Source organism: Gigantopelta aegis, chromosome 11 (genome assembly GCF_016097555.1).
Source record: "Gigantopelta aegis isolate Gae_Host chromosome 11, Gae_host_genome, whole genome shotgun sequence".
NCBI classification, from domain to species: Eukaryota; Metazoa; Mollusca; class Gastropoda; order Neomphalida; family Peltospiridae; genus Gigantopelta; species Gigantopelta aegis.
The window spans coordinates 19,728,946-19,792,312 of NC_054709.1; the positions used below are offsets into that span (position 1 = coordinate 19,728,946).

At 40.1% G+C, this 63,367-nt stretch overlaps 2 protein-coding genes across 2 annotated transcripts in view; both read left to right on the top strand.

Annotated features, from left to right (window-relative positions):
• LOC121385691 (tripartite motif-containing protein 2-like) overlaps positions 1-25,487 on the top strand; it is a 41,895-nt gene extending 16,408 nt beyond the window's left edge. Inside the window, exons 2-3 of the mRNA XM_041516463.1 lie at positions 20,936-21,340; positions 23,581-25,487. Of these exons, the coding sequence (XP_041372397.1) occupies positions 21,193-21,340; positions 23,581-24,383 (951 nt within the window). The 5' untranslated portion in view covers positions 20,936-21,192 and the 3' untranslated portion in view covers positions 24,384-25,487. The remainder of the gene's footprint in view (positions 1-20,935; positions 21,341-23,580) is intronic.
• Positions 25,488-33,114: 7,627 nt separating this feature from the next.
• LOC121385336 (neutral and basic amino acid transport protein rBAT-like) lies at positions 33,115-59,833 on the top strand. Its single transcript, XM_041515978.1, has 11 exons — positions 33,115-33,267; positions 47,233-47,676; positions 48,837-49,019; positions 50,093-50,235; positions 51,208-51,333; positions 52,870-52,992; positions 53,571-53,686; positions 55,721-55,916; positions 57,660-57,959; positions 58,463-58,614; positions 59,058-59,833. Exons 2-11 carry the CDS (start codon positions 47,238-47,240, stop codon positions 59,254-59,256), a joined length of 1,977 nt encoding a protein of 658 aa, XP_041371912.1. The 5' UTR covers positions 33,115-33,267; positions 47,233-47,237; the 3' UTR covers positions 59,257-59,833.
• Positions 59,834-63,367: the final 3,534 nt, after the last annotated feature.

Below are 63,367 nucleotides of genomic sequence, written 5' to 3' on the forward strand. Positions count from 1 at the left end.
GCATTCGCTTGATGCACGGTCGGTCTGGGATCGATTCCCCTCGGTGAAGCCATTGGATCTATTTCTAGCCTCGACTGGTGTTTCGAAGGTCATGGTATATGTTGTTCTGTCAGTGGGATAGTGCATATAAAAGATCCATTGCAACTAATGGCAAGCATCCTGTCCTGGACGGAGGAGCCGGCCGAGGCCAGCACCTGTGCCCATGACAGGCGTGTGCTAAAACAGTTTGCTCCGAATGTGCACGTTAATCCCTATACCATACTATACCAAATGGCAAAAATGTAGCGGGTTTCCTCCCTAAGATTATATGTCAAAATTACCAACTGTTTGACATCCAATAGCTGATGATTAACCAATCAATGCGCTGTAGTGGTGTCGTTCAAGAAAACAAACTTTAACTTTGTTCTAATTAAATGCGATCGGAGCTTGGAATTGCGTTGGTATTTTGATGGAAGGACGCCCCTGCAAGACATCGATGCATTTACTCAGATCTTCTGACCAAAAGATAAGGCAAAGAGGACAGTAGGATCTGGCTTCAATCAGCAAACATTTTTAACATGTCAACGTTTAAACACCCCTTCTAGCAAACACCGAACACGGCGTTTATAATCAACCGAGTCAAACAGACCTCTATTTTCCATTACGTTTACTGTCACTTTTCTCAGAGAGGAAACATCTTTGAAGTAAGCCAATATCAGCGCTTTTAACTCTGAAGAAATGCCATTAACTTTAACCATCGTGAAACCTTAAGTGCTTGCATTGGCCGTGATGGTCAAAGTTTTTAATTTCCGGCTTAAACGATGAAAGTTCATTGAAGTAGCTGATGAAATGTCGTTCATTATATAAATATGACATTACTCATTTAGGCCCACAATGTCTTAATATAGGATAAAAACCATTATATTTAGTAGGATAAAAGCAACTAATACATAATAAAAATAATCAACAATAAAAACCAAGGTAACCTTCTAGAGGTTCTAGCTCCCATCTCTCTCTCTCTCTCTCTCTCTCTCTCTCTCTCTCTCTCTCTCTCTCTCTCTCTCTCTCTCTCTCTCTCTCTCTCCATCTGTCTTCCCGACTCTCCAATTCCACCACAAGCATACTACAATGTCATGTCATCAACCCCTCCCCCCAAAAAACAACAAAAAACAACAACAACAACAACAACAACCAAACAAACAAACAAACAAAAACAAAACAAAAAAACCCCACGAAATTAATATACCTGGTTAAAGGACAAACTTCCGTGCTAGACTTTTCAATGTTTTTCCCCTGAGAAACCCATAACCACGACTTATTGCATATTTTCACCAAACTCGTTTTGAGCGTGTGCCGTGACATTAGCTGGTTGCTGTTTGGTGCTGATGGAAGAGAGGATATTTGTCAGAATCATTCCGCATATGCTGATGGAACTAATGTCTATTCTGTTTTTAAATATCAAAGATCAGTCAGAACGTACAGCAGTACATTCAGCAGAGCACCCAGACGCATACTCAGGGGGTCCATTACTCTTTATATATAAAGGGAAAGACAGAGAGACGGGAAGATAGAGGGGAGATAGACAAATGGAGCGAGAGAGAGAGAGAGAGAGAGAGAGAGAGAGAGAGAGAGAGAGAGAGAGAGAGAGAGAGAGAGAGAGAGAGAGAGACAGACAGACAGACAGAGAGATGTAAAACAAATAGTTGTTAGCGACCCACATTGAGTGACTCGTCATTTAAAACGTATGTACTGAAGATCTCCATACACTCGTAAATAATTAAGAAAAGCGGATTGCCTTTTCCTGTTCGTCACGCCATCTGGTGATCAATAAGTCATTCCTAATTACATGTTCTAAAAGGCTGAGAGTGACTTCCCTTTGAATTAAAGGTTTGTCTTCGGTTTCTATATTTTTATATCTTAGACCAGTACATTACGTTTACTTAGCATCACTTTATCTCGTAGGAATTTTTTTAATGAAACCATACATCAACCTTAGCTGAAAATTACTTTCTGACGTCAAGCTCAGAGAAGATATTATTGAACACCAAAGCGGTTTAACTAATAAATAGGACAGGAAGAGGATGGGGTAGGCTGGAGGGGGGACCGCCTGCACTGGTAGGTGCGAGGGAGCACCAGCAGTCCTACCGGGGCCGGTGTAACAGCTCAAAATATACCCCCGCCAAACTATACCCAGGGTTAAAGAGGGCTAGCCTGTTTTATACCCCTAGCCCTAACCCTCATTGTTTTATTACTAACCTGTATACAAAATAAATAAATAAATAATAATAAACGGGTTTAAAAAAAAAAAAAAAAAAAAAAAAATATTGCTTTCATAAAAGTAAAACTATCACAGATTAGTCATTTTAGAAGATATTTCGATATTCTCTAGCCCAAAATATATAAATTATGATGGAAAAAAAACCTTCTGGACATTGAAGTACAGACCAGAGGGTTATATGTCATGTCATGTCATAGGGTTTTACGTGCACATTCAGAACAAGCTGTTGTAGCGCACGCCCGTCGTGGGCACCTGGTACTATGGAATTTGGAATGGAGCCGTTAATGCCAAAGAAAAAGGGGTGCGCAATTTTGATTGAGGAAATTTGGCGCAATTTTAGACGGTCGGTCGAAAGGTAATGGCCGAGCTAATATAGGTTTTGCCATTACCCCGGGGTATATTCTGGGCTAGTCCAGTTTATACCCCAGGTATAATTTGGCAGGGGTATATTTTGAGCTATTACACCAGTAACAGGCGGAGGGTAGTATGGTGCTGTGGAATTTGGAAAGTCCCGTAGGATTAAGCGAAAGAGAATTGGTGCGCATTTTGGTAAAGGAAATTAGGCGCAATTTTGAACGGTCCGCCAAAAAATAAAGGAGGTTTTTTTCGAAAGGTGTTGTTGTTACTACAATGGGCTGGGTTGGTTTGGTTGTATGGGGTTTTTTTTAGGATGGATTTTTGGTTTATTTTGTTGTTTTGCTTGTTGGGGTGGGGTCGTCTTGTTTTGTTCTGGGGTTGTTGTTTTTTTTTGTTTTTTGTTTTTTCACCTTTTTCTCTTCTTTTATCATTATTATTATTATTATTATTATTATTATTATATTATTATTATTTATTAGTTTTGTCTTTTGATTTTTAATAAGAATATTTCTAGATTGTTTAAAATTATGTAAATATTTCATTCGTATATCATTATTATAACTTTTAATAGACAGAAAACATAGAAGTGTATTATAAAATCTGCTGTATATATTTTAAAAGCTTATTTAATTTTTTTTCTTACAAAACATGTTGCCAATATAACGATCACAAATTTAACGTGTATTCTTGGTATCCTGTCATAATTAACTCTTCATTGTAATTTTAAAAATAACAGAGGTGTTGTTAAACACAAATCTCATTAATCTTTTATCTAATTGATTGTGGTATGTGCTATCCTGTCCGTGGAATGGTGCCAATAAAACCCTTGCTACAAAAAAACCCACAAAAACCCACATGTTACGGGTTTCCTCTAAGACTATATGTCAAAATTACCAAATGAATGATGTCTTTAAACAAAACACTTTATAAGTGCATTTTCCCAAAGACAGGACAGTACATACCATGGACTTTGATGTATGAAATTTAAACACTAGTTGACAAATACCCGAATTTACCCAAATGTTATGCGAATTGGTGCAGAATGTTCGAAACCTGTCAACTGACAATTTGTGTTTTTAAATATGATCAAGACGGCGAATCTCTGACCCGCCCCCGTGAGTAACTCAGAAAATGAAAGTTTGTTTTGTTTAACGACACCACTAGAGCACACTGATTAATTAAGCATCGACTATTGGATGTCAATCATTTGGTAATTCTGACTCGTTGTCATCAGAGGTAACCCGTTACATTTTTTCATTAGCAGCAAGGGATGTTTTATATGCACTTTCCCTTAGAAATGAAAGCACATGCTATGGCCTTTGACCAGTTGTGGTGCACTGGTTGGAACGAAAAAAAAAAAAAATCAGATGCATGGATTCACCGAGGTGATTCGATCCTGCGACGCAAGCACCTCGGGCGCAATGATAAATGTGTTTTTACACTTTAAAGTTGCAGACCATAGGTTCAACACTTAAAAATGGACATTAAGTTTGGTTTATCCACAAACCTGTCATAGCAGAGTCAAACAAGAGTTCGTCACCTTGAAAGGGAGTAATGCCCTTAAAAATAGACTAGAACTCGACTCTATAACCCTTACTTCTCAGACGCACGTGCATTTTTAAAAATATATTAAAAACACCAAGATGACCAGAAACACTTGGGATTCTTGGAAATGAATAATAAAACAATAAAATGTAAGTAAAGTATGCTTTCACTTACCAAACAAATGGCTCTAATAGTAACAAATATGCTTTAGTGTTTAAAACCTAGGCTTTGTCCCTTTAACCTTTTGTGCAGCTTGTTGAACAAATATCCAATTGTAGACTTTCGTGTTGCAATTACCGTTACAGTCCTGTTTAACGACCCAGTTCGTTTGCCACTCATGTAAGAAACGTAAATTTAATCTCTGCTTCATTTGCTCTCAGTGGTAAATACTAACATGGTGGCAAATCGATGTTATTTTCACTCACTCTGTTTAGGTAAAGTCCCGCGGGATTCCCGCCATTAATTTTATATTCAAATAGCTGTCCCCGGGGAACATCGCTCGATGCCCCGTTAGCCAGGGGTTTTATTTTCACCGCGCATTGATTCCGTCGCATTTGTGTCGATTTACCTGGTTGGTCAGCAACCCGCGGCGGTAACTCAATACGGAAGGTTTATTACAAATGAAACCCGATAAACCGACAAGGTCACGACTTGTAAGTTGAGTTTAGCGCATTAGGTATATTTAAATATCGACATGTGTTGGTTTACTTGATTCGACAATAAATAGAAGTGGTGTTTAATTTAACGTAATTCGCTCGTTGTATGCTGTAGATCGTAGACTTGAAAACCTAATGTCAAGGCATTGTTTTTTTTCTTTTTCTTCTTTTTTTGTCAAAATATATTTTAACAAAATAGTTATCTTATAACACAGTCATACATCTGCACACCATAGTTTGGCATGCAATAGCCGATGTATTTATCGTGCTGGGGTGTCTCTAAATATATCTTCTGTTCTGTATCTGCACAAGACAGCGTCAGAGATGTTTCGACAAGACCGTGGTTAATTTACAAACCTGTAGCATATTTGTCTACTATGGTGAAACGAGATTCTGTGACGTTCAAACAGTGAAATACCTTTAAACATAGATTACAACTGGACTACATAACCGTTACTTCTCAGACGCACGTGCGTCATGTGTTTTGTATATAAGATGACTAGCACCCACAAGAAGATGCATTCTTCCTGATCCTTTCCATATAGTTTCCTTTCGTTGACACCCTATTGCCGATGTGTACTTTTGTGCTAGGGTGTCGTTAAACATTCATTCATTCTGTCTGATCCTTTCCATATGGTTTCCTTTAGTTGACACCCTATTGCCGATGTGTACCTTTGTGCTAGGGTGTCGTTAAACATTCATTCATTCTTCCTGATCCGTTAGCTCAGTTGGTTGAGTTCTCGTCTGGGGTGCTTGTGTCGCAGAATCGAACCACCTCGGTGGATCTATTCAACTAATTGTGGGGTTTTTCTCTCGTTCCAACCAGTGCACAGTACTGTTCAAAGGCCGCGGTATGTGCTTTCCTGTCTGTGGGAAAATGCATATTGTACATCGCTTCCTACTAATGGAAACATGTAGCGGGTTTCCTCTGGAGACTACCAAATGTTTGACATCAAATGCATGTAGTCGATGATTAATTAATCAATGTACTCTAGTGGTGTCGTTAAACAAAACAAACCGGCCTCGGTGGCGTCGTGGTTAGGCTATCGGTCTACAGGCTGGTAGGTACTAGGTTCGGATCCCAGTCGAGGCATGGGATTTTTAATCCAAATACCGACTCCAAACCCTTAGTGAGTGTTCCGCAAAAGCTCCGCAAGGCTCAATGGGTAGGTGTAAATCACTTGCACCGACCAGTGATCCATAAGTGGTTCGACAAAGGCCATGGTTTGTGCTGTCCTGCCTGTGGGAAGCGCAAATAAAGATCCCTTGCTGCTAATGTAGCTCATGTAGTGGCGACAGCGGGTTTCCTCTCAAAATCTGTGTGGTCCTTAACCATATGTCTGACGCCATATAACCGTAAATAAAATATGTTGAGTGCGTCGTTAAATAAAATATCTTTCTTTCTTTAAACAACAACAAAAAAAATTCTTGCTGATCCGAGCAGGATCTAACTCAGTCAGTAGAGCGCTCGCCTGAGGTGATTGCGTTATTGGACCGAATCAACCAGTGTCCCATGACAGGTATATCAAAGGCAGTGGTATGTGTTGTCCAGCCTGTGGGACACTCTATATAAAATATCCCTTGCTGTTAGTGGAAAAATGTAGCTAATTACCTCGAAGACCATATGTCAGAATCATCAAATGTTTGGCATCCATTAGGCGGTGATTACTAAATCAGTCATGTCGTTGAAACATTTGTGTTCTTCCTTGTCCATAAGCAGGAAGTCTGCCACTCCCAGAACTTCACAGAGCTGACAGTTCAGGATAACAGACTTAAGGCCGGTAGATGCGGTTTATACAGCACAATGTGGAGTGGTAATGTAACAGCATACTGTAATTGCGGGCCCGTGTGAATTGATGTGAAATGGGTAGGTCGAGAATAAAGCCAATGATCTTCAGTAATTTATACCGCAGCTACGGCAATTGCCGTCGGTTCCGCTATCCAATTCGAGCTCCGCCTATCATTCATTGCCACTGACCTAAATAGGTCCAACGATTGTAGCTTTAAAAAAGTGTCATATTCACCTGCTACCGGTCATGTTTCACAGTAAAAAGTGTTCATTTTAATCATATTGTTTTCAACCAGTCACGATCCTAGCCAAGGTATATACGCATCCGGTTTGCGACTGTGATCTATAGTTTGCGGTCTTGATACTACTTTGAACTAACACGGAAGTCCGCATCTGCCAGACCGAGTCGGACAAAACAGGTTTACGGTATATCGAATTTTAAACACATTTTTTATTCCTTTTTTATGGGATCCTTTACATTGATATGCGATTCTTGGCGTGTTCAGGTAAGGCGCTCGCTTGATACGCGGTCGGTCTGGGATCGATCCACTTTGGTGGGCCCATTGGGTTACTTCCCGTTCCAGCCAGTGCAACACGACTGGTATATCAATGACCGTGGTATGTGTTATCCTGTCCGTGGGATGGTGTATATAAAAGACGCCTTGCTACTAATGTCAAATGTTTGACATCCAATAGCCGATGATTAATAAATCAATGTTATCTAGTGGTGTCGTTAAACAAAACAAACTTTAGACTTTGTTCAGGAGGCTGCGTTCAGCCAGACGGGCAGAAAAACGTCCGCTAGAGTTTGCAGCCATTGTAAGAAGTTTGCGATTACAGAGCCTTGTTGGCTACTACTATTTCATACTAAATACATTTTCTTGTTTAGAATACCAGTGATATATATATTTTCGTACTTACGAAATTATTGGGAGGTAAAATCCGGTTTGGGCTACTACAAGCATTAGGACAACAACAAACACCTTGTAAATACAGACATTGATATTTTTAAATAAGAAAATGTATTTAAATTGTATGTTACGTCATCGAAAAAAGATATATTAGTCGAAAACATGTTACAATGGTTGTAAACTCAGCACTGTCCTTTTAAGACCAGTCTAGCATGTGTCCGAGATCGCTAGCTACACTCAACAGGGCAGCTATAGGATTTCGTACTGTAAACCAGGTGATAGTCATGGTGTTCTTAAGTAAACAGGAACAAGGAAAGGCCCAAAGCGTTCACACTGAATTTAGATATGGTAAAGCGATAGCCAACTATAAAATTGTAACAGTATGTTACTTCTGTTTCAAACACATCTTCAAAAATGAGGCCAAAATTAAACTTGAATGTATTAAGTTTACTTGCTTCTGTAGACACTTATAATAAATACAACTTTTTTTTTTTCTTTCATTAAAATTCGCGATTTTTAAAAAGTAAATTTTATATTATTTTAGTGCTTTTAATAAATTATATTATTATACTCAGTGTTTACCTATTATCGTTGTCGCCCTTAATGTAACCAGTCGTCAGTCCAGGTCTAAAACACGTATTGTTTTGGGTACAAAGTTTAATTATTCCCATCTGTGTCATAACATTCATCTAAATTTAGTAAATAGCATTATTATCAATTATATTTCCTCGTGACCTTCCGACAAGAAATTTGTTTTTCTTTTCATGCGAAAAAAAAATGCGTGGTTTGCTAATATTTCAGTTCGCCTGACATTAACACTGTTAATAACAGACAACAACATCATAGTCGGCTAACTTACATTAGTAGTAAAACAAAATGAAAATTGTCAAACGAATTTCAAATATTTTGCTCAGTCATCAACTATAGGACATCCAGGTAGGCGGGGAAAAACGAGTTTACTTTTTAGTAACTTGTTGCTTGACATTTGTGTTGATATTGATAATATACTGGACGTCTTGAACATAAGAGATAACAAAAAACCAAACATTTCCAGACTTCTTTTGTTCCTCTTCTTCTTTTATTGTTTGCAATTCCTCAAGATACTGAGCTGAACTTTTGTGTATAGCTTTATCGTGCACTGTTAGCCATTTTTCACCTAATTATGACCCTTGAACTTAAGGGATACGAAAATATATTGGGCCTGGTAAGGGACATGTATTGCTTTTAGCACTACTCTCACAATTCTAGTTTTCAAATCTTCCATGGAAATCATTCCTGCAGCTCTCTCCAACGCGGGCATAACACATTCTAATTCACGTCTGAATGACTTTAGCGATTCACAGAAGACACAGAATGCTACAATTAGGGGGAAAACTAATCTCATGACCAACGGAACCCAATTTGAAGACCGAGTTAAACTGACTGTTTGACGACTCCAGACATGTATCCGAGATTGGTGTAGTCGCTTAATTCCATCAAGTGAAGAAAGATCGCAGACCATCCAGTTGAGTAAAACCGTTTTAATGACATACTTTGGAAACTTTTGAACCACTTCTTGACTTGTTCATTCAGATTTTATTCGCTCAGTTTCACTGCTGCAGAAAATTGAAGTGCCTTTAATGTTACAGAAAGCAGTTGATCGACCAGTTGGAAAAAAATTGTACCTTTTTATTATTTGGTTTACATATAATGTTATATGTCATGGGGATCCTATAATACCCGTAACTGAATGAAACACGATTGTCCAAATATCTCTCCTAACTGTATATCTATTAGATCTCCCTGTAACAGGCAGTTATACCCGCTGGCTCGTCTAGGTATGATCAGAGATAAGATCTTATATAAAGTATATATTATTATATCACGTTTAGTTCACTAGAAAACACAACAAAAACACAATACACTTTGGAATCTGTATTAACCTACGCTGACAAATGTACTGCCGCAGTAGTTAATTAACAACAACAAATAATAACAACCCAGAACTGATCACTTAATTAGTTAATCTCTAGGTGTCTAGTTTACACAATATGCTAATCACTTCACCGTGACACAACACCCACACGTGTGATAATTGAGAACCGCTTCCAGGAGAACTTAATTAATAAAGGAATTACAACTCTATTCCTAACTGGTTAATTTTTAATTAACCCTTACTACTCATTCAGTAACGTGTGATAACTGAGAAACGCTTCCAGGGGAACTTAATAAATAAAGGAATTACAACTCTGTTCCTAACTGGTTAATTTTTAATTAACCCTTAACTACTCATTCAGTAACGTGTAACACAGAATTAATACTGGTACCTATCACAATAAAGACAATAACCTACAGTTTACCTAGGTCCTCTAGGATGACTGGTTAAGCTTTATATATATTAGACAGTGAGCCTACAGTTTACTGCGTCAGATTACCGGCAGCACCGTCTAAATAATATTGGTATAATACAGTATTAAAATATTTAAAGTCACATAAATCACATCAAGGTTATACACAGAGCAGAAATAAAATATTTACCAGTCCGGACGGTCATCGATCCCTGGGAGCCTTCCTATGGTTCTCCCTGATATTTCTAAAACCCTAGCTATTTATCATAAAACCCCAATATCGCCTGGGGGTACATCGCGGTCCTCCCCCTATCAAGTGATATTTCCACAGCGACCACGCCGGCATATTTGTCTTAGATGGTCAGACTTACTATCGCCAGTTCGCTAGAGATTCCATGGTCGCGCAGAGGTATTACGTAACTACTGGCCACATGGCCTCCGCACCTGCGCTGGATGTGTATTAGAAAGTACAGCTCGACGACCGTCGCGCAGAGGTATTACGTAACAAGGTACCCACCTGGACTTAAGTGCATATTGGAACTGCACACGGCCCTCTAAAACAATTAATATCGCCACAGGCGAAAACAAAATTAAGAGCATGTTCCGTCACACCCCCCCCCCCCCCCCCCCCCCCCCCACCTCAAAAAGGATATTTCCTCTACTCTAGGAATAGGGAAATATACTACATTAAAACAAAAGGCGCGTTAACTGACGCATCCGGGCATTTATAACACATGTAATAATAAGGTGACTATCAGTAATCACACTGAGTCTCTGAGTCCCTGGTATACAAATAAAATATATAAAAACAAAACAGAAATCAAGAATGTCAACACATTATCATAACGTTCAACTTCGGGACAGGGCATCAGCGATTACATTAGAAGTGCCCTTGATATGTTCAATGGTAATTCGGAATTCCTGCAGAAGAAGACTCCATCTCAAAATTCTCTGGTTGGTGGCTTTCATTCTGTGAATGAAAGTAAGCGGATTATGATCAGTAAAGACCACCACTTGATGCACAGCCGATTTCACGTAGATTTGAAAATGTTTCAGAGCTTGTACCATGGCCAAAACTTCCTTCTCTATAGTGGAATAGTTCACCTGGTGTTTGTCAAACGTTTTGGAGAAGAAACTTACAGGATGGTTCAGTCCATTTTCGTCTTCCTGGAACAGCACAGCTCCAGCTCCCACGTCACTGGCATCCACAGCTAGCTTGAAGGGCACTCGGTAGTCTGGTGCTGCCATCACGGGAGACGAGGAGCGCATCTGCTTGAGACGGTTGAATGACTTCTCGCATTCATCTGACCACTGGGACTTCGTTTCCTTCTTTTTCAGTGGCGCACGTTTTCCAGGTTTTCTCCGATAGGCATGCTGTCGAATCGGTGTAGCGCTGGGTTCCAAGCGCACATCCTGGCTTAAGGTGTTGGTAATCGTTGGAAGGTCCTGACAAATGGAAACATTGTCTTGTTTCAACGTAGTCAACTTTGCTCGCTGGGGGCTCAAGTCTGCTATAATCTGGCTGTTGGTTAATTTGATCTCTGCAGTCTTGACGTCATCACAGGAAATTGAGTGACTCTCAATTTGGACCGGTAACTCTGGAACTATCGGCAGTCTGTCAAAATAACCTTTTCGCAAATAGATGTGACAATACCTACTTTTCCTAACCCTATCAGGAGTGTTTATCACATACCCTGTCTCATTAACCCGTTTGTGCACAACATAGGGCCCGAAATACCTGTTCTGTAATGAACCCCGTTTAATGGGAAGGTACAGCAGCACATTATCCCCTGGTTTAAATTCCCGACTCCTAGCCTTCCTATCAAACACTGATTTTATTTTGCTCTGAGCATGGCTCAGTTGCTTCCTATCCTTTCTATCTCTAACTCTCTTATTCATTAATACTCCCTTGTCCACAGTTAACAAGGTAGTGCGAGCTGCCAACAAATCTGGATCACCCCCCCCCCCCCCCCCCCCTCCCCTGCTCTAGGATTAACTCTTGTCTATTACAAGGTAAATCCCCTCTATCAAACACAACTGGTTCAATTCCCCTCTGCGGGAGATCAACAGGTTCCACCACATTTAATTCCTCAGTTGACTTATCTACCATTTTACTGATAACCTCATCCACTCCAATTTCATGGCTCACACACGTATCAGACAAATCACAAATATCCTCTGGGTCTCGTGTTACCCTTCTGGCCATAGCCCTAGTCATTACACACGCAGGATATCTAATCTCATCAACCTCACTCTCTTCTATTGGTAAAGGGCTGTCTTTAATTACCAATTGGTTACATTTCGGCTGACAACACTGACTAGTCAAATCATTACCCAACAAAACTCTATGTTTTCAACAGGCAAGTCCTTCACAACACCCATAACGACTGGTCCCGTCACAAACTTCGAACACAAGAAAACGTTATGTAACCGGACAACCATATTTTCTCCAGTAACTGAGGTTAAAGCCAAACTACGTCCTGTATCTATATTTTCAATACCAGCTAAACACTCTTGCGTTATCAGTGACTGACTACAGCCGGTATCTCGATAGATTGATATTGCCTTAGGACTCAATTCTTGTTTCACATCACAAACCATACCAGTGGACACATACGGGTTTACTCTCTCTGCCATAGGACTAACCATTAACTCTCTCGCTAGCGGAGCTGACCTCACTAAACCGACCACTTGCGCATTATCGCGTTTCCTTTTAAAACAGTCCCCTACAAGGTGGTTATCCTTTTTACAGTAACTGCAATGTGGACGAAAAGTGTGTGCATTGGCTGATAATGCAGGCTTATCCTTACTTTGCCCACCAGGTGCATTCCTTGACTAGCTGACCAACTAGATGACTCTCCCCGATAGTTACTTTCCCGGGAAAAACCTGGCTGAAATTTCATCTTATCACCCTGTTGTATAGAGCTACCCTGTACTGCCTGAGCTTTGTGTATTAACACGTAGTCATCTGCCACTATGCCTGCCTCCTCTATTTTTTTGATACCACGATCCTCTAAATGAATACGTAAGCTAACTGGTAATCCATTTTTGATGTCCTGTAAGATCAACAACTCCCGTAACTCGGTATATGACTCTACCTGATGAGACACCACCCATTTATCAAACATCCCTGCCTTCTTAGCCACAAACTCACTATAAGACTGATCCTGCGTTTTTCTCAACTCGCTATACCGTAAACGATAATCCTCAGGTCGTAATTCATACGCCCTCAATACTGCAGCCTTAACTAGGTCGTACTGACTTGCTCGCTCATCACTTATTGAATTATAAGCTACGCTAGCCTTCCCCTTAAACTTAGACACGGCTAACAATGTCCACTTAGACTGCGGCCAATTTAGCTGCTTAGCGGCCCGTTCAAAAAGTTGGTAGAACATATCTACCTCCTGGTCATCAAATACAGGCACTGATCTATAAGCCTCCGACATGTTAAACCCATTTCCTACTTCTCGTCTAACTTCTTCAGTTTTGCTAACTGGAATTCTCTATCTCTATCTTCTCTATCCCTCTCTCTCTCTCTCTCTCTCTCTCTCTCTCTCTCTCTCTCTCTATCTTCTTTCTCTCTATCCCTCTCTCTCTTCTCCTCTCTCTCTCTCTCTCTCTCTCTCTCTCTCTCTCTCTCTCTCTCTCTCTCTCTCTCTCTCTCTCTCTCTCTCTCTCTCTCTCTCTCTCTCCCTCTCTCTCTATCTTCTCTATCTCTCTCTCTATCTAATGCACGTTCTTCTCTTTCGTACTCAAGCTTTTTAAAAGCTAATTGTTGTTCCACACTTAACTCATTTATCTCTATCTCTGGAACAATCTCACTGTCTTCCATAACAGGACTATCACCAAAAACTTCCTGGATAATAATTGTCCTTATATCTCCTAAGGTTTTAGCTGATGTTAAATCAATTTCTCGCTCACCCGCGATTTCAACTAACTCGGCCTTACGTGCTCGCTAAATCTCCACTACACTGAGCGTACGCCTATCCAGCAAATTCTTATCCATGTTTGGATATGACGCACTTATTATTAATTCATTTTCTAGTGAACAACGTTGCTACTTCTAGTTATTTGTAAAAATAATTTATAAAGCCCCCATTTACAAACAATACTTTTTTAAATATGCGTGTCCCGTTTCAGATCCGGGACGAGCGCCCCAATTTTCTACTCCTGTCACGGGGATCCTATAATACCCGTAACTGAATGAAACACGATTGTCCAAATATCTCTCCTAACTGTATATCTATTAGATCTCTCTGTAATAGGCAGTTATACCCGCTGGCTCGTCTAGATATGATCAGAGATAAGATTTTATATAAAGTATATATTTTTATATCACGTTTAGTTCACTAAAAAACACAACAAAAACACAATACACTTTGGAATCTGTATTAACCTACGCTGACAAATGTACTGCCGCAGTAGTTAATTAACAACAACAAATAATAACAACCCAGGTCTGATCACTTAATTAGTTAATCTCTAGGTGTTTAGTTTACACAATATGCTAATCACTTCACCGTGACACAACACCCACACGTGTGATAATTGAGAAACGCTTCCAGGAGAACTTAATTAATAAAGGAATTACAACTCTATTCCTAACTGGTTAATTTTTAATTAACCCTTACTACTCATTCAGTAACGTGTGATAACTGAGAAACGCTGCCAGGGGAACTTAATAAATAAAGGAATTACAACTCTGTTCCTAACTGGTTAATTTTTAATTAACCCTTAACTACTCATTCAGTAACGTGTAACACAGAATTAATACTGGTACCTATCACAATAAAGACAATAACCTACAGTTTACCTAGGTCCTCTAGGATGACTGGTTAAGCTTTATATATATTAGACAGTGAGCCTACAGTTTACTGCGTCAGATTACCGGCAGCACCGTCTAAATAATATTGGTATAATACAGTATTAAAATATTTACCAGTCCGGACGGACATCGATCCCTGGGAGCCTTCCTATGGTTCTCCCTGATATCTCTAAAACCCTAGCTATTTATCATAAAACCGAATATCGCCTGGGGGTACATCGCGGTCCTCCCCCTATCAAGTGATATTTCCACAGTGACCACGCCGGCATATTTGTCTTAGATGGTCAGACTTACTGTCGCCAGTTCGCTAGAGATTCCATGGTCGCGCGGAGGTATTACGTAACTACTGGCCACATGGCCTCCGCACTTGGGTTGGGTGTGTATCAGAAAGTACAGCTCGACGACCGTCGCGCAGAGGTATTACGTAACAAGGTACCCACCTGGGCTTAAGTGCATAATGGAACTGCACATGGCCCTTTAAAACAATTAATATCGCCACAGGCGAAAACAAAATTAAGAGCATGTTCCGTCACACACCCCCACCTCAAAAAGGATATTCCGTCACATTATATTTAAAAAAAATACATATATTAGTATAGATAGATATATGGATAGATAGATAGACAGACAGACAGACAAATATGTAGGTAGGTAGGTAAATGGATAGATAGATATATAGACAGACAGACAGACATATAGATAGATAGATAGATAGATAGATAGATAGATAGAGGGATCGACAAATCCCCAGCCAGCTAATTAAACAGACATGCAATCAATAAAACAAAATAACATACACATTTCTTTAATAAACCTATATATACACGTATACCAACACACAGGCACACGCACAGATAGACAGAAAGACAGACAGATGGACTGAAAGGCAGACAGAAGGACGGAGATGAAACCTATAGTTCCCTCCAGTTGGACCGTTGGGGACTAAAACACAGTAGGCAAAGTCTAATCTATATTAAAAATGGGTATTATAGGAATTTTTTATATGTTATTCTGTATCAGTATTCCTATTTGTTGCATCGTTAGATTAAACATGAAATATATGAATCACGTCAGTGTACAACAAGTTAGGCCAGTCTTTGTATATCATATTTGAGCACAGATAAGAAAACCAGTCAAATATAAAACAGCAGGGTTTCCGCCTGCAGTTAATGTTAATACATTGAAATTACCGAATGATCGGTATAGGAAGGGTGCTTCGTAATACGCATTATTTGGTATTTACCATTTTTATAGAAATCCTTAATCTATACGCTAATACGCATTATTTAGTATTACCATTTTTATAGAAATCCTTAATCTATACGCTAATCTTGTGGTCTAAACACATATAATTAATTTACTTTCCACAGTACTAAAGTGGTGTCTTTAAACTGTCAGATGTGTTGCGTGATGCAGTCAATTATATTGTGAATGAATGAATGTTTTACGACACCCCAACACGATTGCGTTATGAAGACACATCATTCTCCCTACGATAATGTAATCATGTGTGCTATAATGATTATAATGATGATGATGATGATGATGATGATGATGATGATGCTGGTGGTGGTGATCTTGGTGGTGATGATAATAATACTGAAGACTGAATTGATAACTTCAATAACGCATTTGATGATGACAATAATAATGGTTATTGTAATGGTTAGTGTTATCGATAACGTATTCGCTGATGATAATCATGATGCTATTAATTAGTGACTTCGTTGTAATGTTTGATGAAGATAATAATAATGATGGTGGTGATGATAATGATCATGATGATGAAGATTATTATGATGATGACGACGACGATGATGATGACAGAAGTTTGTACTATAATAAACTATTTAATGATGATGATGATAATAATAATTATTGTAATGATAGAAAAATACCAATTGATCGTACTTTAAAATTTCGTTTGTATACTCAAATAAGGTTCGTTCTTTCTTTAACTTTATTAAAGTGCCTATATCCCAAAAAGGTTCAGGCACGTAATTAAGGTTCAACCACACTGTCTTGGGCACACGCTTCAGCTATCTGTCAAGGACAGGGGTTTAGTGGTTAGTTGTTGGAGGTCAGTGAGGGTGAAGTCGGTGTATTGACCTACCCATTGAGCCGTTAGAACTCGCTCTGGGTGGAAGCCGATACCGGGAGGCGAAGCAAGTACCTACCAGTTTTGAGTCCGATAGCTTCGTGGTATGTGTTTTTCCAGTTTGTGGGAAAGTACATATAAAAGATCCCTTGCTGCTAATGGAAAAAATGTAGCGTTTTTTGTTTGTTTGTTGTCTGCAGACAGCCCAGATAGCTGAGGTGTATGTGCCCAGGACAGCGTGCTTGAACCTTAATTGGAAATAAGCACGAAAATAAATTCAAATGAATGAATGTAGCGTGTTTCCTCCGATGACTACGAGTTACACTCACCAAATGTTTGACATCAAATACGCGATTATTAAATTAGTCAATGTACTCTAGTGGTGTCGTTAAACAAAACAAACTTTAACATCGTCGAGGCCGATGTAAATTCAATTGTCGTTCAAGGACCTTGTCCTCGCGAGAACATCAGAGGTAACCTACTCACACAAATTACCAGCCAGTGGAGTAATCAGTTCCCTATATCTAACCCAATTGGTGTTGTTGCGTCTAATCTCATCTTTAGACAGAAAGCTTCGTTTGTAATTGTTCCAGCGAGAGGACAGATAAGCACGGTGACACGTTGTTCTGTCTTAGAAGAAATTGATTAAACAAAACCGGGAACTCACGCGCCGAGAGATCCGCAGTAAATACGAGTAGATGGATCACTCCGCCAAGAGATTTGTCTCGACTTTCCAAGATATCACGCCATTCCTGACACCAGACGCAATGAGGTCGTTTTGGTGCGATTTCGTTTGAAAGGTTGCAATGCACCAATGACGAAGGTTCCGTGTCAAAGTTCGAGGTGCTCAGGGATGCATCTTGAAATAATTACGGAGTAAAAACAGCGGCGGCTCTGATTGGTAGTCCCGGAATTGGTCACTGGCGATGTTGGAGATCATGTCCAGGATGGGCGTGCATAAGTGGATATGCGCACGTGAAAAGAGTATATGCCTGTCTGATTTGTAGTACTATGTGATATTAATTATATTATTTGTGCAATCGATCCCGTCGGTGGACACATTGGGCTATTTCTTGTTCCAGCCAGTGCACCACGACTGGTATATCAAAGACCGTGGTATGTGCCATTCTGTCTGTGGGATGGTGCATATAAAGGATCGGGTTTCCTCTGATGAATTACTAAAATTAATGTTTCACATTCAATATCTGATGATTAATTAATCAATGTGCTCCAATGGGGTCGTTAAACAAAACAAACACACTTTAATTATTTGTGCAAATACCAGTGTCCATTGCCAATGATTAAATACACTTTTATTTATTATTCAGTTGTTATATACTAAACACAGGAGGTAAAAAAAAAAAAAAACAGTACAGGGTATCCCCCAAAATGAAAAAAACTACGATTTTCAGCAACAATTATGGTTGCTAATAAAACATATTTATCAAATCCCTTAAATGGTGTGTGACCCCTCCACATTTTTATGCATGTCAATTAAATGTGAGGTGCTTATATCAGTTTCATTAGATAAACGTTAACATTATTGGCAATAGGAATTTATTTGGTATACTGGAATCTAAAGACACTGTCCAAAATGCCGGCCTCAGTGGGGAAGCGTTGTAGGTTGCACTATACCAATTAATTTCCGGCTGGGTCGAAGTTCGAGGTGTACCGAACTTTTGATAGAGAAGTTAACACCACAAGTCCTGTGATTGGTTATAAATGTGAGTGTGTTGGTTGTAAAAAAAATTAGTTTCATCTGGGCTAAAAATGTATGCAATTTTATTTGATGTAGTACCACCGTGTCAAGTAGCCTTGTGCTTGGAACATGTATGGGGTACCTGTAAAAAAAAGTACTAAAATTTTGTGCGAAACTAGGGGTGTTGCAGAAACATCTGGTTATACCGAAAATGAGCCATGAAAGGTACCATTTTCTGCAGTTAATACTTTGAGGTAGGGGTTGTAGTACTGATATTTATGGGTCACAGTTTGGTTGATATATTGCATATAGTGTTTTTAAACACAAACGTTAACATGGTCGCCTATGGGATTTGAATTGGTATAGTCCAACCTGTACCGATTCAGGGTCCGAGGGGTGTGTTTAAAATTGGGGTGGGGTACAGTCAGTGGGATGGCTCGGTGGATGGGAAATTGAGGGCCTGAAGGGCCCGAACCTGTCACGGGGACAGGGTAGTTTCGGGGACATGCTCCCCGTGAAAACGTTTGCATTGTATGTGTTCATATACGGCCTTTTCAGCCGTCTGAGCACAATAACAGAACAAAATGGTGATTGGGCATGGCACCTGCACCCTCCCCTGTTCCACATCTTCTGCGACAAACAACTAAGAAGTTATTGGTAGACAGCCCAGACAGATCAAGAATGTGTCTAGTACAATCGTGCTGCAACCATAAGTAGATATAAAATAAAATAAAATATTATGAAATATAATAAAATAAAAAAGCAAAGGCAAAAACAAAGCAAATAACTAATAACTAAATAAATAAATAAATAAATAATATACAAAACTTGGGCCAAAAGTTCGGAGCTGATAGGTTTTGAGTTCGTGTCACCGAGCCAGTCAAAGTGAATGCGCCATTATATTAGATGGCAACTTGAGAACATCCTAGTGTTGCTCGCCTTGTAGTAAATAAAACGTTTTGGATAAGCTGTCTTTTCAGCACGTTGCCGTGGTACAATACGAAACAAAGTTCACGTTTGTTTTGTTTAACGACACCACTAGAGCACAGTGATTATTAACAATTGGCTATTGGATGTCAAACATTTGGTTGCAAGGGATCGTTTATATGCACCATCCTACAGACCTGTTTCTCCGTTATACTAGAATGTCAACTGTCACGACGAAGTTGGGCAATTCGACGGATGCGTTGTAATTGTCCCACCTCCCGACTTACAAGAGGTGCGCTTATATTAACAACTAATGGATTATACGACGAGAATCGAGTTGTAAGAACGCTCAGACTAGCAACTGGACAGTCGTAGAAGTCGTGACAGCAGAAAGTTGACCAACTTTCTTCTGGCAGTTGGTAGTCTGAGCCTAGCATTAGAACAAATTTGCGACACCGGGGATTTACAATGTCGACATCACACAAGACAAGCATGAGTTACATAAAACAGAAAGCTCAGTGCTGTAATTCCAGAACTGAAATATCGTCTAACTCCAGATAGTGACTATCACTTCATACACCTAGCACTATTCCCTAAGTGTCCACTTCAAATGGTTTTAAAATACGATTGATTACACTTTCGGCATATGTCTGGCGTATTATAAAGTGTACACCACCAACCAAATCCCATGGATGACAGAAGCAACGGATCTATGTAAATAAAGCTAAAATTGCTACGTAACTTATCGATCAAAATATTAAAGGTGCAGATCCTAAAGTCCATGCAAATGAACACTATGTTAGTTAATCTACAAACGTGCTACACAGAGAGAAGCTAAAGTCTGTGATGTTTTAACAGGAAAATACAGTCGAAAATTAACTAAAGCTTGTCTCAATAACCATTATTTCTCAGATTAACGTGCGTTTTTTAAATTAGGAAAAATATTATTTTGAGGTATTACAATAACCTGGATGACCAGAATCACTTCAGGTGTAAGAAAATGAATATTTTAAATAATAAAATGTCAGTATTTCCAATTTAAAGTATCAAAAACAGCTTTAGCAATGAAGAAAACGTCGAAGTGCATTACAAACTAGGGTGTATCACTTTAACTACGGATATATACAGAGACTACTCCATCGGTGGCGAGCGACGCGAGCGATGCGAGCAATTATTTCAGAAATCATTCATTTCAATTATTGCAGTATCCCAGCCGGACGCGTGCGACGCGACATATTTATCTGTCGCGCTGCACGTGCGCGGTTAGGATGAGGCAATTCAAATCAATGATTTCTAAAATAATCGCTCGTATTGCTCGCGTCGCTCGCGGCTGGTTAGGATACAGCTTTAAATACCATTTATCTTACAACGAGTTGTTTTAAAACGAATCTTAAAAAGCGAAAGCGAGTTGGATCGTTTTTAAACAACGAATGTTGTATTAAGTTGTTACATATATAAATAGTTAAAAACCTGGTTTTAAGTAAATTTAATCGTTATTATGCATATTGTAATTGTTTTCTTTTCTTCTCTTTTTTTCCCTACAGTTAATACGGCCAACGTTTAACTAACTTTACAAGAGTGCGTTAGTGGAAGCAAAGGGACAAAACACATCAAAAAGAAAGAACAAAATAAGCAGACAAGAATACAAAGCACCAAGGCGATAAGACAAGGAAACAGGAACACGGGCAATTAAAACAAGAAGAAAAAGGACACGAGAACAACGAGCCAATATTCTACAGACCCTCACCAGACTCGACCAAGAACTGCAATAAAAATCCCCTCATGACGTCATCGATTCAACATGTTTATTCTCAAGAACATGTTCAGAAATCGCGGGTCAGAGGTGAAGGCCGAGATGGAGCAAGGAAAGCTTGTACGGAAGGTCGGACGGCGGGGGCGAGGCAAGGGGCTGTTCTACATGCCCTGTGGGGTGGCTGTCACAAAAACAGGTAACTGCGTATGCATGAATTTTAAACTGTTCATGATCTATCATTTTATGTTAATGTCGACTTTGCGATGGGAATTGAAATATACACAGAGAACGGTATTTTACAGTAGTACATAATAAAACAATATATATATATATATACAGCTCTAAAGTTACATTAAGAACGAAATATAAAAAACAGAAATAAAGTTAAAGTTAGAGTTGGTTTTGTTTTAACGACACCACTAGAGCACGCTGATTAATTAATCATCGGCTATTGGATGTCAGACTTCTGGCTTGTAGTCATCAGAGGAAACCCGCTACATATTGTTCCATTAGCAGCAGGGGGTGGGACCTACCTCAGTGGTACAGCGCTCGCCTGATGCGCGATCGATCAATCCCCGTCGGTGGACCCATTGGTGATTGCTTATCGAAGGAAGAAAGAACAAGTTTTATTTAACGAGGCACTCATTTTATTTACTGTTATATGGCGTCGGTTAAGGACCACACAGATATTGAGAGAGGAAACCGGCTGTCGTCACTTCATGGGCTACTCTTTTCGATTAGCAGCAAGGGATCTTTTATATGCACCATCCCACAAACAGGATAGCACATGCCACGGCCTTTGATATACCAGTCGTGGTGCACTGGCTGGATCGAGAAATAGTGCAATGGGCCCACAGACGGGGATCGAACCTAGACCGACCGCGCATCAGGCGGACGCTTTACTACTGGGCTACGTCTCACTCCTTCTTGTCCAGAGTTTGGACCGAATTTACAAAGTTTGGTTTTGTCGTACATGTTTGTAATGATATATTTAATAGTTAATCACCCGCGTTTATGAAAAATAGCTTTCGCAACTTCGGTACTGAAATAAATGCCGCGGAAACTGAAAATACCGCGGTAGTATCCACGGCATTGCCGATTGCCGTGGATAACTTCCAGGTTTGAATATTAACGATTAAATTAAAGATGAGTAGAATATTTAAAGGAAAGAAAAGAACCACCCCCCCCCCCCCCCCAACACACACACACACACAAACACAAACAAAAACAAACAGAAATTCAAAGACAAAAAAATACCAGAAAATAACAACCCGGCACACGTCCAAAATCCCCCCTCCCCCGCCAGACACACACACACACACACACACAGACACACACACTATTTGTCGAGCTCTATATAGACGGAACCCCACATGTTCCTAAGAACACATTGCATGCATGTCTCCCGGCAGAATTAAATAAATACATATTACATGAATACAGCCATACATAAATTCATAAATGCATGCATAAATGAATACGTGAATAAACACATTCAAAGATAGCATTCAACACGAGACACTTGTACAAAAAGCATGCAATTCCACAGACGTATGGATTGACAGGCAGACAGATACAATAATTATAGATATATATATATATATATATATATATATATATATATATATATATATATATATTATATATATATGCATGTATTCACAGGGATCAAAATACTGCCGTCCCGACTGATTTTTGCCGGTCAACATTACCACGGGCCGTAGCCCGAGTACTCTGAATGTACGAGAGCTAGACGGACATTAAATGTTGGATTGTAAAGCCATGTCTCCATGTGCGCGTATGTGTGCGTCTTTTCGTGATTTCAATCTTTTCAACATGAAAACCATTAAAGTGTCAAAAAGTATTCATCTAGTAACAATTCAGCTATAAGCTGATGGTATGCACCATATTCCTTCCTTTTTTGACGGATAGGATGAACCCACCACCGGTGCTTTCTTCTTCCCCTCTTTCTTAAAGTTGTGGCAATTGTCAGTGCCAGTAACATGTCGTCATCCTTTTCTTCAGCCACTTCCTCAATTTACACTTTGTGACGTCACGCCAAAAAAAATCTACGCATTCTTCTACGCACACATGGAGACAGTCATTATGCATACGCGTACGCACACGTTGGAGACACACATGTAGCTTTATGACGCTCTTGTCTAAATGTCCGTCTAGCTCTCTTACAGTCAGAGTACTCGGGCTACACGGGCCGGAAAATTTGTTTTGCCTATCATTCCGTCAGACTGGCAATTATTTTTCAGTTATTTGGGTCAATGATATTTGGTCCGCCACGTTTTTGTTTCGGAACAGCAGAATTTGTAGCTTGCCGAACTGAATAGCCGGCAGGAAGTTTAGCTAATTTCGACCGCTGATTCATTTTTTCTTCTTCTAAATAATAAAATAGCCTCATTGTTCTCTCTTTCTGAACTGCAGGTGATATCGTAGTGGCCGACACGGACAATCACAGGATTCAAATATTTTCTTCCGACGGAGTATTCAGATTCAAATTCGGGAGCAAAGGAAACAAACCCGAACAGATCAACTACCCGATCTGCGTTGCCATGACAAATGACGACAGCATTGCCCTGACCGACAGCGTGAACGCTTGCGTCAAAATGTTCAGTCTCGACGGACAGTTAAAGAGGCGGTGTGGCGGGAACGACGTCCTGGAGTTTCCGTACGGAATCGCCGTCACAGACAGCAACTACGTCATCGTTACGGACATCTGCAAACACTGCGTGGTTGTTTTTCACCCCGGCGGAGGGGTCAGTCATTCGTTCGGCAGCTACGGTGAAGACGCTGGCCAATTCGACCACCCATACTTCGTGGCGGTGAACAGAAACCAGCAAATCATCGTCTCCGACGCCGGCAACAGTAGCATTAAAATCTTCCATTTTGAAGGGAAATTACTGCGGACCTTCTCTCACCTCGACTTCCGGTTGCCTCGGGAGGAGTCGTTCGTTTCGCTGCAAGGCCTGTGCACGGATTCGGACGACAACACCATCGTTATATGCAATTCGACAGTTTTCATTCTTACCAAGAACGGGAGGCTGTGGGAAATATTGACGCCTAAAGACGGGCTTACCTCCCCTAAGTGTGTCGCGTTCTCTCCCTTGGGTAGACTGGTGGTCGTTCAGTCGGATTACGATAACCGGGACGAGTTGTGTATCTTTAAGTACAATACGGAAGACTACTCTGCCCTTAATACTCTTGTCTTTTATGCCATATCTATATAGAGTAGGGACTAGCAGCTATATTTATACAGGTGCGGATTCAGAATATTTGCAGGTGGGGGTGTCTAAATGGAAGTTGTATATTAGCGGTGAATGCGCTTTAATATAAGTGATTTTTTTTCCTCAGACTAGTGCGCTCAGATTAACAACTAACGACGAGAATCGAGTTGCAAGAATGCTCAGACTAATAACAGGACATTCGTAGAGGTCGTGACATCAGAAAGTTGGCCAACTTTGTGCTGGTAGTTGGTAGTCTGAACCTAGCATTACTTTTTTCCACTGTTTAACATATTTCCTCGGAAAGTTTTAAAAACATATACCTTGGATAAAAAGGCCAACAATTTTTTTTCTTAGATTTTTTTTTTTATTAATATGTAGATGAAAAGGGTAAAAATGTAAAAAAAAAAAAAAAAAAAAAAAAAATTGAAGCCGACCTACTCTACCTATTTTTTCGACATTTTTCCGGAAACGCACATTTGTAGGCCTTGTTTGAGGTCACGTCTCCAGTATATAATTCTACTGTTTCTCAGAATTTTTCTTCCTTTTCCAAGAAAACAGAAGGGTACGTGGGGGTTTTTTTTCTCCATCTTCGCTTGTTTCATGACACCATCTATAATTTCCCCCATCCAATCGTCTTAGGAACAATGTTTAGAGGGTAAGTATAAACGAGTTATCAGTGCGTTGTCAAGTTTACACAAGGCCCGAGGGGTGTGCTGAAAAACCAAGGGCCACTGTCGGTGCTATGGCCAGGCAATGGAAATGTGAGGACTTGGGTTGTTATAAGCTGTTACGGGTGAAGCTTCTTGGGGTGGGGTGGGGTGGGGGGGGGGGTGGGGTGGGTGGGTGGGTTCGCTATCATGCTCTCCTGAGAAAACATTGAGCTTCAGGTTTTGAAATAAGGCATTTTCGTTCTTCTTACAACCCCCACCCCCCACCCCACCCCAAAAAACACAAAAACACAAAGTGAACGTTTACAAACTGTGCCGACCGTTCGGCCAAAGAGCCACGTGTTGAGACGTCATAATATATTACATGTAACACTATAATCCCATGCATATGAAACATTCTTTCTGATTTTTTTAAAAATTAAAAACTTATTATACTGTATACAAATGATGTTGCTCTGGCTTTATGGCCTTTATGGTCATACACATACGTGACAGGGGCAAGGGGCAGGGGTTGGAGGGGGGGGGGGTGGGGGTGGGGTAGGCAGGCGTTGAAGGCAGTGCTAGTGTAGGAGCAAATCCTCAAATTCGGGAAAAACAATAGATGTATTCGGGCAAAATATGCTAACCTGCCCGGAGTTCAGCTAGACCGAGCGGAAAAACGTCCGCAACATTGCTTTATACGCTTCGCACTAAACCAAATGGCCACGTCGGGAACCAATCAAATAGTCCGCAAACGTTAGCAAAACGTTCGCTGACTGAACTTAGGGCTGACGCCTTTTTATCGTGTATTTCCATCATACTACCGGCAAAATTAGTTGTAATCCATCTAAACATGCGGCGTGGTTCGTGTATAGCCCTACATATAGCTGTTTGGCAATAATGCTAATAATAATTATGACATAAATGTTGCTACCCAGATTCGGGTATTTTCGTTTAACCAGCCTGCCAAACCCCCCCCCCCCCCCCCCCCCCCCCCCTCCAAAATGGGATTTCGTACGCCTTTGGCCTATATCATATCTTGGAGCTTGGAATGAAATCATTACAATTTTGTTTATCAAATCAATAATTTTATTTAACTGATTGTATATTACTATATTGATTACTAGTTCAGTGGCGGATGGGGGGGGGGGGGGGCAGTGACATGAGGTGGAATGCCAAGGGAACTTTGGGGGAGGTTTGGAAGGGAATCGTAAAACAATGAAAATTAATATATAATAAAATTATATCTATCGCGAAATTTAGTGCCCGCCGCCTCCCCCGATCCGCCTCTGAACTAGTTTATATGTTCATTTATCCATGTTTAATATGAAAGTGACGCCACCACTTGACATTGATTTAATATTATTTGCTGGCCATTGGATGTCAAGCATTTGGTAATTCTGACATATAGTCTTGGAGGAAACCCAATATATTTTTTTCCCCATTAGTAGCATGGGATCTTTTATGTGCCCAGTCACACAGGCATGATAGCACATACCACGGCATTTGATACACAAGTCGTGGTGCATTGGGCCCACCGACATTGGATCTATTTTATGCACTTCTCCACAGATAGGACAACACATACCAGGCACTTGATACACAAGTCGTGGTGCAATGAGCCTACCGACATTGGCTCTATTTTATGCACTTCTCCACAGATAGGACAACACATACCACAACATTTGATACACCAGTCGTGGTGCAATGGGCCCATCGACATTGGATCTACTGTATGTACTTCTCCACAGATAGGACAACACATACCACAACATTTGATACACCAGTCGTGGTGCAATGGGCCCATCGACATTGGATCTACTGTATGTACTTCTCCACAGATAGGACAACACATACCACAGCATTTGATATACCAGTCTGGTGCAATGGGCCCGCCGACATTGGATCTATTTTATGCACTTCTCTATAGACAGGACAACACATACCACAACATTTGATACACCAGCTGTAGGAGACTGGTCTTGACGGGGACAAAAAAACAAACATATATGAGACCAGCGAGGACGTTCGATCCCACGTTCCAGGCACCTCTGTCGTGCGTTCTACCGACTGAGCTAAATCCCACCCTTAGGGTATAAGAGTTAAAACGTGTTTCGTTTAACGACACCACTAGAGCACTTTCATGCATTAATCATCGGCTAGTGGATGTCAAACATTTGTACCAATTCCCTAATGCAGCAATGCGATCTTTTATATGCACTTTCCCACAGACAGGAAAGCACATATCACGGCCTTCCACTAGTTGTGGTGCACTGGTTTTAACGAGAAAAAAAAAATCAGCTGAATGGTCCACTGAGGTGGTTCGATCCTGCGACGCAAATACCTCAAGCGAGCACTCAACCGACTGAGCTAAATCCCGCCTAGTATATAAGAGTGTGTTTTTCTGTAGGTGTAGGTTGAAAGTTAAAGTTTGTTTTGTTTAACGACACCACTAGAGCACATTGATTTATTAATTACTGGCCATTGGATGTCAAACATTTGGTCATTTTGACATATAGTCTTAGAGAGGAAATCCGTTACATGTTTCTATTAGTAGCAGGGGTTCTTTTATATGCACCATCACACAGACAGAATAGCAGATATCACAGTCTTTGATAGACCAGTTGTAGTGCACTAGCTAGAACGAGAAATAGCCTAATTGGCCCACCGACGGGGATCGATCCCAGACCGACCGCGCATCAAGCAACAGCTTTACAACAGGGCGATGCAAGTTAAAATAGCGATGGAATATCATCCGAGTTATCGATTTACGACACTTATGATTCAGGCGGGGGCGTGATGTAACCCAGTGATAAAGCGCTTGCTTGATGCGAGATAGGTCTGTTATCGATCCCCAGCGTTCCAAAACTGGTTTTAAAAAGGTAGTGGTATGTGTTATGTTGTATGTGAAACTATGCATATAAAAGATCCTTTGCTGGTAGTCAAAAAAGAGTAGCCCGTGGCATGTGGGGACAGCGGGTTTCCTCTCTCATTATCTATGTGGTCCTAAACCATATGTCTGAAGCCATATAACTGAAATAAAATGTGTTGGGTGCGTCGTTAAATAACACATTACTTTCTTCATCATGATCGCAGTACAATTCACTTTCATTGATTGTTCAATCACGCCATCCAGGGCCGCACTTAGCCTAAATTATCGGGGGGGGGGGGGGGGGGGGGGGGGGGGGGGGGGGGGGGGGGGGGGGGGGGGGTTATACCCTTAGCATGGGTATCCTCTAGAAAAAGGGATTGAGTGTTTTTAGTCAGACGACTACAGGGTCGTCACGTATTGTGTTTGAAGGGTTGAACGAGGGAACGCACGCACGGACGATGCGATGGACATGAGGACGACATGACAGACGGATGGATGGACGATGGAACAAACGAAACTAACGAATATTTATCGAAAGAAAGAAAGACATTTTTATTTTATTTAACGACGCACTCAACATATTTTATTTACGGTTATATGACGACAGACATGGTTAAGGACCAGACAGATATGAAGAGAGGAAACCTGCTATCGCCACTTCATGGGCTACTCTTTTCGATTAGCAGCAAGGGTTCTTTTATATGCACCATCCACGATGGACATTGATCGAGACACTTTAACGACAAACACAACGTCAAAAAATAATTTCATAGGCTACGGGCTCAAAGGTTGTTGAATAGTGTAACATTAACTCGTCTCACATAAGTGTTCAGTCAGTACTGTCAGAGTTGTGGGCCCTTATATAATTATAGCCGTATGGTGCGCTACAACAGCTTGTTCTGAATGTGCACGTAAAACCCTATGACCTGACCTGAGACTTCCAAGCTAACTCTCGATGAAGCTGGACGCTGTCGCCTGTGCTCTCGATTTGCCCCCCCCCCCCCCCCCCCCCCCTGGGGGGATTGATTGCAAGCTTTCGATCGCTGCTGGAGTTTCGCGTCGCGTACACTGGGTCACGGGCAACCGTGACATTGGTGTACGGCGACTCGGACTCGCAGAAGAGGAAGGGAAGAGGACGGAGGAAGAAGAAACGTGCGCCAGGAGCGGCTCAGGGGGGAACAAAACTGGCGGCTCAACCGCCAGTGGCGGTCCCTTCTGCGTCGCCGCCCCCGGCTCGGCCCAAGACGAAAGGACCAGCTCATCCGGACCCGCCGTCAACACCGAGGGATGCTCTCAACGCGCCGATGTGCGAGACGCCCGCAGACGGACCTCCATCTCCCTCTACGCCACCGCCTACACGTAACTGGCCACTGTCACCAGTCTTGCCAGTCCGGAAGGCGGCGGTCCGGGCAGGAGCCGTTGCGAAGAGGAAGGCCGTCGCTCAGCCGAGCGACCAGCCTGACACAAGGCAAGGCCTCCACCTTCACAGGCACCGTCCCCCCTCCGACTCGGAAGCCGTCTGGAAAGTTCAGATCGGGAAAATCAGGTCCGGCTTCCTGAAGTTTCGTGCAGGGGGACACCTCGGATCTGGCATTACTGATGGGCGGACTAGTGGAACCAGAGCTGAAACAACTGCCTGATGGAAGCGCTTACGAGCTACACACCATCAAGTCTACAGCCGGCAAGACGGGGTTGGTACTAACTCAGCGCCGAGAAGGAGTCTACCGACAAGCGGTCCTAGTTAGAGAGATGGATAGCCATACCATCCACAGGATCGTCAAGGCCCTTTTCGGCAACGACTATCGGAGTGTTATAACCATCCTCGCCGACCAGAGATGGAAGCACTTCATCCCCGCCTTTGCCGGTTCTCCGCTCATCAGTTCGCCGTAGGCCAACCTCCACACCCTAACGGCCTTAACGAGGCCACTCACGTGGACATATAGATTGGACTTTAAACATTTAGACCTTCGTTCCAAATTTTATGTCGAAATTACTTTTTTTTATAAATATTATTAAATAGTCCGATCCTCTCTTCTTTCTCTTATTTATTTTTGGACTGTCCTTCTAAAATGCTCCAAATTATATAAATATTCGGCCGAGCAGTCAATTTTTTATTTTTATTTTTTGGCTTGTAATGGTTTGTTGTTTTTTTTGTTTTGTTTTTTTTAAATTATACTATTAACCTTTTTACTAATTGCTATTTTCAAAATTCTGCCCATTTTCAACACCACCCCCCCCCCCACACACACACACACACACACCACATCCCGAGGCCACCGTGTTATGGGCGGAGGTCGGACTCGGGATGGGCGTGTTAAAAACAAAAAAAATGTACGATCCTGTCTGTGGGATGGTGCCCCAAAAAAAACAAACAACTAATGGAAAAATGTAGCGGGTTTCCACTCAAAGACTATATGTCAAAATTACCCAAATGTTTGACATCCAATAGCCGATGATTAATAAATCAATGTGCTCTAGGTGTCGTTAACCAAAACAGACTTTAACTTTAAAGAATAATGTTAAAACATATTAACACTAGTTTTAAACCCATGCCAACTCAAATAACATATTTTATAATAAAGACTAATTAGTAGATTAAACAAATTTTATACAGGGGGAAGACAAAATGCTAAACTGCCAAGGAATATCAAATAAATTGATAGTTTAATACACAGAAACTATAGAATACAGTACTTTACCCTGGTACTTTACTTTATCGCCCCCCCCCCCCCCCCAAGTTATTGATACGCAAAAAAACAAGAACCTATTAATACGGGTAGGGCAAGAGGTGACTCATGCATGTATCAAAAACGAAGATTTAGGAAACCCTAGTGGTATATGGGCACGTTAAACTAGTTATCATCATCCTGACCTGACCTTGTCCATTAAACATAAAACTAAAACAGGCCTTGGTGGCGTCATGGTTAAGCCATCGGACTACTGGCTGGTAGGTACAGGGTTCGCAGCCAGGTACCGGGTCTCACCCGTAGCGAGTTTTAAGGACTCAATGGACCACTACACCCTGTTCTCTCTCACTAACCACTAACAATTAACAACTAACCCACTGTCCTGGACAGACAGCCCAGATAGCTGAGGTGTGTGCACGATATAATGTGGATATAAGCACGAAAATAAGTTGAACGGAAAAATGAAAATAAATATTTGTGCATGTCTTGAATTGTTTTCCCACAGTGTTTCGGCCTATGGTCTCACTACACAATTCACTTACAGGTGAGAGTTCATTCATCCACTGTAGTTCCTAATTGTAACATATGTTGTTGGTCATATATTTGTTTTAGTAATTGGGGAAGAATTAAAACAATTTGTATTTTTTAACGGTACGCCCTCTGGCTGGATTTTGCCATTGATATTTTGTAATATTGTACAATGAATGTTTGGGACGTGTGTGTATAGCGGTCCGGTACTACAACCAGATGCGGTCATATAGCGAAAACCTGAAACGGAAATGTTCTCAATATTGGAGTGAAAATAAATGCTTATGTAATGTATGTTCGCATTGGTGTATGTTGTTAGTGCCAACGAGAACCCGTTCTATTGGCAATCTTCATTTGAAGTTGGGCAAATTAAAATGGATTTCAATGACATCTGCGTTCGATCCCTGTCGGTGGGCCCATTGTTATATTTCTCGATGCAGCCAGTGCACCACGACTAATAATAATATTAAAGGCCTTGTCTATGGGATGGTGCGTATGAAAACAAAAACAATTGCTACTAATGAAGAAAGGTAGCGGGTTTCCTCTCTCTGTTAGAATTACCAAATGTTAGACATCCAGTAGCCGATGATTAATAAACGAGGGGTGGTGGGTGGTGGGGAAGACGAATAAAACTGGATCATATGAAATCATTGCTTTGATCACCATAGAAATTATTTTTACGTTTCCATTTTCCGTTGATCTGATATCGCATCGCGCCCGCGCCACACCAAAAATGATGCACATTGTGTGTGTGTGTGGGGGGGGGGGGGGGGGGGGGAACATTGCGAGATGGGAGAACTAATGGAATCACGGGAAGGAATCGAGAAAAGTAAAACAGTCAAGAAAACAAGATGGAGAATATACGACGGAGAAAGAAATGGATAAGAGGAAAATAGAAGCAACACAACAACCACTCAAGGAATCTGACAAAAGTGGTTGTTGTTCGGCTCCGTACGGATACATACGGAACGGCATTCGGTAGCTCCAAAAATTTGTTGTGCATGTTCAAAATAATTTTCATCGACCATCCGAATGTGGCGTCCATGTGTATTCGGGAAGTATTCGGGAAGCATTCTAGGAGCATACGGCATGTACGGAAAACGTTCGGGAAGCATGCGTCTAGTTCTTGGTGCATTCGGAATGAAAATTTGGAGGTGCTGGGTTCCGTATGCTTTCCGAACACCCCGAATGGACCTAGAACATGACGAATGCTTTCCGAACGTTTTCAGTATCCTTTCCGGATTTTTTTTTTCATTTATGCCGCCGAATGTATAACGAATAGCCAGAACCCTTCCAGTATTCTTTCAGAACATTTTCCGAACTGCTCGTACCTTCCAGAATGCACAGTATGTTCCGTATGCTTTCCGAACACCCTGAATGGACATAGAACACGACGAACCCTTTCCGAACGCTTTCCGAACCCTTGCGGAAAGCATGCGGAAAGAGTTCGGTCCATTCTAGGTCGATTCGCCGTGTTCTGAAAGCATTCGGAAAGCATACGGAAAGCGTTCGGAAAGGAAACCTTTCGAAGTCAACATGCGGGAAGTATTCGGTCTATTCTGAAAGCATTCTGAAACCATACTCAAAACATTCGGAAAACAAACGGAAAGCATTCGGTGATACATTGGGGAAAACACATTCGGAGGGACATTCGGCCAGTTTAAAAAATCACACCACTTACGTATACGGAAAACAAACGGAAGCTCGCCCCATGACATCCACATATGAAGATCTATAGTTTAATACAAAAGTTACTACTTAACTGTCATGCATGCATTAAAAGTAAGTAATTTCCATTGTCAGTAGGTATTGTACGGATGAATGAATTTTTTATTCATTATTTTTATTCATTCATTTAAACTTAGTTTCGTGTTTATATCTAATTACGGTTCAAGTACGCTGCCCTGGATAAACACATAAACACACATCTCAGCTATCTGGACTGACTGTTCGGGACAGTGTGTCCTTTCAACGCAAGCGGACTGTAAGGCTCAGTGGTAATGCGCCCCTGACAGCGGATACGTACTCATCCTGCAGGTAACGGGTCGACGACTGCAAATAAGTTTGACCTACTTTACAGAGTGCCTTCACATACCTTTGGGTCTGTTTACGGGCAAGAGTTAGAACGGCGACGAGCAACTGCTGACAAACTGGTAAGAAATGTTTACGTATTTTCACATATCTAACTGTTAGTTGTGGTTGTTTTTAGATTCAGTTTATTGAAATATGCAATGCACAGTTCTAGTGTAAATGGTTTAGTGTCGTTTAGTGGGGTCGGTACAGGTATATCGTGGTATCAATGCCGCCTTTTCTGTTAGTAAAATTGATATTCATTAAAATTACAATATCACTTCACCTTCATATCATAACATCATTCTTGTCCCCGTAGCAACCAGTGTCCCACGAATGGTATATAAAAGATCGTGGTTTCTGCTGTTCTGTATATGGGGAATTTCATATGAAAGATCTTTTGTTGCTTTATCGGTAGGATAGTGTGTATTCTCTCTACTTCTCTTCTGACTATCTCTCTAAATGGTTCTCTCTCTCCCCCCCCCCTCTCTCTCATCTCTCTCTGTTCTCTTTGCTGTGGTATATGTCTCTGTTTCTCTCTCTCTATCTCTCTCTTCTCTCTATTTCTCTCTCTGTCTGTATCTCTCTCTCTCTCTCTCTCTCTCTCTCTCTCTCTCTCTCTCTCTCTGCTTTCTGTCTCTGTTCTATGTCTCGCTCTATCTCTCTCTCTCTCTCTCTCTCTCTCTATCTGTCTCTGTCCTCTCGCTCTCTCTCTCTATCTATCTCTCAGCAAAACTCAAGATCTCTCTAGTCTCAACCCAGTTAATTTAAAAATGTGTTCAGGGTGTTCCTCTCTCAAAAAATGGGGTTACCTCCCTCCGAACACAGGGTCTCTCAGGGATTTTTTATAAAACTAACTGGTGGGTGTGTGTGAATTGACACTAAAAGAAATGTTTTCTGTTTGACGGTCTCTCCGGCGTTTTCTACTCATCGCTGAAGAGGCTCTAGATGAAAGGAAAAGGACAAATTTCCCTCCTCAGGACTATTTTTATGTTGCTCTCCTTGAGAGAGAGATCTCTCGCTCGCCCGATCCATGACTCCCCTCTCCACAGTGAGAGACTCACCACAAGCACTCTCTCCTGACTCTCCCCCCCGACGTCTCTCCCTCCTGGAGACGCTCAGTCCTCTTTCTCTCTCTCCTCTGGAATCAAAAGCCTAGCCAAGATATTGTGCACGTTAGACATCACCAATAATTTAAATGTCTAGCAGGTGTCGATCAACGCATTGAAACATTTCCTTTAACATCCAAACTGGACGGTCAGACATCTTACCCGGCCTCCGAGAACACAGTTTTTTGAACGTAGCCAGAAGGTAAACACTAGACTGCACCCGGTGTAACGCTTGAATGATGCCCTACAAGAAATTGCTAGTGTGTATGCCGGAACGATAAGGTGTGGACAATGAAGAGGCAAAGACTAGATGAAAGGAAAGGAAAATTTAAGATTAACCTGACCTCAGGATATTTTGTATTTTGCAAATGGTTATTCAGACACGGGTGAGAGAGAGAGAGAGAGAGAGAGAGAGAGAGAGAGAGAGAGAGAGAGAGGAGAGAGAGAGAGAGAGAGAGAGAGAGAGAGACAGAGAGAGAGAGAGAGAGAGAGAGAGAGAGAGAGAGAGACACACACACACACACAGAGACAGAGAGAGAGAGAGAGAGAGAGAGACACACACACACACAGAGAGACACAGGGACACAGATACAGACAGAGACAGAGACACACAGAGAGAGAGAGAGAGACAGAGAGAGAGAGAATGAGAGATATAATTGACCGAAAGAGTACTCGTTACTTAAACAGTGCCTACCAATAAAGCAACAAGTATCTTTTAATGTTTTATAATTCACTTTTCCAAACACAGGGGAGTACATACCACGGCCTTTGATGTACCAGTCGTGGGTCACTGGTTGGCAAAACAAACACCAAACCCAAACACAACACTGATTACAAATAAAACAATAAAAACCACTTAACTTTATATTGTATTACGGCACTTGACGATAATCGGTGATAGAGATAACACACATGTGTACCCAACTTGTTGTTGTTCGTGTTTTCCATTAGAGAACGCTATCACAAACATGTCGAGGCGAGATTGCAGCTTTGAAACCAAGAACTACTCGAATTATTGTTAAGTCATTATAGTTTTCGTGTAACGTCGCGATTCAACATGTTTCAAAACTGACAGCAGATAAACCCCTGGCACGTCATAAATTCACGGAAAACTCTTAATGGTGAGCACGACTTCATTGTGTATAGTGGCCAAACCGTTGGGTTTTAGGCTGGTACCTATAGTGGATTCGCACCCCGGTACCGGCTCCCACCCATTGAAAGTATATAACGGCTCGAGTGGGGATTGGGGTGGGTAAGTCCACTACACTGGCTTCTCTAACTGCCCACTTACAACTAACTTCTACAGACAGCCCAGATAATCGAGGTATCTGCCCAGTACAGCATGCTTAAACATTAATTTGATATAAGCACGAAGCACGAACATAAAGTGAAATAAAATTACTTTATTAAAATTTCTGCAATTCTGTTTTGTAGGGAGTATTAGACCGCTTATAGGATCTATCGCGCTGAATGACCGGAATACTTTTTTTGTTTGTTCCGCTCTCTCTCTCTCTCTCTCTCTCTCTCTCTCTCTCTCTCTCTCTCTCTCTCTCTCTCTCTCTCTCTCTCTTGAACACGTTTTGGCATGAACGTGTAAGACACTAATTAGCTGTGATTTAAAATGTGCTAAAAAGTCGTTACATTACATTTTCTCGTTTCTCGTGCGTACGTAGATGTGTGTATAATTGATAGGTTTGTTATCCTGTAGTACAATTTTCATCATTTGTCGCTAGCCTCGTTCATAAATCGAAACGATTGCCTGTTGCGGTTAACACTGTAGGTGACTCACTCCAATAATACAACTTAAAACTATGTCCACATCCGTTTCATTTTGAATACAATAAACCATAAATAATTGGAACAATAATTGCTCAATTTAAAAAAAAAAAAATTCTTATCACAATATTATCTATGATAATATTATTTGCATTTATAAGCAATATCTCGAACTTTGACAGGTAACTGCATATTTGTATAATGCACAACCTATATGCAATAGGACCGATATACAAGCCAACATTACACCACTTGATAAACATATCACTGAGTGGAGTTACGTGGCGGGTGCTCACACGGTGTTACGGCAAGACTTTGATCATACCTTGGACAGTGTGTTTGTCTTGGGCAGTTGTCTTGTGGGTACGGCATACGTTATGGAAATGGCGGACCTGCATAAGGATCCAGGTACTGACTGTAAAACATCCTTCTTATACACCCGTAGTGGTAAAGACATGTGTGTGTGGTGGGGGGGGGGGGGGGGGTGTTGTAACCTGTAAGTTTCGAAATCTGCATGTTTATTGCGTAGCCCAGTGGTAAAGTGCTCGCTTAATGGGCGGTTTGTTTGGGATCGATCCCCGTCGGTTGGCCCATTGGACTATTTCTCGTCCCAGCCAGTGCACCTCTACTGATATATTAAAGGCCGTGGTATGTGCTGTCCTGTCTGTGGGGCGGTGCATATAAAAGACCCCTTGCTACTAATGGGAAAATGTAGCGGGTTTCCTCTCTAAGACTTAATGTCGAAATTGCCGAATGTTTGACATCATCCAATAGCCGATGGTCAATAAATCAATGTGCTCTTGTGGTGTCATTAAACAATCTCTTTGAAACCAACTTGACACACTCGTTGGTGAGAACATCATTCGTTATTTTAAAAAACACATACTGTTAACACATAGAAGTGTAATAACATTTTATAGATATACTACCTTGAGTCCATTAATACCTTATGCACTTACGGTGATATTAGCGTTAAGATCGCTTCGTGGTCAACAAGGCATACAATCCAATAATAATACAAAAATAAATCAATAAATAAAACCCCACACAATCGAAATCGATCACCCTGTGACGAACAAGTTAACCTGAAATCGACTTATATATGACGCATAAGTTAACTATAAGCGCCAGGGCCGTAAATAGGTTTAGGTTGGAATTGGCCTTTAAATGTATTTTAAATTTTGTTTTAAAGATATGTATAAAATAGAATACAACGTACGTGTCCTTTAGATACCATTTATCTTACAACCCGTTGTAAGATCAATGGTATCTAACGGCCACCCATGTAGTAGTAGCAGACGTTTATTTACTTTAAAGAAACAGTCCTGATTTTGTTGCCATTGTAAGATGTTCTGGTTAATAACCTATTTTAACGACTACAACTACATAGTAAATATTGTTTCTTCTTTAGAATATAGGCGTCTGTATATTCAGTGTTTCTTGTTGTCCTCTTATTTGTATGTAGCCCAAACTGGATTTGGTCTCCCAACAATTTCGTACGCACGAAAAGAAAATATATTGAGAAACAAATACAACATTTCAGCTAATACAATACTGGGACGATCAGACACACATTTAGATATACAGACACTGATATTTTATGCAGGAAAATGTATTTAATTCAAATATGTTGTCTTTGAAACAACATCTTAACAATGGCAACAAACTGAGGACTGTCCCTTTAAGCCGTGTGACTCACAAGCAACCAATTATATACACTAATATAAAACATATTTCTGTTGGTGAGAACACCATTTATGATGGGGCGAGGCGTAGCCCAGTGGTAAAGCGCTAGCTTGATGCGCGGTCGGTGTGGGATCGATCCCCGTCGGTGGGCCCATTGGGCTATTTCTCGCACCAGCCAGTGCACCACGACTGGTACATCAAATGCCGTGGTATGTGCTATCCTGTCTATGGGATGGTGCATATAAAAAGATCCATTGCAGCTAATCGAAAAGAGTAGCCCATGAAGTGGTGACAGCGGGTTTCCTCCCTCAATATTTGTGGTCCTTAACCATATGTCTGACGCCATATAACCGTAAATAAAATGTGTTGAGTGTGTCATTAAATAAAACATTTCTTTCCATTTCTGATTACCTATTATGATTACACATACTTGTTAAGACATACAACTGGCTGCTCCTAGGTGATGACCAGGTCACCAATGCCATACGTCCAATAAGAAAACAGCGCGATGGAAATCGATTACATTGTGTCGTATAGTTAACCTGACAATCATGTGTCTGTGACGCGTAAGTCAGCTACAAGTGCAACGGCTGTAAATAACTTTCGCCAGTTAGATACATTTTAAAACAACTCCTTGTGAGATAAATGGTATTTAACGGTCATTCATGTATTATTCTCTATATAAACAATCATCAACATAAACAAGTGTAGGATGGACAGTTATACATGTTGCGATCTTAAATGTAATGCACATTTAAAAATATTTTTCAAGGTTACAGAGTTGTTTTCTATTCTAAACAGACAGTAATAGTATTAATTACAAATTTAATTAGTAGTATTTTAAAAAATATAATATGTCAATATGTAAATACAATGGACATATTAAAATAAAATGAAATTCATCTTCAGTGTTATCCCGATTACACATGTGGAATTTTCTCTCTGATCGTTCAATTCCATATCTTCCTTGTTCAATGAGAGTAGTCTCTCTGTTTAGTGCATATTACTAAAACACTGAGTCATTTAAATAGAGGATACTCCCCGAGTGTCTTGTGATATCATAATTTATCAGCACGAGTTGATAAAATTATGAAATCCGAGGCTTGCCGAGGCTTTTTATACTTTTATCAACGAGTGCTGATACATTATGATATCACAAGACACGAGGGGGTATTCTTTTTATCATCCGTTGTGGGTTGAATATAACTATATTTGGTAGCGGTAGACTCGTTAACTAGCAGAACGATAGTGGCGTTACGTCACTAACGATAGGTTTAGCGCTGAAACATACACAGCGACGTAACAAAAGAAGCCATATCTCCTAGGAGAATATCGCAGGAGATATCGCAAATTATAGTGCTAGCGATATCACCTACAAAAGCCTTTAATAAATGATAATATAAAGTAGAAAGTTGAGATAACCTTTACTTGACCGCAAGAATCGTTAATGAAGCTCAGAGACCTCTGTTTTTATTTTGTGTTGTTTTTAAGCAGTACTACTAGTGGTTTAACATTTGTCTTTAGCCCGACTTGAAAAAGCACTAGCCTTGGGCGTCGGGCTAGCGGATTTGTCGAACAATACCCAAACAGTACTCCATACCTTAGCATGTGCTGTCCTGTCTGTGAGGAAAATGCCTTTCAAAAGGTTCATGCTGCTAACTGAAAAACAAACCGAGTTTCCTCTGACTACGTGTCACAATTACGAAATGTGTGACATCCAGTTCAATAGACAATGGTTAATAAATCAATGTGCTTTAGCGATTTCGTTAAAGGTGGTGCATTCAATATTTTGTTCATGTACCAGTCATAGAAAAATGGTTAATACGAGAATAAACTGGAAAACCGGATAGCTCTACGGTTGAATAACCCTTTTCTTTATACATAAAAAAAAGTTAGTTTGTTTTGTTTTTACCATTGTTGACACCCAATAGCCGATTTATTTTTGAGCTGGGGTGTCATTAAACGTTCCTTCCTTCCTTCATTCCTTCATTCATTCATTCAATGTTTAGTGATGCTGCTAGAGTATACTGATTTAGTTTTTTCCAGGAAATGTTTTTATTACAACAATGAGTATTTTATATGTTCTTTCCCACTGACAGATTAAAACATACCACGGCCTTTGGTATACCAGTCGGCCGTGCTGCAAATGCCAGAATTGCCTAATAGGCCCTAAATCGACCGCGCATCGGGCGAGCGCTTTACCACTTTAGCTACGTTTCGTCCTGAAGCGGGAAAGAACACCGCCTTCCCGCCCCCTGCAAATATATATATTTTTAAAATGTAAATAATAATAATAATAATAATAAATCACCCAGATATTCCTATGACTCGTGAATATGAATCTCGCACATCCTGATCCATCTCCGGTCCCGCCCGATCTATCACCCTTTATACCTGTCGTATTTTCGTAATGATACGCAGGTTAGGTCATCATGTTTGAAGGTGTGTGTGTGTGGGGGGGGGGGGGGGGGGGGGGGGGTAGCCTAAGGACAAAAGGCTTGCTAAGTGTGCGGTCGGTGTAAGATCGATCCTCATCAGTGGGCTATTTCTCGTCCCAGCCAGTGCACCACACCTGGTATAACAAGTTTGTGAATGGTGCATATAAAAGATCCCTTGCTGCTAATGAAAAAAAAAAATAGCGGGTTTCCTCTCTAGGACTATACGTCAGAATTACCAAATGTTTGAATAACATACAATAGCCTATGATTAATTAATCAATGTGTTCTAGTGGTGTCGTTAAACAAAACAAACTAACTTTTCCTCTGATGACTACGAGTCACAACTATCAAATGTTTGACATCCAATAGCCGATGATTATAAATCAATTGCTCTAGTGGTGTCGTTAAACAAAGCAAACTTTGAGGTTTTCCTTAATAACTCGATGGTTTTAGTTTTATGTCAGCGTGATCGGTTGAAAGGGTTATGTGTTATGTTACCCCGGTAGCATTCATAGTTAGCCTAAGATTAATATATCAATGTGCTCTAGCAGTGTCGTTAACAAAAACACTTTAAAGGTGGGGGGTTTTTTCTTTCTTGTTTTTTTTTTCTTTTTCTGGGGGGTTTTAAAACTCGATGCCTTTAGTTTTGTGGCAATGTGATCCGTTGAAAGAGTTTCGTGTTATCTTACCCGGTCGCGTTCCCAGGTAAATATTATGTACGAGCAGGACCCACATGGTTTCAATGACTAATTTACATAGTTATACAACGGGACGACTGGTGAGTATATAGCTTAGTTCACAAATAATCGGATAGCTAAGCAACCAAAATGAATAAGTTAGATAGATAGATAGATAGATAGATAGATAGATAGATAGATAACTAATTCAACGTGCCCATATACCACTAGGGTTTCGAACACGCCCATCCAGAGTCCGACCTCCGATAAGATCGGGACGGGGGGAATGAATAAGTACATAAATATATGGCGGACACACAAAACCGTATATATACTAAAAATGTGCAAACTAAATCAGTTCGTGCGTTGTTCTTCTTAACTACTACACTTGTTACATGGTGTGCACGTAGGTATGTGTGTGTTGGTGTGTAGATGTCAGAGGCGGTTCCAGGAAGTATTTGGAGGGGATTGAGGAAAATGGGCACATACACCCACTAGCGTGGTTAGGATTATATATTGGGAGACCAACTCACTATTGGGTGCGGCGGAGGGGGGGGGGGGGGCAATCCACACTAGGTATGTATGTAAGTATGATTTTATAATGGCTCCCGTGCCTCCCCACCCAAATAAAATCGCAAAAAGGGCATTCCAATGAACATTTTCAAACAAAAAGAAAGAAAAGAAAGAGGAACTTGAATATATTTAGGGACCCTGGTCACCCACCTCCCCCCCGATGGACCCGCCTCTGTGTATGCGTTCTAACCTAGGTAGTTTGTGATCGGGCGCTAGGTAGACATTACGTTTTCACGAATTAAGCGTTGTTTATTCGAGGCTAGTTTCACACAAAGTTTCTCATTCTGAATAAATTCAAAATAGTATTGCATCATAGTTCTTTATTGACATTGAGCTGTATTACACGAGCAGTATCAAACGTACATAATGTAAATATTATGCCTTAAATTACTTGCTATTTTTTGTAACAAATTTATGTAAATTATGTAAATCATTTAAATTAAGATATGGGTCACCAAGAGGTTAGGTTGGGATGTCACATTTTACATTTGTATTACATCGCCCCATTTACAGAGAACTGGCCTGATGCTTATAAAACTTTCAGTCTAGACTCAAGAGTAAAAGACACTAATTGCCCACTGGACAGGGTCATCCAGCTTTTGCATGGTGCTTGAAAAATCTGTCTGAACCTATGGCTAGATTAAAAGAATCCTCCATTATGTATCCATGTGGGACAGGGCTATTCCACCCGAGGGTACATAATTTGTTGTCAGGGACGAGGCAAATTAACAAGATAGTTTTTAAAATGAAGGTTTTAATAACAAAATATTAATTTAAAACTGTGTCTAATGACCTCACGTCACCACCTCACATTAATATGACGTCATATATTACCAACGACGCCATGTTAAACGCAAGCGCGTGATATCCCATGTAGGATAGGAATTTCTTACATGACTTTCTTTCATGGGATAGATGAGAGAAAGTCCTACTCCATGACGTCAGCCCATGTGGAATAAATCTGTCTTCCATGGTTAGGGATGTGAGAAAAATCTGTACGACCCGAGGGCTAGACGATTTCTACATACGTGTGACGTCATAATGTTTTACAACGACTGATGTCATAACTCATGGTTTTCACAATTCTGTTTGCCATTTCACGTTGTATGATTGTTTTAAAAATGTTTAAACAAATTAATATTTTCAAATTTATATATAGTGGTAAATTGTTACATATTTATTTCCGCGTATGATTAAATGTGTTTGCAGGTGAAATGTATACGAATCGTTATACAATAAACAAACCGTAGCTTACAAAATTAATGTTTTGTTACTGTAATTAAATGGGCAAGAAAAAGAATCAATCACCGATGTGAGGTATAGATAGATATGGAGGATACTCCCCGAGTGTCTTGTGATATCATAATTTATCAGCACGAGTTGATAAAAGTATGAAATCCGAGGCTTGCCGAGGATTTTATACTTTTATCAACGAGTGCTGATAAATTATGATATCACAAGACACGAGAGGGGTATTCTTTTTATCATCCATTATCATTCTTTTTATTTGCGACAGTTGAAATAATGTCAGAATGTGGGTTGAATTCAGTGGTAGACTCGTTAACTAGCAGAACGACAGTGGTGTTACGTCACTAATAGTAGGTTTAGCGCTGAAACAAACACAGTGACGTAACAAAACATTGTCTTGTGATTAAAATTTGACCAATCAGGAGATATCACAAATTATAGTGCCAGCGATATCTCCTACATAAGCCTTTAATGGATGATAAAAGACAATTCCAACCCTCAGGACAAAATGTTTTTTGTAAGGGCCTCAGTAAACCTCGGACCTCACAAAAACATTTTGTCCCTCGGGTTGGAAATGCCTTAGCTATACCTCACAACGGTGATAGATTCTATTAGTCATGTCATACAAATTGTATGCGTGACGTCATTAGAGATTCAGTCTGGACTCTAAACGTTTTATAAGCACAGGGCCCGTGCTTATAAAACTTAAAGTCTAGACTTTAATAAAGTCCAGACTTTAACGTAATGCTATTTGAATGGCGTTGCCATGACGTTAAAGTCTGAACTTTATTAAAGTCTAGACTTTACGGTTTATAAGCACGGGGCCTGGTCCTGGCTGCTGTTTTAATGGATTCGAGATGAATAGTTGATATTTTTCTCCCAGGATTCTCGAGAAAACCGCAGTTTTGACGGAGTGGCCACAAGCCGTTACATTTATTGTATGCCACACCTTTAAGGCGCATATAGACTGGATGCGGCGTGTGTGTGCGACTGGCTGCTTCCGTTTTCAGAGGCACTCATCGCACGTATACTGTCTCAATAACACTAATGTATGTCGATTCTGTTTTTTCAGCCGGATCCAACACACGCGCCGCATCCAGTCGATATGAGCCTTTAGGGGGTCTAGACTGTTGCGAGCGAAGTCTATAGGGGCAGAAGGGTCGAATCTCGCTGTCAATATATTTAATACAAATATGCTTGAGTAGGAGGGTCGTCTGGGGCGGATCCAGCTTTTCTAATCCAAGACAAAAAGAGCACCATAACATTATAAAAAGGCACTATTGAAAAATTACACACGGTTCACATGGACCATAAAATAATAGTGCTACAACAGGGACGCTGGCAGACGTATTCTACAGTGTTCTATACATTGACAGAATAAATAAATTTGTAAAAAACCTAAACATCCTAAATAAAAGGGGCACTTCTCAAATTTGAGGGGGGGGGGTCCGGACACCTTGGACCCCCACCCCCCCACCCACCCCACCCCCACCCCTAGATCCGCCACAGGTCGTCCCCCGAACTCCTTCACCTTATACACACATAAATTTAGAAGAAAAGAGCGAATAGTACGTCTTTAAATATTGCTCAATCAATCCACAGACGTAGTAGGCATTTGAAAAGAAAACCCCAAAGAATTAAAAGTACATTGTCACAGTAGCAAGTAAAACAACAAAGCATTAAACGAGCAGACCCTAGTTTCAGCTCTAGAAAATAGATATTAAATTTAGCTAATCTACAAACCTGCATCACATCAGAGTACGGTTATAACAGAGAGAAGCTGAAGTCCGTGGTGTTTAAATGGGAACATACCATCTACAAATAACTAGAGCTTGTCTCTTTAACATTTACCCTTGCGCGTGCTGTAACCTAACCGTGTTGCAGGGGTGTAACAATCTCTTTTAGAATGGCTAATACAGCACAAATTAAAATCTTGAGTAAAAGTCAGTATCTATTTGTGATATTAGTGTTTTTGCACAGTTCTTTACACTGTTTTTATTTAAATCTTGAATTTTTATATTGATGTTGATCATCACCTAATTTGTTTGCATTGCCGTGGTTTGACACCCAATAGCCGATGTATTTTTCATGCTGGGATGTCGTTAATTCATTCATTCATCCATTCTTCAACATTTACTTCTCAGACGAACGTGCGTTTTTAAAATTATGAAAAATGAGTTTCGGTGTGTTACAAAAATCTGGATGAACAGAACGACTTCAGGTGTACAGATACAACTGTAATTTAAGTGATCGAAAACAGCATCAATAGTGACAAATAGGTTGTAGTGTTTACAAACTAGGGTCTGTCGTTTTAAAGATGCATTATGACAGTATGTCACGGGGATCCTATAATACCCGTAACCGAATAAAACACGATTATCCAAATATCTCTCCTAACTGTATATCTATTAGATCTCTCTGTATCGGGCAGTTCAAAACCCGAGTGGCTCGTCTCTAGGTATATTAGGAGATATGATCTTATATAAATATGTGTTATTATAGCACGTTTAGTTCACTAGTAAACACAACAAAAACACAATACACTTTGGAATCTGTATTAATACTACGCTGACAAATGTACTGCCGCAGTAGTTAATTAACAACAACAAATAATAACAACCCAGAACTGATCACTTAATTAGTTAATCTCTAGGTGTCTAGTTTACACAATATTCTAATCACTTCACCGTGATACAACACACACACGTGTGATAATTTGAGAAACGCTTCCAGGGGAATTTAATTAATAAAGGAATTACAACTCTATTCCTAACTGGTTAATTTTTAATTAACCCTTAACTACTCATTCAGTAACCTTGTAATATAGAATTAATACTGGTACCTATCACAATAAAGGCAATAACCTACAGTTTACCTAGGTCCTCTAGGATGACTGGTTAAGCTTTATATATATATTAGAACAGTGAGCCTACAGTTTACTGCGTCAGATTACCGGCAGCACCGTCTAACTAATATTGGTATAATACATTATTAAAATATTTAAAGTCACATCAATGACATCAAGGTTATACAACAGAGCAGAAATAATATTTACCAAGTCCAAACGGACGCTTTCCCTGGAAGTCTTCCAATATGTTTTTCCCCCATATCTCTAAAACCCTAGCTATTTATTATAAAACCAAATATCGCCTGGGGGCACATCGCGGTACCGAATACCTACAAGTGATATTTCGACAGCGACCAAGACGACAATTTTCCTTAGATGGCCAGACTTGATGACGCATAGTCGCCAAATCACGGTCGTAAAAACCGCACTCGCGGAGGTATTACGTAACTACTGGCCACATGACCACCGTCGCGCAGAGGTATTACGTAACAAAGTGCCCACCTGTACTTAAGTGCATATTGGAACTGCACACGGCCCTCTAAAACAATTAATATCGCCACAGGCGAAAACAAAATTAAGAGCATGTTCCGTCACATAGTAGCAAGTAAAATAACGAAGAATTAAAGGCGCATTATGACAGTAGCAAGTAACATAACGAAGAATTAAAGGCGCATTATGAAGTAGCAAGTAACATAACGAAGAATTAAAGGCGCATTATGAAGTAGCAAGTAACCTAACGAAGAAGTAAAGGCGCATTATGACAGTAGCAAGTAACATAACGAAGAATTAAAGGCGCATTATGACAGTAGCAAGTAACATAACGAAGAATTAAATGTGCATTATGATAGTAGCAAGTAACGTAACGAAGAATTAAAGGCGCATTATGACAGTAGCAAGTAACATAACGAAGAATTAAAGGCGCATTATGACAGTAGCAAGTAACATAACGAAGAATTAAAGGCGCATTATGACAGTAGCAAGTAACATAACGAAGAATTAAATGTGCATTATGACTTTAGCAAGTAACATAACAAAGAATTAAAGGCGCATTATGACAGTAGCAAGTAACATAACGAAGAAGTAAAGGCGCATTACGAAAGTAGCACGTAACATAACGAAGAATTAAAGGCGCATTACGACAGTAGCAAGTAACATATCGAAGAATTAAAGGCGCATTACGACAGTAGCAAGTAACATAACGAAGAATTAAAGGCGCATTACGACAGTAGCACGTAACATAACGAAGAATTAAATGTGCATTATGACAGTAGCAAGTAACAACGAAGAATTAAAGGCGCATTATGACAGTAGCAAGTAACAACGAAGAATTAAAAGCGCATTGCCACAGTAGCAAGTAGTTTGTTTGGGTTTTTGGGTTGTGTGTGTTATGTGTGTGTGTGGTGCTTGTGTGTGTGTGTGTGTGTGTGTGTGTGTCTGTGTGTATGTGTGTGTATGTGTTTGTGTGTATGTGTCTCTGCGTGTGTGTGTGCGTGTTATGTATGTGTGTGTGTGTTATGTGTGTTTGTGTTATATGTGTGTGTGTGCGTGTTGTGTGTGTGTGTATACGTGTGTGTGTGTGTGTGTGTGTTTCAGGGTTCTTTCTTTTGTTGGCTTATTAATGGGCAATTACTTTTGAACATTTAAACAATATTTTTTAGGAGATTTGATTATTCCAATGTTTTGTTAACTTCAGCTACAATGGATCGTTCCGGCGTCTACATAGTCTCCCATAAACCTCTCGACGATGACTCAACAAAAAGCGGGTCTGGTGGCGGCGGAGGCGGCGGCGTCGACAACCCCGCCTTTCAGCACGACGGCAGCGCATCGTACAAGGATCCAGGAGGTCTCATGCTCAACCTCAACAGCCCTTACAACGAACAACCGTACCGCGGCATGGGCAAAGAGGACCTGTTACGTCACTCGTCCAGACCGCTGTGGCGGCGCATGCGCTTCGTGTGCATCTCCATTGTGTTGCTAGGGTGGCTGGCCTTGATCATCACGGTGGTGGCGCTGGTGTTGCTCTACCCGCGATGTCGCAGTGCCGGCAAACAGGATTGGTGGCAGAAGGAAGTCGTATATCGAGTGTATGTTCCCAGCTTCCAGGACAGCGGGAGTGACGGATGGGGAGATATCAAAGGTATCTTTTTATATCTCTGTCTGTCTGTCTGTCTGTCTGTCTGTCTGTCTCTCTCTCTCTCTCTCTCTCTCTCTCTCTCTCTCTCTCTCTCTCTCTCTCTCTCTCTCTCTCTCTCTCTCTCTCTCTCTCTTTCTGTGTGTGTGTGTGCGTGTGTCTCTCTCACTCATGCACTCTCCCTCCTCCCCCTCTCTCTCTCTCTCTCTCTCTCTCTCTCTCTCTCTCTCTCTCTCTCACTCTCTCTCTCTCTCTCTCTCTAGTTAGATAGTTAGTTGGTTACATTACTTTACTTTACTTTACTTTACGTTACTTTACTTTACTTTACTATACCATACTTTACTTTACTTTACTTTACTTTACTTTACTTTACTTACTTTACTTTACTTTACTTTACTTTACTATACCATACTTTACTTCACTTTACTTTACTTTACTTTACTTTACTTTACTTTACTTTACTTTACTTTACTTTACTTACTTTACTTTACTATACCATACTTTACTTCACTTTACTTTACTATACCATACTTTACTTCACTTTACTTCACTTTACTTTACTTTACTTTACTTTACTTTACTTTACTTTACGTTACTTTACGTTACTTTACTTTACTTTACCATACCATACTTTACTTTACTTTACTTTACTTTACTTTACTTTACTTTACTTTACTTACTTTACTTTACTTTACTTTACTATACCATACTTTACTTTACTTTACTTTACTTTACTATACTTACTTTACTATACTTTACTTTACTTTACTTTACTATACTTTACTTTACTCTACTTTACTTTACTATACTTTACTATACTATACTTTACTATAGTTTACTTTACTTTACTATACTTTACTTTACTATACTTTACTTTACTTTACTTTACTTTACTATACTTTACTTTACTTACTTTACTTTACTTTACTTTACTATACCATATTTTACTTTACTTTACTTTACTTTACTTTACTATACCATACTTTACTTTACTTTACTTTACTTTACTTTACTTTACTTTACTTTACTTTACTTAGTTATTACAGTTTTAGTTGTTTTTAGTATGTTGATATAATTATTTATTTATTTATTTATTTATTTATTTATTTATTAAAATAACATTGTATACACTGTACACTGTGTTAATATCACTGTTATTAATATAGGACTGACGTCCCGTCTGGACTATTTGAAGAAGATCGGTGTAGGAATAGTCTCGATCAGTCCGATCTACCAGACGACGCCAGGCTCCAATAACGACTACGACATCGTTGACCACAAGGCCATTGATCCTCTCTTTGGCAACGACGACGACTTTGCCAACCTCATTAACGAGACTCACTCCAGAGGTAAAATAAAGTTAAAGTTTGTTTTTGTTGAACGACACCACTGGAGCACATTGATTAACTAATCATCATCTATTTGATGTCAACCATTTGCTAATTCTGACAGGTAGTCATCAGAGGAAACCCGCCACAGTTTTCCTAAGGCAGCAAGGGATTTTTTTTATATGCACTTTCCCACAGACAGGAACGCACATACAATCTGTCTTTGTCCAGTTGTGGTGCACTGGCAGTAACGAGAAAACCCCAATCAGCTCAATGTATCCGCCGGCGTTGTTCGATCCTTCGACGCAAGCACCTCAAGCGAGCACTCAACCGACTGAGCTAAATCCCACACCAGAGATAACAATAATGCTCTGCAGCTGACAAAAGACTTCGACTCGAACTCGCTATGAGACAAGATGCTGTACCTTGTGCTCTCGATTCTGCCTATTTTCAACACTCTCTCTCTAAAAGTTACAGAATAACAGAGGATTTTAGTAACTGTTGTTGTTGTTGTTTTGTTTTTTTTTGTCATAAGCACATCAAATATTAAATTTTAGTTTTGTTGATGTTATTTTATTTATTTTATTTTATTTTATTTTTCATTATTTAAGTCTATTTTCTAATACCTTTAATTACAATCTATCTAAAGCAGAAATGTGTGTAACTGTACGATAACATAAGGATATCTAAAAAAATTTTTTTTTTAATAATATAGGCCTAATGTCTGATATTTAACTTTCTTGTCGCCTTCATCGTTGGTATTTGAGTAGTAGTAGTAGTAGTAGTAGTAGTAGTAGTAGTAGTAGTAGTAGTAGTAGTAGTAGTAGTAGTAGTAGTAGTAATAGTAGTAGTAGTAGTAGTTGTTGTTGTTGATGTTGTTGCAGTAGTAGTAGTAGTAGTAGTAGCAGTTGTTGTTATAGTCGTTGTAGTTGTAGTTGTTGCTGCTGTAGTTGTTGTAGCAGTAGTAGTAGTGGTTGTTGTTGTAGTCGTTGTAATTGTAGTTGTTGTTGTTGTTGTTGCTGCTGCTGTAGTTATTCCTGTAGGTTCTGTAGATGTTTTTGTTCTAAAATATATTCCTGTTCCTCTTTGTTCAGGGATGTATTTGATTGTGGACTTCGTTCCTGGATTAACCAGCAAGGAACACCCGTGGTTCAAAGAGAGCAGTAACGCTTCCAGCAAACTCAAGAAGTATTACGTCTGGGAGGATGGCATCGGGGGAGGACCCCCTAACAACTGGGTGAGGGCAGTTTCAGACACGTAAACAGTTTGTTTTGTTTAACGACACCACTAGAGCACATTGATTAATTAATCATTGGCTGTTGGATGTCAAACATTTGGTAATTCTGACACGTAGTCATCAGAGGAAGCCTGCTATATTTTTCCAAATGCAGCAAGGGATCTTTTATATGCACTTTCCCACAGACAGGAAAGCACATACCACGATCTTTGATCAATTGTGGTGCACTGGTTGGAACGAGAAAAGAACCGAGGTGGTTCGATCCTGTGACGCAAGCACCTCAAGCGAGCACTCAACCGACTGAGCTAAATCCCGCCCCCAAGATATATATATATATACAGAGAAAGAATCATACACAAGAACACACACACACACGCGCGCGCGCTACATCACATCGCATCCAGGTGCCTGCCACAGTAGTTTTTGAAGTGTCCTCCTTTGTCGCCTCCTATCCCTCCTTTTTCGTCGTCTTCTGTTTTCTTTTCCTCACCCTCTTTCTTCTTTTTTTTCTTTTCTTCTTCTTCTCCGACTTCTACTTTCTCTTCTTTTACTCTTCATAATCCTTCTCCTGCTTTCTTTACCTTCTTCTTGATTTTTTTCTTAGTCTTCTCGTTTTTCTTCTTATTCTTCTTCTGACCTGACCCGACCCGACCCGAACCTTCGCGAACCGACTCAAACCGAACCCAACCCGACCTGACCTACCGAATCCCAGCTCATCCCATCCAATCCCATCCCATCTTATCCCCAACCCATCTATTCAGTTCTATTCTATTATTATTTTGCTTTATTCTAATTGTTCTGTACTAATCTGTTCTCTTCCATTTTATTCCATTCCATTCCATTACGTTTTATTCCATTATATTCCGTCCCGTTCTGTTCTGACCCACCCCATCTATATGAATCATATCCTCTCCAGCCATGTCCCGTTCCATCTCATCAATGTTGATTCCATTGTGTTGTATTCTATTGTAGTTGCAAATTTCGGGCGGATCAGCTTGGACTAATCTGATTGAACGAGGGCAGTACTATCTCCATCAGCACCACCCAGACCTGCCCGATCTTAACCTTCGCAGTATGGAGGTCAAAGAGGAATTGAAGGTGAACTTACACATTATACAGAAATACGTGTTTTTAAAATATTCTCTCCACAAAGAAAGAAAGAAATGTTTTATTTAACGACGCACTCAACACATTTTATTTATGGTTATATGGCGTCAGACATATGGTTAAGGACCACACAGATTGAGAGAGGAAACCCGCTGTCGCCACTTCATGGGCTACTCTTTTCGATTAGCAGCAAGGGATCTTTTATATGCACCATCCCACAGACAGGGTAGTACATACCACGGCCTTTGATATACCAGTCGTGGTGCACTGGCTGGAACGAGAAATGGCCTAATGAGCCCAACGACGGGGATCGATCCCAGACCGACCGCGTGTCGACCGAGCGCTTTACCATTGGGCGACGTCCCGGCCAAATCTCTCCACAAGAACATAAATCATTAGCTACTTCATATATATATATATATATATATATATTATATTATATTATATTATATTATATTATATTATATTATATTATATTATATTATTATTATTATTATTATTATTATTATATTGCTTCTAATGTTGCTGATGCTGCTAATTAGCGTAATAATGATGATGATAGCGAGCGCGTTTGTAGAGTTTCGTGGTTTAGGGGATCGAAACCTCAACCCATTGCTACAAGGTATGTATATCCTTTTCTGATGTATTTTCCCGGAGAGCACAACTCCACCTCCCTATAAACTACGCTCGCCATCGTCTAAACTCCGTGTGCACACTTCCCTGCACACACTCCTGGGTACACTAAGTGTTGACAATGGAGATGACGATGGACATTTTACTGATAATAATGGTCATAGTGATGATGATGGTGCTGCTGGTTCTAACTGCTAATGATCATGTTCTTAGCGATAAAAAAAATTGGTTATGTTTGGGAGTAGTTGATGGTTAATAATATTGGCGTAGACAGGATTTTATATTGGGGGATTGCCAATCGAATCTGTTTATACGTCGTGTTATGGAGCAACAGGAAACTTTACAAGGTGGTCGACAAAAATAATGAGAGATGTGACTGGGTCCCCATTCCCCCCTCTATAGTCCGTCCCACAGGGGACGCCTTTTTTCATACTATGGATTTACTACAGGTTATTTATGTCCAAGTAGATGCATTTGTAAATTGAACACAAAAATAGTACTTTTTTGTTATGTTCAAAACACTTTTACTTTTTTCTTACCAAACAGATAATATTTACAAGAAACATTTTTATAGAATAATGGGACGGACTATAGATCTGGTTACGTCAGTGGTTACGATGATGATATTGATGGTTATGATGTCACTGCTATTCTTTATGACGATTATGGTGGTAATGCTAATCACATGGTGATCATATACATGGAAATGACTGACAGTAATAATAAAAAAACAATTATAACAATAAAAAGTATTTATAACGATAAAAAGCTAGATACTAATAAAAAAATATTGGTAGATAATAATAAAAAATATATATATTAATAATGATAAAACCATTGATGATGATAAAGATGTTCTTGTGTGTAATTCTGATGTTGTGTGTGTATTAACAGAGCATCCTTCAGCACTGGCTGTCAAAAGGCGTGGACGGCTTCTACATCCGGGAGAGTGGCTACCTCTTTGAGGATTATGACCTGAGAGATGAACCCCTAGCAAGTCCGCCAGTCTCAGACAATGTAAAAGAAAGGAATGTTTGTTTAACGACGCATCTTAGGAACAGCTCTGCCACTCGCGAATTTTAAAATCAACTGGCGAATTTTATTTTGATTTGGCGAAACAAATTAGTACAATATTTGATATTGTATTGGAAAATAAAGTGGGTTTTGGGGTTTTTTTTTAAGTTTAACAGATAATTTGATGAAATGTTCTGATCGCCCAGAACTAACCCTACATCTGAACATTTTAAACCACGACTGTTTGGTGTTAGACATATGGCTATTTTGACATTGGTAGAACAGAGAATAAGAGAAGAAACACGCTACCTCTAGTAGTGATAATGCAGCAGGGGATCTTCAGATTTGGGTTCATACAGACATATAATATAAAGAAAACAACTAAACGGGGGGGGGGGGGGGGGCAACAAACTTAGAGACTAGTTATTTATGTTATATATATATATTTTTTTTTTTTTTTTTTTTTTTTTTTTTTCATTTCTTATTTGTTTCTATAGGTTTTTTCTTCTTTTTTAAAGTTTTTGTTTAATTTATTTAATTGTTTATTTGTTTGTTTGTATTTAGGTAATTATTTTTTTCAGAGTTCATATGACTCACTGAATCATACTTACACCTATGGGCTGCCGGAAGTGCACGATATGTTAGCCAGGTGGCGCTTCTTCCTGGATGAATACGGAACGGAGACCGGAACTTATAAGTACGTTTCAAACCGAGTCTTCCTGAAATAAGATTTCTGACTGGGGATTAATGGCAACATTTCTTCACGAGCCAGCAAATCACCCATCTCAAAACGAGACCATTAATCCGTTCATTTTAACTTGATTTTTATTCCTTGTGTTCCAATAAGGTGTCACCTGTCCAGGACAGGTTTTAATGCTGAGTTGTTACTAGTCAGTCAGTAGTGTGATCGCTTCATATGCTCGATTCATAGGATTGAAACCCATGAGTAGACCTATTCTCTTACTGGAGTCTTTCCCTTCTGTGTCAGCATAACCGTACGAGACAGGGGGTCGATTCGATGGGGGTACTGCCCCCCCCCCCCCCCCCCCCCCCCACGCCCACGCCCATCATGGAGCAAAAAACTCCTCGAATTCTGGAAAAAACGATGGAGGTATTCGGAGGAAATGAGCTTGCCTGAAACTTGATCAGCGTGTATTTATATCATTATAACCCCAACATTAGTTGTAACCCATGAAAAATGCGTAGCGATTCGTTTGCAATCCTATGTAGCTGTTTGGCAGTAATAACAACATGGATGGATTTTACTTGTAGAATGCAGGAAAATACATTTAAGGACATCTAGTTTCCAAACTTTTTACGGGGGAGGCATACCCGCGAACCCCCTAAAAACTTTGCTTCGTCGATCTGTCAGCCCCCATCCCCTCAACGACTACTTACTTCCACCGTGCCTGCCACAGTCTGCCCCTGATCTGTTCTGGGAGTACGCGTATACCAAACAGCAGCTGTTATATCGAACATCGTGGTGTATGCAAAAATGTTAGTCTATGAGCCAGGAACCGAAATTTGAGGGTCGGGACGCAGCCCAGTGGTACAGCACTCGCACGATGCGCGGTCGGTCTGGGATCGATCCCCATCAGTGGGCTGATTTAGCTATTTCTCGATCCAGCCAGTGCATCACGACTGGCATATCAAAAACCGTGGTATGTACTACCCTGTCTGTTGGATGGTGCATATAAAAGATCCCTTGCTGCTAATCGAAATGAGTAGTCCATGAAGTGGCAACAGTGGGTTTCCTCTATCGATATGTGTGTGGTCCTTAACCATACGTCTGACGCCATATAACCGTAAATAAAATGTGTTGAGTGCGTCGTTAAATAAAAACATTTCCTTCCGAAATTTCACCAATTGGCACCACCTGGTGGGGGTGGGGTGGGGGTGGGTGGGGGGATGAACGCTCATAGTGATCCGCAAAGGATTCAATATTGGTAACATATCTGAATTCTCCAATTCATCAACACCCAATCCACCAAGTTTTGCATTCCTAAATGCCCTGACAAATATTTTACAATGCCCTTTAGTAATTCTGTAGAAACATAACTGTCGAGGAAATGGGGGTAGGGTCGCAACACGGGTAGATACACAAAGAAAGCTGCGAGTCCTGCAATGCTATCATAAATGTGATGTAGGCCTTGACAAAAATCACTATGAGCATTCGTCCCCCCAGATGGTACCGACCGACCACTCTGGCTGATGGACTAAGTGCACATAAAAGATTCCTTGCTGATAATGACAAATTTAGGAGGTTTCCTCTGAAGGCAACGAGTCTGAATTACAAAATGTTTGACATCAAATAGCCGGTGATTAATAAATCAATGTGCTCTAGTGGTGTCGTTAAATCATACTATCGTTTTCCTCCAAATGAAAACGAGTTCACTCATGCATTATCATTTCATTTCATTTCAAATTATTATCGTGTTTATATCCAATTAAAGTTCAAGCACGCAGCCCTGGTCACACACTTCAGCTGTCTGGGCGGTCTGTCCAGGATAGTGGGTTAGTTGTTAGTGGTTAGTTGTTAGTGAGAGAGAAGAGTTTGTAGTGGTCTTACACCTATAAATTGAAACTAGCTCTGGGTGGGATCTGGTACCGGGCTACGAACCCAGTACCTACCAGCCTTACGTCCCATGGCTTAACCACGACTCCACCGAGCCCGGTAATGGAATATCATGTATTGAGTATTTTATGCATAGTTGTCTCCCTTTACTTCCAGATTGCTCTTCGCGGACATCAAAGGCGATACTGAATCGGTAATGCGTCACTATGGTTACTTTAACCGTGACGGTGTCGACTTTCCGCTGAACACATTTTGCCTTGATGTGAAGTCGTCAGACAATGGGACGGAAATTTCCAAACTGGTCAGGGGATGGTGGAAAAACATACCTATCGGACGATGGGCAAACTGGATGGTAAGTACTGCACTGCAGTGTATTTATATCTTACAGTAGTGCACTTTTTCCTTCTTTATAAATCTATATATATCATATCACTACTAAGGAATAGCATTGGGCACGCCCATTACATAAATCACATACTTTGACATAAGTATGCAAATATTTAGAACATAAGTATGCAAATTACATTATTATGCAAATTATATACCGAAAACGTAGAACTATTTTCACCTGTCAAAATTGTTGACAGGGTTAGCGTTGAAGCCGACGACCCATTCTACATTGCTACTGTCACGCGGATCCTATAATACCCGTAACTGAATGAAACACGATTATCCAAATATCTCTCCTAACTGTATATCTATTAGATCTCTCTGTAACGGGCAGTTATACCCGCGTGGCTCGTCTAGGTATGATCAGAGATAAGATCTTATATAAAGTATATGTAATATAGCACGTTTAGTTCACTAGAAAACACAACAAAAACACAATACACTTTGGAATCTGTATTACTACTACGCTGACAAATGTACTGCCGCAGTAGTTAATTAACAACAACAAATAATAACAACCCAGAACTGAACACTTAATTAGTTAATCTTTAGGTGTCTAGTTTACACAATATTGTAATCACTTCACCGTGACACAACACCCACACGTGTGATTATTGGGAAACGCTTCCAGGGGAACTTAAGTAATAAAGGAATTACAACTCTACTCCTAACTGGTTAATTTTTAATTAACCCTTACTACTCATTCAGTAACGTGTAATAATTGAGAAACGCTGCCAGGGGAACTTAATTAATAAAGGAATTACAACTCTATTCCTAACTGGTTAAATTTTAATTAACCCTTAACTACTCATTCAGTAACCTTGTAACACAGAATTAATACTGGTACCTATCACAATAAAGACAATAACCTAGAGTCTACCTAGGTCCTCTAGGATGACTGGTTAAGCTTTATATATATTAGAACAGTGAGCCTACAGTTTACTGCGTCAGATTACCGGCAGCACCGTCTAAATAATATTGGTATAATACAGTATTAAATATTTAAAGTCACATCAATCACATCAAGGTTATACACAGAGCAGAAATAAAATATTTACCAGTCCGGACGGACAACGATCCCCTGGAGCCTTCCTTTTGTTTCTCCCTGATATCTCTAAAACCTTAGCTATTTATCATAAAAACCGAATATCGCCTGGGGGTACATCGCGGCACCGAATACCACGTGCTATTTCCACAGCGACCAAGCGGTATATTTTTTCTTACAAGCCTATATATATATCAATGGTTTAATGGTAACATAATGTATACTGAGCCATTTTTGTCTTCGTAAGTTAGGGCATCCAATACCATCTACAAAGTAGATTGATGGAAACAAACTGATACTGAATTGCCAAAGAAACACTGTACCCTACTAACATAGGCGTACGGGCTCCCATTTTTGTAAGGGGAGGGGGGGGGGGGAGGGCAGGGCAGGCTGATGCTGAGTTTTGCCCGAATTAAACAAAAGAGAGCCTGAATCTGGATTATAACGTTTATTACTGCCAAATAACTATATATGGTTGCAAACGAATCGCCACACATTTTTTACATGGGAAGAATAATGCAATTACATGGTAAAAAAAGTAATTTTGCCCGAATTTCTTTATTGTTTTTGACCGAATTTTTTTTTTTTTATCCGCCCCCACCTCCCGCCACCGTACGCTTATGCCTAAATAATATATTTATACCAGTATTCCGATTTCAGGCTGGGTACGACAACAGCAAACGCATACTTAATAGGTTGGATGTCAACATGACACGAGCGTTTCTGATGCTTACAATGTTGTTGCCAGGGACGCCATTTTATTACTATGGCGACGAGATCGGGATGGTAGACTCGACAAAGAACTTTGGCAGCGGTATGTGGATCCGAAATCAGAGCATGCGCAGTCCGATGCAGTGGGACAACACTACGTACGCTGGATTCATTAATGAAACACTTTGCAGCGGGACTTGTAGCCCCTGGAGCAGTATCAACTCGGACAAATCAACGGTCTCCGTTATGGTGAGTGAGACAGAGACGAGAGAGAGAGAGAGAGAGAGAGAGAGAGAGAGAGAGAGAGAGAGAGAGAGAGAGAGAGAGAGAGAGAGAGAGAGAGAGAGAGAGAGAGAGAGAGATGCACACACACACACACACACAGAGAGAGAGAGAGAGAGAGAGAGAGAGAGAGAGAGAGAGAGAGAGAGAGAGAGAGAGAGAGAGAGAGAGAGAGAGAGAGAGAGAGAGAGAGACACACAGAGAGAGAGAGAGAGAGAGAGAGAGAGAGAGAGAGAGAGAGAGAGAGAGAGAGATCTGCTTCATAACAAAATCTGCTTCATAATAAATTCAGTTATACGAAATAATGATCTTATTGGAATTGTTATTTCATATAGGTCTTTTTGAACTCTACAATTCTACTTAATGTGTTGCTATAAATTTTAGTGCGAGTGTTTTATGTTGAAACTGCTGTAACATAAATTTCCCTCTGCCATTTTAAAAATTATTTATTTATTTATTTATATTTTCAGTTTCAAAATGCGGCATATGACTCAACACTTCAACTGTTTAAAAACTTGACAGCCTTCAGGATGAAACCCTCTATTCTACATGGTGACTACTTCCTCATTCTCCACGACGATCACGTATTCTCGTTTGTACGAGAGTTTGACGGCAATGATGGGTGAGATTTTAATTATGGAGTTAAACTGATAATTTACAAGAAGACCAATTTTATTTAAAACTATATTTTAAAATAGCAGATTCTAATTATTGTAACTTCTAAAATAAAATTCGATTTTGTTCTTTTAGCATCGTATTTTATTTTATATATAGTTGTTATGTGTGTACGCGCGTGTGTGTTATTGTGTTTGTGTATGTGCATGCGTGTGTGTGTGTGTGTGTGTTTATTGTGTGTTTATTGTGTGAGTGTGTTAAAAGGTTCGTTTCATGTTTTGCCTCACATTACTGTACCATTTTATTCCAAACTTGGCAAAATAAAGGTCCTTACATCTATCTCTCAATTTTATTAAATTGGATGTCAAATTCAGTTACTGTGGCATATTCGCATTTTAAAAACAGTTATACTGACATATTTATATCACAAATAATTATTTTACGTTTCAGATATCTTGTCGTTCTAAATTTTGGTGATACCGAAGCAACGCGAGACTACACCGGCGTCCACGGGACTGTGCCAGGCAGTGCTAAGGTGGAACTTGCAACAGAAGATGGCTTTGGTGGTTCCGCTTCTTGTTCGAACCTAAAAGTAGGCCCAAAACAAGGAGTGGTTCTGTCGTGGGAATACGTTGCAAAAGAACTCTGATCTGATTACAATAACTCACTTTAGCCTATGTAGTTATATTTAACCAGATTTTTATACTTTTAATATCGCAGAAGTTTTGAAAATTAGCCATGACTGATTTATCACAGATACGTGTAAGTCTTAAACACGGACATTATACAGATATCAATTAAACACCACCTGAAATAACAAAGGACACTGATTTACCCTTTGGCAAAAATACAATTTTTATTTGATTTATCCCTAAAAGGAACCTCCAACAAAAGAGGTGGCAGTTACCTCCAGACCAATAGGTTCCATTAGACCAAATAAATTCCTATTGATGACCATAGTAACAATTCTTAATAAAACTAACAGAAGCAACGTTTCAAACCACCGGGTCAGTATATACACTGACAGTGTGGTACCTCCCATTGATAATTATTCGAAGAAACTATACTGTCACGTATCGTTTTAAGCACTTACAGGAAGTTTACAGTACCCACCGTCTGGTCCGCACAAAATGCCAGTGGAAATTTTTATTCCCACCCCAGTTACTGACAAGTACACAATGTCACTAGTGTAATAATTGTTCACGTAATAAAACATGTGGAACTGATGGGGCATTTGTCATATTATTTGCACAAATAACCAGAGTCACATATATCCACCAATCACGGCCATAGTTACGGTTTACTCCTTAAACATTTGACGGTGCACTTCGAACTCTGACCTCACAATCACATGATTGGTACATTACAACCTATATTGAAAAAGTTCCAATTTCAAAAGGTGTCCAATCACATATTTTTAAGAAGGTTATTTTCTTGTGTACTCCAGTATGAAATGATACAGCCAGCAGAGTAAGTGGAACTACAGAGCAGCGTCTTCAATAGTACCTACCAAAATGGATCCACAGCATAATAAATATACATGGGAATGAGGTACATCATATTTTATCCTTGTCTGGTAGGTAGCACAGCTGAATAATATAACACCCATGTGGGTTTGTATACTGTATAGGGTACATACTCCAAACTGAGCTATTCAGAATACCCCACACTAGAAGAACTTTACATGGAGATGCTATGTACTGAGTGAACCACAGAAATCAGGAAAATAATCCTTGTAACATCAAAGTCGCACCCAATTAGTGACCAAACCACTGATGAGGCAGCTGTAACTAGCACCCAATTAATCACTGGAAGCAGTGAAAGACTAATGTCCATTGTGGCAAAGTGTACAATATACACAGGGAGAATGAGTCAAAAATGAAGTGACAACGTGTCGACATTACGAAATCTGGCTAATTTGGGGGGTGACAAATGTGTTTGCATGTATCAACACATGGGAAATAAATTGTTTTCTTTTAATATTACTATCCATGCACCAGCACAGTTTGTCATTTAATTTCTGAAATCAGACTGACAATCATCATAGTTTTAAGCAAACAATTACACATTGATTACAATGCCAGCAGTGAAAAAATCATTACAATTTGGTTTCAAGAAAGGACATGTTTCATACCACAAGAACGGAAGACCAGTCACAAGGGGGTGGACCACATCAAAAGTGAGAGAGACAGTCAGACTTACAAAGTCAATGACTGAAAGGGTCTTGCACACCAGTGCTCATGGTGTGTACAGGTGACACAAGTTCAGGCTGCGGATTCCTGTCGGCTTTTGCGTGGACTGCGGAATACCCCAACACAGCTGGAACTGTGTTCTGTGGCTCCCGCTGGTGCAAGGTAAACAATTACCACTGCATGACACATTGATTACAGAAAATAAAATCACTCACTGAACATACATGTAGCATATTAAAGCCCTTTGAGGGCTTTTTTCACCAAAAAGTTAACTAAAATCATTACACAGGCCACGTTATCTGGCCTAAGAATAAATCGCTGAGGTTTTTTCGGGCTTAACATCACCAATTTTAGATTAAGTGGATAAGTGTCTGCATGAAATTTACATCTGCAAGTATCAAACTATGATAAAACATCCAAGAGTAGGAATGTTGCACTATACAAAATACACACTACAGTGTAAGGGGAGATAATCTTCATGAAAAACTACATGAGAATAAAGCATAAAAGTGTAGGGAATACAGTAACAGTGGTTTACTTACACTGAAGTTAAATGAGGTACCTTTGATTAACAGGCCTGAGGCAGACTCCTACAGGCTGATTCACATGGGCAAGCTGGAGGACATGATGAACAGGGTTTGGAGAGAACATGCCAGTGCCGTTCCCAATTGCAATTCAGGTCGACTAGAATTCAACTTTGCCGCAGAAGAGCAAAGAGGTGTCTGCACCCGCCAGCAAGTCCACTGCACATCATGCATGTACAAATCACCAACATGTAATCTGTACACAGAAACACAGACACACACACGGAGGGGCAGGGGCAGACGACAAGCACAACCTAATGTCACAGTACAAGTAGGCCCTCACAAAGATGCCAATAAGTACAGGACCAATTTTCGGTTGCTGTGTACCTGCTTAAATATCCCACCACCTTCACATAAGGGCTGTCAGAAAAATAGCAATAAAGTAGCTGACACAATCACACAAGTAAATCAAGAAGACATGTATGCCAAACGGGAGGAACTTAAAATAATTAACACAGTCAGGGGTACACAATCCAACATTATCAACATTCAATATGACGGCATGTACAACAATGCCCTGTATTCTGGCATAGGCAAAACCCCGTTCCAACCTGCCACGCAAGTGGTATATACTGCTGTAGAACACACTACAAAAGACAAAAAGGTTATTGCAATTTCCACACAAAAATAAATTATGTTCAAAACGGCACAGTATAAATAATTCGCAAAAATGTGCGGAAAATATGTCATGTTCGTGTGACATTCCCATGGCAATGTCGATAGGAAATGAAAAGGAATGAGCTAAAGATTGTTTACTACAAATTAAAAGTGAGAACAATTTAGAAGTACAATACCTGACGACAGATCCGGACACATAGGGTTTCAAAGCTGCCACTGAACTGTATCAGAAAAATGTCACCAAAACCGAACCGCATTTTCTTCTCGACACCAGGCATCTTTCTGAAAACCAAAGAAAAGTTGTCAAAAATTCTAAATCAGGTAGAAACAAATTGATGCCAGGTAGAACAAAAACAGAGAGAGTTAAATTACAATCTAGGTTTTCCAATGACATTGCCATGAGATGTCAGGCTGAATTATGATCAAGCCTTTTTTTTAAATGCATGCGGAAAATATTTACTAAATTCATGCGTGCAATATCCTACACTCGCGAGGCCGTTGTGTCCTGCTACCAGGGCTTACACGACAAGTGTAAAAGATACTCACATGTCTGTAGAAATATTACACACAACTGTATCTCTAAGAGTTGTTTCTTAAATAATAACTTTCAAAATAGACACTACAGAAGACAGCACCAACACTTTTAAGAGTATGTGTCGACTACCGCCTAGGCCCAAAGATACTGCAACACACCAAAAAATTCAACACGAATACACAGAAGTGTGAGGCCGTAAAAACAGATGCCTAAGACATTCTTTACCGAGACACACAACATTCTCTAGAACATTTGCCGGCAGAGCTCACAGCGCAGTACCACAGCATCAACAACGGGCCCGCTGAATCTGTAATACAGCTGTCCAACAGCGTATGGGTTGCAGCTTCTCACCTGGAAGTAAGTTGTAAAATCTTTCTAAAAAATGCAAGAGTACAAATTTGGACAGCGGCTTAAAAAGAAATCTATTGAGTATAAACAGAAAAAGATGTCAAACTAGAAAAAGTTCCTGTATGCACTGTATGAGATTCATCAGGAACAACAAACAATATCAGAAAGGCATTATGCTACAACAAAGCACCAAACACAAAAAAAAGCCGAGCATAATTATGCCAAAAGTATTTTTTTCAGACAAATAAAAATTAAATACTGAAAGAGAAAACATTGATTTTAAAAGCAGTTCACCTCACAGAAGACAGTGTGGTACATGCTGTTGGTTACAAAAGCCTTGCAGTTTGCATTCTTTCTACCATTATTAGCAAGCCTGGATTCCAAAAACCAGGTGACTTGCATTTACCCAACAGCGAACCATGACATAAATGGCTTATTTCAAAAATCCCATGGTACATAGCCATGTCTGTGGGATAATTTGTT

Bases quoted from the DNA above. Each gene is read 5' to 3' on its own strand.
- LOC121385336 (XM_041515978.1), top strand. From the start codon at position 47,238: ATGGATCGTTCCGGCGTCTACATAGTCTCCCATAAACCTCTCGACGAT. The intron at 47,677-48,836 runs GTATCTTTTTAT...TTATTAATATAG, and splicing joins CGGATGGGGAGATATCAAAG to GACTGACGTCCCGTCTGGAC. The intron at 55,917-57,659 runs GTAAGTACTGCA...TTCCGATTTCAG, and splicing joins GACGATGGGCAAACTGGATG to GCTGGGTACGACAACAGCAA.